Raw genomic sequence first — 72,089 nt, 5'->3', positions numbered from 1 at the left:
GCGATGGGCCCAGACCCCTGTGCGCTTAGGTTTAGACCGGCGTGCTGGCCTCTCTGTTGAGCCTAGGTGGGGCTGCGACGTGTTGATCTTCCGAGGCCGGGCATGACCCAGGAAAGTGTGTCCGGCCAAATGGGATCGAGCGTGTTGGGCTATGTGGTGCACCCCTGCAGGGAAGTTAATCTATTCGAATAGCCGTGATCTTCGGTAACAGGACGACTTGGAGTTGTACCTTGACCTTATGACAACTAGAACCGGATACTTAATAAAACACACCCTTCCAAGTTCCACAGACAACCCGGTGATCGCTTTTCTACAGGGCGACGAGAGGAGGATCGCCGGGTAGGTTTATGCTATGCGATGCTACTGGAGATGCTACTTGGAGATACTACTTGGAGGACTTCAATCTACTCTCTTCTACGTGCTGCGAGACGGAGGCTGCCAGAAGCGTAGTCTTCGATAGGACTAGCTATCCCCCTTTTATTCTGGCATTCTGCAGTTCAGTCCACTGATATGGCCTCCTTACACATATACCCATGCATATGTAGTGTAGCTCCTTGCTTGCGAGTACTTTGGATGAGTACTCACGGTTGCTTTCTCCCCCCTTTTTCCCCTTTCCTTTCTTTCTGGTTGTCGCAACCAGATGCTGGAGTCCAGGAGCCAGACGCCACCGTCGACGACGACCCTTACTACACCGGAGGTGCCTACTACTACGTGCAGCCCGCTGACGACGTCCAGGAGTAGTTAGGAGGATCCCAGGCAGGAGGCCTGCGCCTCTTTCGATCTGTATCCCAGTTTGTGCTAGCCTACTTAAGGCAAACTTGTTTAACTTATGTCTGTACTCAGATATTGTTGCTTCCGCTGACTCGTCCATGATCGAGCACTTGTATTCGAGCCCTCGAGGCCCCTGGCTTGTATTATGATGCTTGTATGACTTATTTTATTTGTAGAGTTGTGTTGTGATATCTTCCCGTGAGTCCCTGATCTTGATCGTACACATTTGCGTGCATGATTAGTGTACGATTGAATCGGGGGCGTCACACTAGTCTTAACATTTGAGTCTCATTACTAACTAGTATGACTCTGTTGTGAAAACCAAATGTGCAGTCTGTGTGCGAGAAGTCTGGTCAGACCGCTCCGTCGATGCCAGTGATTGCTCCTGGGAGCACGATGAGTTTAATTTGAATGGACATTACTTGCTAGTCTTAACATTTGAGTGTCATAATGCTAACGAGACATTGGAAATGATCTTTGGTGCAGCTTGACTCCAGAAACGCATCGCATGATCCTTCTCCAGCTACCGGCGCGAGCCAACCCGCTCCTACACCTCCGTGATCACGGTAAGTTTCTCTAGTGTTTTTCTTAAAAAATGCATAAAGACCTAGACTTAGCTTTATTTCCTCCAATATGCTTACCATAATGACCTAGAGTTAGCTTCTTTTCCTCCAAAACGACTTAATAAGCTTACTGACCTCATAAACCATCCATTTTACCTAAGTTAGCTCTAAAACGATATGTACTTAGCTTACTAATGTCAAAAATTGCATAATTAACTTAGTTAGCTCATAAATGATCCATTTTACCTAAGTTAGCTCTAAAATGACTCATTTTACCTTAGTTAGCTTATAAGTGATCCAATTTATCCAAGTTAGCTCTAAAATGACCCATTTTACGTAGATTAGCTCCTAAATGATCCATTTTACCTACGTTAGCTTTAAAATGACCCATTTCACCTAGGTTAGCTCCAAAATGACCCATTTCACCTAGGTTAGCCCCAAAATGACCCATATTACCTAGGTTAGCTTATAAATGATCCAGTTTATCCAAGTTAGCTCTAAAATGACCCAATTTACCTAGAGTAGCTCCTAAACGATCCATTTCACCTAAGTTAGCTAAAAACGATCCATTTCACCTAAATTAGCTCTTAAATGATCCATTTCACCTAAGTTAGCTCAAAAACAATCCATTTCACCTTAGTTAGCTCAAAAACATGGCATTTCACCTTAGTTAGCTCATAAACGACCCATTTCAACTAAGTTAGCTCATAAATGATCCATTTCACCTAAGTTAGCTAAAAAACGATCCATTTCACCTTAGTTAGCTCAAAAACGATCCATTTCACCTTAGTTAGCTCATAAACGACCCATTTCAACTAAGTTAGCTCATAAATGATCCATTTCACCTAAGTTAGCTCATAAATGATCCATTTCACCTAAGTTAGCTCAAAAACGATCCATTTCACCTTAGTTAGCTCAAAAACGATCCATTTCACCTTAGTTAGCTCAAAAACGATCCATTTCACCTTAGTTAGCTCAAAAACGATGCCCTTCACCTTAGTTAGCTCATAAACGACCCATTTCAACTAAGTTAGCTCATAAATGATCCATTTCACCTAAGTTAGCTCATTAATGACATATACTTCTTGTTCTAGTCTTCTTCTTGTTCTATTCACCTATTTCTAACTTTCTTATTTACCATTTTGCAGATTTCACTCACTTCATGGAAGCTAGCTTGCTATGATGGAGTGCTTGCTTTTTCTTTGCTAAAACTTTGCATTGTATCTAGCTTGCTATGATAGAACTTGCTATGTTGATGAAACTTTGCTATGTAATATGTATATGGAACAATGTGTATGGATGGAACTTGATGGAACTTGCTATGTTGATGAAACTTTGCTATGTAATATGTATATGGAATTATGTGCTGGATATGTGATATGTTTGCTGTTAAATATATCTATATATGTCATATATATTTGCTGTGAAAATTGTTGGATTAAAAAAACAGAAAAAGAGACAATATGCAGGCTCTTTGCTGTCTGCCACCGATGGCAAAGGGCTCTTTGCCATCACCAGCCGACGGCAAAGAGGCCATGTGGCAGGCAACTGTGCTTCCTAGGAGGCTGACCAATTTGGTCAGTTTGCCTACAGTGGCTAACGGCAAAGGCTTTGCCGTCGGCGGCGGATGACAAAGAGTAAAAACTTTGCCGGCTGACATAATTCGGCGGACGGCAAAGGCCTTCCGAAGTTTGCCATCGGCGGCGGACGGCAAAGGCCTGCCGTTAACCACCTAACGGAGTAACAGTGCATTTATTGCCGTCTGCACTCTTTGCCATTCGCTGCTGATGGCAAAGGCCCCTTTGCCATCAGCCGCCCGAAGCAGACGGCAAAGTAGCTCTTTGCCGAACCTTACTTTGTCGTCCCCTTTTGCCATCCGCGGCAGACGGCAAAGACCTTTGCCGTCAGCCATCCATGCCTTTGCCGTCTGCCGTGGCAGATGGCAAAGTAGCGGATTCCTGTAGTGAATAGGCACATCCTCAGAAATACCAACAGGTATAGCAGTTGATTTATCAGCCATTTGCAAAGATATTTCAGTAGGTGTCAACTTATTCAAATCAAGTCTACGATATAAAGAGAGAGGCATAACACTAACACCGGCTCCAAGATCACATAAAGCAGTTTTAACATAGTTTCCTTTAATGGAGCATGGTATAGTTGGTACATCGGGATCTCCAAGTTCTTTGGTATTCCACCCTTAAAAGTATAATTAGCAAGCATGGTGGAAATTTCAGCTCCCGGTATCTTTCTTTTATTTGTAACAATATCTTTCATATACTTAGCATAAGGATTCATTTTGAGCATATCAGTTAATCGCATACGCAAAAAGATAGGTCTAATCATTTCAGCAAAGCGCTCAAAATCCTCATCATCCTTTTTCTTGGATGGTTTGGGAGGAAAATACATAGGTTTCTGAACCCATGGTTCTCTTTCTTTACCGTGTTTCCTAGCAACAAAGTCTTTCTTATCATAACGTTGATTCTTCGATTGTGGGTTATCAAGATCAACAGCAGGTTCAATTTCTATATCATTATCATTACTAGGATGAGCTCATCATGAACATTATCATTAACATTATTACTAGTTTCAGGTTCATTACCAGATTGTGTTTCAGCATCAGAGATAGAAATATCATTTGGATTCTCACGTGTTTCAGTGATAGGTTCACTAGAAGCATGCAAAGTCCTATCATTTTTCTTTTTCTTCCTTTTAGAAGGAGTAGGTGCATCTATATTATTTCTCTGAGAATCTTGCTCAATTCTCTTAGGGTGGCCTTCAGGATACAAAGGTTCCTAAGTCATTTTACCACCTCTAGTCATAACTCTAACAGCATTATCATTATTCTTACTATTCAATTCATTGAGCAAATCATTTTGAGCTTTAAGTACTTGTTCTACTTGAGTGGTAACCATAGAAGCATGTTTACTAATAGGTTTAAGTTCACCTTTGACATTAGCCATATAATCACCCAAGTGTTCAAGCCTATTTGAATTGTATTTCAATTGTCTACCAAAATAAGCATTAAAGTCTTCTTGCTTAGCCATAAATTTATCAAACTCATCTAAGCATGGGCTAGCAAACTTAGTAAATGGGATTTCAGCTTTATCATATCTATAGAGAGAATTTACCTTTACTACCCGTGTCGGGTTATCAAGACCATGAGTTTCTTCAATAGGTAAAGGATTAAGATCATATGTTTCTTCAACAGGCGGTAAATTAAGACCGTGTATTTCTTCAATAGGAGGTAATTTCTTAACATCTTCAGCTTTAATACCCTTTTCTTTCATAGATTTCTTTGCCTCTTGCATATCTTCAGGATTGAGAAATACAATACCCCTCTTCTTCGGAGTTGGTTTAGGAATAGGCTCAAGAATTGGCTCCGGAGGTGTCCAATTATTTTCATTTGTCAACATATTATTCAATAGAATTTCAGCTTCGTCCGGTGTTCTTTCCCTGAAAACAGAACCAACACAACTATCCAGTTAATCTCTGGAGGCATCGGTTAGTCCATTATAAAAGATATCAAGTATTTCATTTTTCTTAAGAGGATGATCAGGCAAAGCATCAAGTAATTGGAGAAGCTTCCCCCAAGCTTGTGGGAGACTCTCTTCTTCAATTTGCGCAAAATTATACATATATATATATATATATCCCTTAAAGCAGCTTGTTTCTTATGAGCAGGGAAATATTTAGCAGAGAAGTAAAAAATCATATCCTGGGGACTACGCACACAACCGGGATCAAGAGAATTAAACCATATCTTAGCATCACCCTTTAATGAGAACGGAAATATTTTAAGGATATAAAAGTAGCGAGTTCTCTCATCATTAGTGAACAGGGTAGCTATATCATTTAATTTAGTAAGATGTGCCACAACAGTTTCAGATTCATAGCCATGAAAAGGATCAGATTCAACCAAAGTAATTATATCAGGATCAACAGGGAATTCATAATCCTTATCGGTAACACAGATAGGTGAAGTAGCAAAAGCAGGGTTAGGTTTCATTCTAGCATTTAGAGATTGCTAATTCCATTCAGCTAATAACCTCTTGAGTTCGTATCTATCTTTGCAAGCTAAAATAGCTAAAGAAGCTTCTTTATCAAAAACATAACCCTCAGGAATAACAGGCAAGTCTTCATCATCAATTTCATCAGTATTATCAGATTCAACATTTTCAATCTCTCTAGCCCTAGAAAGTTGTTCGTCAAGAAATTCACCAAGTGGCATAGTAGTATCAAGCATAGAAGTAGTTTCATCATAAGTATCATGTATAGCAGAAGTAGCATCATCAATAACATGCGACATATCAGAACGAATAGCAGAAGTAGGTTTAGGTGTCACAAGTTTACTCAAAACAGAAGGTGAATCAAGTGCAGAGCTAGATGGTAGTTCCTTACCTCCCCTCATAGTTGAGGGGTAAATCTTGGTTCTTGGATCTTTCAAGTTCTTCATAATGATAAGCAGATATAAATCCCAAGTGACTGAAAGAATAGACCTATGCTCCCTGGCAACGGTGCCAGAAAATAGTCTTGATACCCCACAAGTATAGGGGATCGCAACAGTTTTCGAGGGTAGAGTATTCAACCCAAATTTATTGATTCGACACAGGGGAGCCAAAGAATATTCTCAAGTATTAGCAGCTGAGTTTTCAATTCAACCTCACTTGGAAACTTAGTATCTGTGGCAAAGTATTTAGTAGCAAAGTAATATGATAGTAGTGGTAACGGTAGCAAAAGGTAACAGTAGTAAAAGTAATGTTTTTGGTATTTTGTAGTGATGATAGCAATAGCAAAGGAAAAGTAAATAAGCGAAGAACAATATATGGAAAGCTCGTAGGCAATGGATCAGTGATGGAGAATTATGCCGGATGTGGTTCATCATGTAACAGTCATAACCTAGGGTGACACAGAAGTAGCTCCAGTTTATCAATGTAATGTAGGCATGTATTCCGAATATAGTCATACATGCTTATGGAAAAGAACTTGCATGACATCTTTTGTCCTACCCTCCCGTGGCAGCGGGGTCCTTATGGAAACTAAGGGATATTAAGGCCTCCTTTTAATAGAGTACCGGAACAAAGCATTAACACATAGTGAATACATGAACTCCTCAAACTACGGTCATCACCGGTAAGTATCCCGATTATTGTCACTTCGGGGTTAACGGATCATAACACATAATAGGTGACTATAGACTTGCAAGATAGGATCAAGAACTCTCATATATTGATGAAAACATAATAGGTTCAGATCTGAAATCATGGCACTCGGGCCCTAGTGACAAGCATTAAGCATAGCAAATTCATAGCAACATCAATCTCAGAACATAGTGGATACTAGGGATCAAACCCTAACAAAACTAACTCGATTACATGATAGATCTCATCCAACCCATCACCGTCCAGCAAGCCTACGATGGAATTACTCACGCACGGCGGTGAGCATCATGAAATTCGTGATGGAGGATGGTTGATGATGACGATGGCGACGGATTCCCCTCTCTGGAGCCCCGAACGGACTCCAGACCAGCCCTCCCGAGAGGTTTTAGGGCTTGGCGGCGGCTCCGTATCGTAAAACATGATGAATTCTTCTCTCTGGGTTTTTTCTCCCTGAAACACAATATATAGAGTTGGAGTTGGAGTCGGAGGAGCTCCAGGGGGCCCACGAGGTAGGGGGGCAGGCGCGCCCCCCACCCTCGTGGACAGGTGGTGGGCCCCCTGGCCTTCATATTTTGCAGGTATTTTTTATATTTTCCAAAAAATTGCTCCGTGAAGTTTCAGGTCATTCCGAGAACTTTTGTTTCTGCACATAAATAACATCATGGTAATTCTGCTGAAAACAGCGTCAGTCCGGGTTAGTTCCATTCAAATCATGCAAGTTAGAGTCCAAAATAAGGGCAAAAGCGTTTGGAAAAGTAGATACGACGGAGACGTATCAGATACATGGTTTAAAAATTCTAGTAAATCCAAAACGTGTCTGATTCATGAAACTTGCATGCTATCATGGAACAACATCAACATGTCGTGGTGAAAAAAATGTCCCATTTAGGGCAGGTTTGGGTATAAGTTTCTCACAAACCAGAGCTTCTCACAACAGGCACCATGGTTTCGGTAGGATACGTGTTACCTTTGTGGACGAAACGATATTCGTTGCCTCTTCTTGATTTCAAATTTTTTCTGGTGTCAACATAGAACAACAAGAGAGTCGTGCTAAATTTTGGAATTTTTTGGTGTTCGTTTTGATATTTTTATTAACTGAGTTTTCTATGCATTTATGTGCCTAATTCAAATTTGAAGTACATGCACATGCTCCAGTGCAGAAAAATGGATTGAAAAATCAAATGTGTGTCCTTGGTTGCATGGTTAGGTCCATGCAAGAAATGAGAATGAATATCAAACACCTCGGCATTGTCGCTTGGCCGCAAACATTGAGATACATGGTTTTAAAATTCTAGTAAATCCAAAACTCATCTATAATTCATGAAACTTGACATGCTACCATGGAACGACATCAACATGTTGTGGTGAAAATATTGTCCCATTTCGGGCAGGCTTGGGTATAAGCTTCTCACAACAAGCCTCATGGTTCTGGTAGGGAATGTGTCACCTTTGTGGATGAAACGATATTCGTTGCCTCTTCTTGCTTTCAATGTTTTTTCTAGTGTCAACATAGAACAACAAGAGTGTTGTGTTAAGTTTTTCCAGGGTTCATTTGGACATTTTTATACATTAACGGAGTTTTCTATGCATTTCTGTGCATAATTTAAATTTGAACTGCAGGCACATGCTCCGGTGCATATAAATGGGTTAAAAAATCAAATGTGTGTCCTTGGTTGGATGCTTAGGTCTCATGCAAGAAATTGGAATGAACTTCAAACACCGAGGCATTGTCGCTTGGCGACAAACATGAGATAAATGGTTTTAAAATTCTAGTAAATCTGAAACTCGTCTGAAGTTCATGAAACTTGGCATGCTATCATGGAACGGCATCAACATGATGTGGTAAAAATATTGTCCCATTTAGGGCAGGTTTGGGTATAAGCTTCTCACAAACCAGAGTTTGTCACAACAAGCCGCATGGTTCTGGTAGGGAATGTGTCACCTTTGTGGACGAAATGATATTCATTGCCTCTTCTTGCTTTCAATTTTTTTCTAGTGTCAACACAAGGATGAAAGGTTTTGCAGGCCTTATTTCTCACCACGCCTATGCATGTCGGCGTTGGGGATGAAGTAGACTACGATGGTGGCAAGTTGCAAGATGAGGCAAAACCCTAGATGTTTTTGGTGTGTCTTTGGCCGCAGTTGGTAGCAATATATGTAATAGGACAAGAGTGGTATCATGTCGCGTTCACAATCTCAAACTGACTTGGTTTCTAAGTCGTATACTTACCATACAGGAAATAATTAACTTGGCTGCCATGACATAAAATAAAATGGCAAAACGAAGTTGTATCCCTGCAAGGTAATTGACCAGATTTTGGTGGACCATTAACACGCATGTCACACACGCGATGCCCCGGCCTCGGCCCGTGTATGAGCCCGACCAGGTGAGGTGAGCGAGTGCGCATGTGTGTTATTCTATTTCTCTCCTCTACAAGTATTAGTTGCATGCTTAGCCTATTTCAATTCTGCAAGTATTACTTCAATACCACCTACCTTGCCAATTCTTCAAAGAAATAGCCTCGTTCAAAGAATTTGATAAAAAAATTCCATTCACCCCCTCTGGTCAATTAACCGCTTCACCTCCATAGTTTACTTCACCATTTGTCTTACTTTTTACTTTATGTTCTAGTTCACCTAGCAACTAATACAATAGACTATTTTTAGTTTACAGTTTGAGTTGAAACATAGTTGCGTACGTCACAACATAGTTGCTGGGCTGATAGTTTCCTTCCTTTGGATTGTTGGGTTTGACATGTAAACTGAGTTACAATAGTTCTTAGAAATCGTTCTTATAAACTAGCCACGTGCACTTGCAAGACATCAATGGAGCGCGCCAGCCAAGGGACACCATGTCATCCACACAGTTGGAGTGTCACAACTGTATGTGCCTTGTAAAACGTAGGTTTTGGGGGAACTTGCTCAACCCTCTATGGGGTGGCCTATCACATATATATAATGGTGACATACAAGTCCTATACCAATACGGTATGGATTACATAGTGGGGATACAATACGAAATCTAACACCCTCCCTCAATCTCAACTCACTCCTGAAGCATCTAGGAGGTTGAGATTGCGCCTACAGACCTCAAACATGGGAGAAGGTAGAGGCTTGGTGAAGATGTCTGCAAGTTGATCTTTTAAAGAGATAAACATGACTTGTAGTCGCTTCTGTGCAACACGATCCCTCACAAAATGATAGTCAATCTCAATGTGTTTAGTCCGTGCATGGAACACCGGGTTTGATGACAGAAACATAGTACCGATGTTGTCACACCAAAGGACCGAAGGATGTGGCTGAGAAACTCCTAGATCTCGAAGTAGGGACTAAATCCATATAAGTTCGGCAGTCGCATTGGCAACCGACTTGTACTCAGCTTCTGTGCTATTACGGGAAACAGTGGCTTGCTTGTGTGCACTCCAGGCGATCAGATTAGGACCCAAGAACACGGCATGTCCCCCCCCCCCCCCCCCGTAGATTGCCTGTCATCTGGACACCCAACCAAATCAGCATCAAAGAATGCAGAAAGAACTCCGGAGGAACTGGGGCGCAGGTGAAGACCAAAGGAGACAGTGAGACGCATATAGCGCAGTATGCGCTTCACAGCAGACCAGTGCACATCAGTAGGTGCATGAAGATACTGGCACACCATGTTAACCGCAAAGGAGATATCAGGACGCGTGATCGTCAGATACTTCAAGCCACCAACAATACTCCTGTACTCAGTAGCATCCTCAGGAGATAGAAGAGCACCATCAGCAACTGAAAGTTTGTCAGTGGAGGACATGGGTGTAGGCGATGTCTTGCACTTGACCATACCAGCACGGCGCAAGAGATCAAGAGAGTACTTCTTCTGGGTGAGAGCCAAACTGCCACAGACTGATGAGCGACTTCAATACCCAGGAAGAAATGAAGTTGTCCCAAATCCTTAACTGAAAAATCACGACCAAGTGATGTCACAAGAGCATCAGCAGCCGTCGGAGAGGAGCTCACCAGGACAATATCATCCACGTACACAAGGAGGTACATGGTCACACTCGGTCGCTGAAACAAGAACAGTGAAGTATCAGTCGTCGAAGGAATGAATCCATGTGTGCGTAGAGCTGAAGCCAGGCGAGCATGCCAGGCACGAGGCACCTGCTTTAGTCCATATATAGCCTTCGTCAAACGACAGAGGTGATAAGGCTGAGTGTGATCGACAAATTTAGGTGGTTGCCTCATGTAAACCTCTTCTTCAAGCAATCCGTGAAGAAAAGCATTCTACACGTCAAGCTGACGAAGAGACCATCCGTGAGAAAGTGCCAAAGACAGAAGAAGTCGAATAGTGGTAGGCTTGACAACTGGGTTGAATGTATCCTCGTAGTCCAGTCCCTGGTGCTGTTTAAATCCCTTAGCCACGAGATGCGCTTTGTAGCGCTCAATGGAACCATTTGCATGTTTCTTCACCTTGAAAACCCACTTCGAATCAATGATGTTAAGGTGAGACGGATGGGGAACAAGTGTCCAGGTCTTATTCTGCATAAGAGCTTGATATTCTTGTTCTGTAGCAGCCCTCCAGTGTGGAATACTCATAGCAGCTTGATAAATGTGTGGTTCCACAGTTGGATCATCTATAGAATGAGCCAGGCAAGCAGCAAGATATGTGACCGTGCCATTGGTGCGCTCCTTGGGACGAACGATGCCACTGCGGTTGCATGTGTGTGGACGTCGCGGAGCAGTGAACACCGTGGCCTACGGGATGTCCGGAGTAGGCGAGGCCGGTCCAGGGGACTCCGGCGAAGAAGGACCAGGTGACGGCAGACCGGGCGACGGCGGGCCGGGCGACGTAGGCCTCGGTGTCGTTTGAGCCGCTGCAGACCCAGGCGAAGTAGGCGGCAGGGACGCTCGCACAGATGGCGGGGACGACGACGGAGGGGAGGCCAAGCGAGGAGGTGGCGACGTAGGCTGCTCAAAGAAGGTCGTCGCGGGCTCCGGCCCAGTCGTAGTTGGAGACGAGGCTCCCGGGGCGGGGTCAAGGGCGGAAGGCGGTGAATGCACATGCATCGGCCAATCGTCGTGCGCCACGGGCGACGTAGTGGGTCCGTCAGGGAGGAGTTCCAGGCGAGCTCCACGTCCAGTTCATGCACCATGATTAGGTAACAACACAGGCAAATATGCAACATCTTCAAATTGGCCAGGCATAAGAGAAGATGAATGCATAGATGGTGCTGTGATGGATGACTGAGGCATGGCAGAAAAAGGGAAGATGTTGTCATCAAAAACAACATCCTGAGATATGTAGACTCGATTGGTTGGGACATGGAGACACTTGTAGCCTTTATGGAGAGAACTATACCCCAAGAACACACACTTTTGGGAGCGAAACTCAAGTTTGTGATCATTATAAGGACGAAGGTGAGGCCAGCAGGCACACCCGAACACCTTGAAAAAGGTATAGTCAGGAGTTTCATCCAAGAGAAGCTCAATAGGAGTTTTCATATTAAGAACACGCGTAGGTAATCTGTTAATGAGAAAACACGCGGTGGCAAAAGCATCACTCCGAAAACGAAAAGGTACAGAAGCATGAGCAAGAAGTGTGAGGCCGGTCTCAACTATATGACGATGTTTGCGCTCAACAGCACCATTCTGCTGCTGTGTATGTGGGCATGATAAACGATGAGAGATCCCAAGCTTATTAAAGAAAGTGTTGAGGTTGCGATATTCGCCCCCCGCCCCCAATCTGACTGAACATGGATAATTTTATGCTTGAGTGGATGTTCAACATGCAATTGAAACTGAATGAATATCAAACACGTCAGAGTTGCGCTTAAGAAGATAAAGCCATGTGAAGCGACTATAGGCATCAACAAAACTGGCATAGTAGTTGTGACCACTAACAGATGTTTGTGTTGGACCCCATAGATCAGAAAACACAATTTCAAGAGGATTCTTTACTTCTCTATAGATGAAACAAAAGGTAGCTGATGACTTTTGCCTTGTTGACAGGCATCACACACAGACATCTCTTTATTGCCAGACTCTAACAGCAGCTCATGACGGTGGAGTATGTGGCGAATGATGGGTGTGGCGGTGTGACCAAAGCGAGAGTGCCACTGGGAAGGCGACACACGAACACCGTTGAAGACGCACGGGGCGGATGGATCCTCCAAACGGTATAAACCTTGGCTCAACCAGCCACTAAGCAGAATGTCTCGGATTGCTCGGTCCTTAACAAAAAGATTAAAAGGGTGACATTCACATAGGACAGGATTATCAAGGGTGAGCTTAGGGATAGATAAAAGATTACGAGTCACCGGGGGTACCCGTAAAACATTACGAAGATGGAGCTGCCTAGAGAGATGACTAGTTAAAAGAGATGTTTGGCCAATGTGAGAGATGGGCATACCTACACCATTGGCGGTCTGAACCTGATTGTGCTCGTAGTAGGGCTGGTAGGTGGAGAGTTTGTTGAGCTCGTTCGTCATGTGATCCGTGGCGCCGGTGCCCATGTACCAGGCTGGATCAACATGGTAGGATGGTGTGTATCCCTGCTCGACGCGCGGGTCCTTGCCCTTGGCGGCGATGTGGGCAGCTGGGGCGCCGGCGGGGGGGGGGCAAAGTCTGCCATGGCAAACTGGCGCTCGTTGCCCTTGCCGTCGTTGCCGATGCCAAGAAAGCTCCTTTGAAAATGGCGGTGGCACTTGGAAGCGACATGGCGTTCACGACCACATAGCTGGCACACCACCCTAGTGTTAGGGCCCCCACCCAGGGTTGATGCAGGGGGCGGGGCGGCCTTGCCAGGTGACCGGGCAGGGGGGCGCTGGCCGCGAGAAGCCTAGAAGGCCGCCGGCTGGGCGGTGATGGTGGCGGAGGAGCGACGAGCCTCGATGTGTTGCTCGGTGAAGAGGAGGCGTGAGTAGAGACCGGCTGCGTAGCAGCGGTAGGACCTTGGCGCGCCAGAACAAGTAGTTGTCCAGCGTGAATCTAATGGCGATCAAGTTGTCGAAGTGGAACGGCCCGGTGGGCGTGATGGCGCCAGCAGCAGGAACGGTGGGCGGCAGAGCCGCGACAGGAGCCACGGCCGCGACCGATGCCGCGGATGGCGCCGCGGGCAGGGACGGGATCGCGGCCGCATGCAGGGTCACGGGCGACGCCACGGGTGGCACCACGGGCGGAACCTCCCCCCAGGCCGCCGGGAGGATGGAAGTGTCGAGAAAGAGGCCGCGGGTGGCGCCGCGGGCAGGATCGCCGTCATGGCGACGAAGGTTACAGGCGATGGTGGCGGAATCAGAGCTGAGAACATGGAGCCTACAGCGGTGGTGCCGAAGAACTGGGGCACCAATAGAGCCAGGGGGCGAGGTGGGAGGTTGAGGAGGGCGGCAAGCGACGTGAGGATGGACCTGAAGCTGGTGGCGCCCGAAACGGAAGCGGTCATGGCCCCGGCGCCGGCGGCCCTAGGGTTTAGGGTTTTTGGCGCGGCAGCGGCGGCGGGTGGGGTGTAGGACCTAGGTTAGACTCGATACCATGTAAAACGTAGGTTTTGGGGGAACTGGCTCAACCCTCTATGGGATACCCTATCACATATATATATAATGGTGACATACAAGTTCTATATCAATACGGTATGGATTACACAGTGGGGCTACAATACAAAGTGTATCATGCCTTGGCTGCAGTCATCCCAAAAAACAACAACCAAACACAATTATTCTCATTGGAAAGAAGACCTCGCCTCTCTATTGGTGAGGGACCACCACCACCTCGACTGGTGGTGGCAGTGACGGGGTAGAATTAAACCACATATGGCATGGGCGAGGATGGGGTCCCCGCAACCTCTTTGGGGAGGGGGCATATGGGAGGCTAGGGTGGGGGTGAGACGACCGGAGGGTTAGTGCTGATTGACGTCTACGTTGTGTCATTGTGTGTGTGTGAGAAAGAGAGATCACTCACGTGCAGGTATTTTGTTTCTTTTTCAATATTAAGAAACTATATTATACACATATTCTCATGGATGATGTTGATGGCAAAGAATTGCAGTGATTCACTTTTTGCTCCATGGAGAACTAAACACTAATATGTGGTAGATGACTGACCATAGAACGTGCAAAAGCGCCCTGAAAGAAAAGGTGTTTAATTTTCTTATGATGGTACATGATAAGTAAAGTAAATGAACCACAAAATTAGCTCTAAGTTGCAATAGTCCCGTCTTAATTACCTACAAACTTTCCTTTCCATTGATCGATTAATGCGAATTGTTTATCTGGTGCTAAAACAGGTGGTTGGCTCACATATATATACAGAGAACAGGCTAAAACAGGTGGTTGGTTCAGACCCTAACTAACCAATGCCCTTTGCTAAGTGTGACACGTACGTATGGCGGTGAGGTGCTTTTGCGCAGCTGGGCTGCAAAAGGAGCAAGCGCAATCTGTGGCCAATGCCACGTCTGTCTGACTCGACAAGAGAGCAACAGAAGGAAAAGAGTAGTAGTATTACGTTACGGACGAGGAACAAAATCATGCGATCCTGGAACGGAGATGGTTGAGGTAGCTTTGTGTTCCGCTCCTCCATACGTTGTGGCTTTCTACTCGGAAATTCGCACCGGCACGCGGTTGCGGGGGCACATATCGAAAAAGAATTATATGAGACCAGGTTTTATGGACTAGCATGTGACACCCATCCTGATGAATGATACGTGGCATTTATAAATCGCAAAGCATTTACCATATCCTCACTTGAAATCAGGGGAAGGAGAGATTAAATGCTTTATGATTTATGAATGCCACGTGTCATCCATCAGGGTGAGTCTCACCTGCTAACCCGTGAGACCTGGTCTCATATAATTTTTTTCGGCACATACCTGCCAAGGAATAGGGGCATAGTAATTTTAAGGTTCAGTTGTTGAAGCTTACGATTTTTCATCTGAAACTTGCAATTTTGTGTTTGTTTTTATCAAGTTTCATAGATATTAAGACATTTTTTTTGGTTGATCGTAGGCATCAAAATCTTGATTTATCGGTCGCTTGTATTAAGTTTTAAGAGTTGAAATTTAAAACATGTTTAGAACAAATATTATTTGAAAGTCCCGGCCAGGATAAACACAAATATAAAAACATAATTTAATTTGAACTCTTGTTCAAAAGGTTGAAAGTCTGAAAATCAAAAACCGAAAGAAAAAACACGTGCGACGGACTCGGTGCCCCCGCACTTGCGTGGCCCAAATCCGTTTCTGTTTTTCACTGGCAGATGCACTTCTACTTATTCACGGACAAGTTCTGCAGCCATTTTTGTGGCCTCGTGCAAGTGGCCGGCGATGAGCATATAGCTTATAATAAATCTAAAAAAAGTGCGACGGATATCAGCTCGGCGTACTACCTGACGATGGACATGTCACGGTCCTTGCGAATTCACAGTCGGGTCTGCGCTGCCGTGCTGCATGCCAACCGGAGAGAAAGAGACGGACGGACGGACAGATACCGCGCACCGTCACATACGGAGTACCACCACTTCCCGACGGGGCGGCGGCCAGTTGCCTCCCCACTGTTCCCCTCTCCTCTCCTCCGGGTTCGGTTTTACCATCATCACCGTGGCCGCGCCATGCACCGTCCCCGACACCTTGACCCTCGCCCTCCCACCGGTCTCCATCCCGCCAGTCCACAGCCGGCCTCCCCTCCGCCCCCTATATATACCCTCTCGCCACCTCCCCGACCCTGCAAGTCATCCCTACGCCTCCTCTCTCTTTCCGACTGAACTCCAAGAACATCTTCTCATTTTCTCTGCTTCCAATGGCGAAGGGCGGGCTGAGCAGCAAGCTCAAGTGCATGATCAGGCGGTGGCACTCGTCGAGCCGGATCTCGCGCACGCCCTCGGCGGCGTCGCACGGCGGCGGCGGCGGCGAGGAGGAGGACCCGTGGGGCCGCGGTGTCGGCGGCGGCGCGGCGTCGTTCCACGGCGCCGACAGCGTGCCCCCGGGCCTCCACCCGGTCTACGTCGGCAAGTCGCGCCGCCGCTACCTCATCGCCGCCGACCTCGTCTGCCACCCGCTGTTCCAGAACCTCGTGGACCGCTCGGGCGGCGGCGTGGGCGGCGACGGCGCCGGCGGCACCATCATCGGCTGCGAGGTGGTGCTGTTCGAGCACCTCCTGTGGATGCTGGAGAACGCGGACCCGCAGCCCGAGTCGCTGGACGAGCTCGTCGAGTACTACGCGTGTTGACCGGCGGACCGGCCGGCCGGCCAACCGCCCACATCATCCGCAGCTGGCGCCAAGCTCGCCAGAGTTGGTGGCCTGGCCTCTATAGGGGGCAATTTGGTAATTCTTTCTTTACGCTAGGGGTAGAGTTGTAATATAAACGCTTATCGAGCGGCGAAGTGAGTAATTAAGCTGTGTGTGTGTGTGTGGACATTTATTTAACCTTGAGGCGTTCGTGGTAATTCGGGGACTAGCTTTGCGATTACCGCGCGCCCAAGAACGATGCTGTTTTGGGGCTATTAATCAATTTCCCTAATGATTGGTGTGGTAGCTTCTTTTATTCTTCTTATTAATCATTTCCCCTTTTCCTCTCCTCTTTCAATAAGATATGTATAAGATGTAGGGATCAATGCATCCACGTACATTCCCATCTGTGTATATATAAAGTGCATGCAAGCCCATTTCCTTCTGGGATCCATACATTCTTTTTAAATCTATTTCCTGAGATTTCTGGAAATGTCAGCTAGTAGATATTATTATTCTTGGCCGGTAGTTGAAGGCATTTTCACCAGCCGACAGAACTGCTACAGATAAGATGTCATTTTTCTTTTGCGGGAAACAGATCAGATGTCAAAACAGACTTGATGTGTAGGCATAGTTGCATCGCTTCCTGGGCCATAGGTACCAAAATCATCAAGAATGCTTAAGGCTGGCGTTGGCGGGACAATAATCTCGTGCGGTTTACAAAATCCCACGAAGACAAGACAGCCGTGGGTCGTTCAAAAACAAGCCAAAAAAGGCAACCTTGGGTCAAACTTTCTCCAAACTTGGCCATCAATTAGGCATCATGCGCATGCACAAAGCAACACGTACAGCCTAGTAAGTACTCCAACGCACCAAGACTCATCAAAGACTTGTCGCCATGCATGCATATTCTAATCCGATCACAGGGTTTTAAGTAAGTGGAAGTTCGGTGCAGAGTCAGATGATGGGCACGTACGTACGCGCGTCCAATTCCTGGCTGTCATGGTATACTTCTTTTTCTCTTCCCTTTGCATTGTTCGTATTTGCATGCATGCACCCATGCTTAATAACGGGCCTGAGCTTAATCCGTTTGAGTAATATAGTCTGGAGAGGATGATGACAACTTTGGACAACTTTTGGGCATGTATTTGGACGTACTAACCAGGGCCATTTAAGTTGGTTGGTGAGGGAAAGCATTTGGTCCCCTGAACATCGTTGGGGTTGGACCACGCATCCATACCCAACCGAGCTACAGTAAACTAACTAAATTCTTCTTTGCAAAATTCTGTAGCAGCAGCTGGTTGATTAGCACGTAGTACTACAACTTTCTTAAACCTCAGCAACCGATCGATCGATAGATGGCATATATTACCCCAGTGATGGATGCATATGTTTGAGCGATAACTAATTAATATGGACGGAGGGAGTAGCATGTTTGAGCGACAACTGATATGAAATAGAAGGTGCAGTATATAGTACACCATTTGGCAACTAAATTGTTGAGATTTGCAGTACATATTCAACATTACTGAATAACTCATGATTCTTGCCTTACTAGGAATAGATTGTATCACATGCTGGGCGCCGCTCGTCATATTTTGTATCTGCTTGATGCTACATTATGAATTAATAAAAATGCCCTTAATTGAAAGGACTGCAGGAAATAGATATAGCAAAGTCAAGAAGATCGAATTAATCGTTACATAGAACTAACTACATGAAAGCAACTCTCTCTCAAAAAAAAAACTACATGAAAGCAGAAACCCTGTGGGAGTCGCTCTTATGGCATTTTCCACGCACCCCCAACCGGCCCTCTGATCCATTGACCGGTCGTGTATTAGTAACACAAATCATTAGTAGCAGATCATGTGGTTTATTTAATACAAAGTGCTGGTACCAACTGATGATTGATGGATGGTGGCGGGAGTGGGACTCGACTCCGGAGCTGATTAAGCTAGGGCTAAAGCTACACTTTGCATAAAATAATACGCGTCGGGGAAAAGCTGAACGCCCTCACTGTTGGACTAAAAGCGCGCGCGGTAGGCCAGTCATCCGCTGTTACGTACTCCCAAAATTTAAAGAGGCCCCGCCCCTGATAACTAATTAAACTACGCACGGGCGCACTCATGGTACTGTAGCATGTTAATCTACTGACAATTTTCCGTTTTAAAGCTAGCTGCGATTGAATCGGCACTGTGCAGCTCATGACAACTGACAACTAGAGCTGCATGCCTCTTTAAAGGATCGGATAATCGGATTGCTAGCAGTGCCAGTGCTACCACTATACTTCACCGAACATTGGAGCTGCCCTAACTGATCGTGCCGATCGACCGTGCAAGTAGATTGCCCTAGCTGCGTACTAGAGAAAGTAATCATGGAATCTGAGAATGAACGTCCAATCTGGTTGAAGTCGTGCATGTGCGAATATTGAAGCGGTCGATCCCAGAAAAGGCTGGTTTCAACGGTTGGTTTTTCTACGTGCATGTACCCATGCTAGCTACCTAGGGTAGGGTAAGGTTCGGTACGTACAGTCGTGCTAGCCATGGATGCGCTAGCTATAGAGCTATAGCCGGCCGGCCGGCCGGCCGGCGCGATCGATCGATCACGTTAGTTGGCTGCTGCTAGCAGCTCCAGGTAGGTCGCCGGTCCATTTCCTTAACCGACGCGCGCGTCCCTAACACTGTCCTTAACTGACACGATCCACGGACGGGGCTATGAGAGCATTGTGGCAGTCGTACTAGCTGGAGGTCATGGCACACTAATTAATCCTGGATGTGTAAGCCTCTCATTAGGTTTGTTAATTGCGCATGCGTGCTGGCAGTTCGCTAGCAAGCTCGACCGTACAGTATGGTGGGAGACTAATTAATCGTGTGTTAAATCAACTAATCAAGTGTCAACTAGGCCTCGTAGTCTTCATCAGTTCATGATCACCACGCCGGCGCCTAGCCCATTGATAGATAACAAATACGGAGGGCCGGGGCCGGCCGCAACTGAAATACTGTGCCATAGTACGTACGTACGTACTGTTGCACGTACGTACGTTCGTACGCGGCTGGTTACAGTCGGGCGTCCTGCGCCGCTAAAGCAGAGAAGAAACGAACGATCGCACAGTGCTGGCTTAGTATTCTCCTGACGACCAATAAGCAAGCTGACAATCGTACGTGTGGCGCGCTAGCTAGACGCTAACCCTGCGTGCGCGCGCGGCGTGACAAGCTGGTTTGCCGGTGCGGATCTCCGGGATGGCGACGCCGCAGTGGCGCCAACCTAACTATGCGTCTCTCTCGACCAGCTAAGAACGTGAATAATGCCGGGGAGAGGTAGGGGGCGATGAGCGCTCTGACGCGGCGGTGCACCGCCTTCTCGACTTGATCGTACTACCATCTTCTCTGCGTGCAGGTGGAAATACTGGGCCATCAATGCATGGCACGTGAAGAATATGAAGGTGAAGACGACTGGAAACGATATGACGTACGTGCACGATCGAAGTGGCTTAATTGGAGTGTTGCTGATTACGTACTAGTTAGCGAACTCGACCAGGTAGGACAAACTAATTGGGAGTGTGCCTGTCATGAATAAATGGAGTTGTCTGCTGTATCTGTATGTGGCGCTGAGAGCCGCGGCCGAGAGAGGCAAACTAAACGCAGCCGGGCGGGCGTTGATGGGTCAACTCGAGCAACTAACCGACTGATAAAAGCGTATCCGATAGAGATGCCGCCGGCCTGGCCCGCGACGGACGGAGTGCGCTAGCTCGCGTGCGTGGTTGCATGGATGAGCATGCTTGGAGCTGGCAGCCTGCACCGAGGGCGACGCCCTGGCAAACCGGAGTACTACCGGATATAGCCAGCGCTGGAACTCACACGGAAGCAAAGGCGATGTTTGGTTTCAAGAGTTAGAGTTAGTTTGTGTTAGTTTGGACTCAACTAATTTAAAATGGAAATACTAACACACACGTGTGGGCATTTGCATCTGGTTCACATGGATCAACGTCTGTTTATGTTTGCACGAATCTTGGCATATTTTGTCAGATTTTTTATGCCACGTAGGATTGAGCTGGTGTGTGGGCGTTCATCTGGTCGCCCACACGTCTGTTTTGACCATGCGGAGGGGCTGGTGTGTGGGCGTTTAGCAGTTCGCCCACACGCCAGTTTTCACGCACGCGTAGGGGCTGGTGTGTGGGCATTTAGCAGTTCGCCCACACGCCCGTCTCCTCTCTCACACTCAAAGCTGTCAGTTGCCATGTGTTTTGCAGGGTACATGGCAACTGCCCTAGCGTGCTTGTAAGCAGATGGCAACTCTCTCTTTTACCCGAGTTACCATGTGTTTTTGCAGGGTACATGTCAACTGCCCTAGCGTGCTTGTAAGCAAATGGCAACTCTCTCTTTACCCGAACATTTTTTTTGCCATGCCTTTTTTAGTGTTGCATGGCAACTGCCTAGTGTTAGTAGGTGGCAACTTTTAAAGTTTTCAAATCATGGCAACTGTAGTAGACCAGACCTTATATGGCAACAACTGCAGTTGTCCAAAAAATGGCATCTGGCACTTGACCTGAATTGGCAACTATAGTTATCAGACATGCCAACTGTATTTCAGCAACATGGCAGCTGTTATTAAACAGACATGGAAGAGGGTCCGAATCATGGCAACTGCGGGGACGCGTGATGACGGTCACGCGAAGCATGCAGAACCATGAGTATGGGCGTGTGGGCATTATCCAGTTTGCCCACACTTAGGCATGTGTGAGGGACCACGAGTCAAAAGACCGGACGTGTGGTCGTTACTTGTTTTGCCCACATGTAGATGTGTGGGCTGATTCTTTACATACCACACATAGACGTGTGGCCAGACCCCTTAACATTCACACATGTGGGCGTTATCGGGACCCATCCAAAAATATCTAAACAGGAGGGTTAGTTTGGGTTAGATGCATCTAACCCATCTAAAAAATCTTACCCATCCAAAGAGATGCTTATTTGGGTTAGTTCTCCTAGGGACCACTAAAAAATACATTTTTTTCTCGCTCTTCCCGCAGCAGATCCCTCCCCACTTCCTCGAAGTTTCTCGTCCTCTCCCTCCCTCTCGCACCGCCCGTGAAGGCACCTCGCCGTATCTACGCTTCCATCCGCCGCCGGTAAGCAGCCCTGCCCTATCCTCCCGTTCCAACCCCCTCGTCTCCCCGCGGCCCGTCCGCTCGCTGGTAAGCAGTCGCGGCTCCTTGCGCGGCCCGTTCCCGTCGGCCTCGGATAGGGCTCGTTCTGCCAAATCCGGCAGGTAATATGGTCCAAAGTAGCCAAATGATTGAGAAAGAGCATTTATTGTCAATCTAACCCTGCCATCCAAACACCTCTTTGGTTAGAGTTAGTTCAGGGTTGGTTCAGAGTTAGAATCTAAGAGCATCTCCAACAGCCGTGCCAAACTAGCGTCGCGCCGCAAAATTGCCCATTTTAGCGCGCGCAACCGGTATAGTGGCTCCAGCGGGCGCGCAAAAACCGCGCTCGCGGCATATCTTGTTCAGCGCGCGGGCCGAAACTGCATCGCGCGCCGCTTATTTGCTGCGCCCGCTCCCGCGCGCTGTACTCTCGTGCGCTCGCTCGCAACTCACCCCCCCCCCTCTCCAGTCGCGGCGCCGCCGCCGCCCTTGCCATCCTCCTCCTCTGCCCCCCTCTAGTCACCGCCGCCCCTCGCGCGCGTCCAACCCCCGACGAACAGCGCCCAGGCGCTCGCTGCCGCTCGGCGCCCGCAAGGTGTTCGACAAAACGCCTGCAAGGTATGTATTGCTCAAACTTCATGAATTCGGTGCATGTTAATTATAGTTTTTATAGCATAGTATTGAACATTGTAGATGAGTTCGTCATATGATTCTTCGGAAGAAGAATTTGATATGAAAAAGGAGGAGGATCTTGCAATGATCCTAGCTATGCACATCAATAAAAAACCGAAGCGCGATGGTTCGGTTATGGGTCGGCAGAAAATTTGGAGGGATAGGATTGATGCCCATAACAGATTGATGAGGCACTATTTCGTGGAGAATCCCACATACCCGGAGTCGTACTTTCGTCGCCGGTTTAGGATGAGCACCGAGTTGTTCAGGCGCATTCCAGAGGAACTAGCGAGCCATGACCGATTTTTTCAGCAAAGGAGGAATGCCGCCAGAGAGTTTGGGCATAGCACCTTTCAGAAGGTGACAGCCGCTTTGCGTATGTTGGCATATGGTATCCCGGTTGATTTACTTGATGATCACTTGACTATGGGTGAGAGCCAAGCCATCATGTGTGTCAAGCGCTTCGCAGTCGGAATTGTGCAAGTGTTTGGCAAGGAGTATTTGAGATCTCCCAATGCTAAAGACGCTGCAAGGCTATTGGAGATGAACAAAGCTCGCGGCTTTTCTGGTATGCTTGGCTCAATAGATTGCATGCATTGGAGTTGGAAGAATTGTCCAAAAACATGGCATGGGCAATTCCACGACCAAAAAAAAGGTTCCACTATAATCCTTGAAGCGGTGGCCGATCAAGAGACTTGGATTTGGCATGCATTCTTTGGAATGCCTGGATCTTTGAATGACATCAATGTTGTCAACCGGTCACCAATGATGAATAAGATTGCAAATGGTGATTTGCCACCGGTGCAGTTTGTAGCAAATGGCCGTACATACAACTATGACTATTACCTAGCGGATGGCACCTATCCAAAGTGGCAAACCTTTGTGCAGCCATTGAAAAAGTCGGAAGGTAAGAAAAATCTTGGTTTCCACAATGCTCAGGCGGCGGCTAGAAAAAATGTGGAGAGAGCTTTTGGGATTTTGCAAGCCCAATTTGCTATTGTGAGAGGACCGACTAGATTTGGGGATCAAAAAATGCTTTGGTACATCATGCACGCTTGTGGGATCAATGAATGCTTTGGGACATCCCGTGCAAGTGCGACGGATGGCTGAAAGGGTGGCCCGTTTTGTTGCCTCGTATCATGTCATTCGACGTCCCGCAGCGCATGATGATTTTCAGAAGGATCTCATTGAGTGGTGGGCATGGAATAAACGACAAAGATCATCATGATTTGTGCGTTTGATATTGTATTGTTGGACTATTTATTGTATTGTTGAACTATTTGCTATATTGAATGATAAACTGCTCGTTTGAGTTGTAATAACGAAATTGAACTATTTATTTTGATTTATTTTGTTTGTGTTTGATTTTTTTGCTTCTGTTTTGAAATGTATATGTTGTTTGTGCGACAGTCGCGCGCGCTGCATTTTAGCGCGGCTGCTAGAGACAGCGCTGCCCGCCGCGCCAAACCAGAGGATGGACACGCGGTAAAATAGCTTTTAGCACGCGACGCGTTCAGCGGCTGTTGAAAATGCTCTAATTTTAACCTCTAACTGAGTTAGAATATCCAAAACAGGAACAAAAACGGCCTGGGGGCAGGAGGATCGCAGCCCCGGATCTCCACACACGCGAGTGTCGTCTACGGTTGAACGGTCGCCGTAGTGTAGCGGTGCGGAGGGCGTATGGCGACGGGCCATGTGCGCGCGGCGAGGAACACGGGCGCCGGGCGCCTCGTGGGCGCGGACGGCCACAGTGCCGCGTGGGTGGTGCGTACGACGTAGTACCCGTATGCAGCCGTCGTGACCACGGCCGGATCGCATTTACGCCAGCTTCCCGCCCCGCGGTAGGTCGCGCCCGCCTTTCGGGCCCCGTGTGCCGCGGCGTGCTCGTGTCGGGGCTGCGCGCGAGAGACGCCCTACGTCACCGACGACCGACCGAGAGCGGGCGAGTCGGTCGACCGGGGTGGACACGGAGAAGAGTGGGCCTGCAGTTCCATGAATCCGGGCCACGAAGCAAGGGTAGATGATAGGATGTGGAAGATGTTCAAAGCATCACAACACAGCATCATCCACATAGTAAGAGAGTCAGAGACCCTCCTCCTCCTCCCTCCCAACCCTAGCCGCCCCCTCCTCCTCCTCCCTAGCCGCCCCTCCTTCGCTTTCCTTCCTCGCCGCCGTCTGAGGCAGCTGTCGGGCAAGCCCGGGGCGCCAAGGATGGTGTCGGCGAGGCCTCGGTTGCCCTGCATCTGTGTGGGGAACCCCGGATCTGGAGCGACGGCTTCATTGGCAAGGCACGACCGGCTAGCAGCCATACGGGCGGTGGATCTGGCGTCCCGGCCGCGCGGGCGGCGGGATCCAGTGATCGTTGGCGGCCGGCGACGGTCTCTGCGGTGACCGGTGCGCGCGATCTGGCGCCTCCCCTTCTCCCCTGTTCGGCGTGCGAGCCAGCCTCGTCGGGCCGAGCTTCCTTGGGTCGCCGGTGGTCTAGTTCGGGCGAAATCCCTGGTCAGCCATGGCCGGCCGCGTCGACGACGACGCCTGAGGACGCCGTTCCCCTCCTTGGAGGCGTCGGTATGGACTGATCCCCTCACTTCCCTTCCCCTAGATCTCCCGGGCGAAAGCCCTAACTTTGTGGGGCGGCGACGACGACACATGTGAGTGCGTCGGACCAGATTGTGACCTTGACTCGGTATGTGGCTCGGTCAGGGCCTCCGGCTTTAGATGTTAGGCTTAGGTGAGAGGTTCGGATATTTGACCAGTTTGTACGCCTTTATCATATAAATTGGAGTAGCGGCAGATATTCTCAAGATGATGGATTCAGGCATATTGTTGTACTACTTTGTAAGGTTTTCAAAATAATCAGTAAGATGGCCGCATGCATCTCATAGATGCAGAGGCTGGGATCATCCTCTTTTTAAAAAAAAATTGAATCCGGGCCACGTACTGTTCATTCGACTTACTGCTGCGACGTGGTAGCGAGCGATTATTGCTGTGCGTGACCACAACGTCTATCTATCTATCTATCTATCTATGTGGTCACCTGCGCAACTAATTCGAGCGTCCTGCCACGGTACACAGGTAGGAGCGCCACAGTGACCTGACGACTCCTACCTAGCCGCTCCCTGCTCTCGACTGTGCCGGCGGTACGGCGCCCGGGATAGACACACGGTACCGCGTCGGCGTCGCACATGCGGATCCACGTTCGACGATGGATGAGCGGGCGAGCGAGCGAACATGGCGCGCGCAGCGATGGGGCAGGGGAGGATGGCGCCGGTAGATCTCGCGTCCGGCCGGCATACGGAAGAGCAGGTGCACGGCGCTGTCGCGCGGCTATGGGCGTATGGGCGCATGGGCTTTCACTCCGGATCTACATGCGCCATGGGCCATCAGCTCCCCACGAGGGTGAGGATGCAGCGCCACCACCATCACTGCTTGCATTGTAGGTTTCATCTTTCTACTCTACTCTGGAGTCCGTGCCAAGGAATGCATCGGGCAAACTTTACGTGCATATATACGTACGCAATTAAGGCCTCCTTGGTTTGGTTTGGAGGAATTTCATAAGAATTCTAAAGGATAGGATTCTTATAGCATTTTTTTCCTTTAGAACCCTTTGGTTCATAGGAATGGGTTCCTATTCCTACATAGGATTGGTTCATATCCTTCACATTTCATAGAAAAATAAAAATAAGCCTAGACTTAATGGAAACATTCCTTTGGTGTCAACCAAATGACATCTCGTTTTCTATTTCTACTCATAGAATTTGAGATACATGTCATCTCATTTCCTACAAAATTCCTATTCCTACGATAATTCTATTCTATGAACCAAAAGAGGCCTAACCGAAAATGCTGAATGGAGCTCGGCCTCCATGGAGGCCGAATGAATTTGAAACGGTCGTAATTCAAATTTTTATGTTCAGTTTTTTTAAAATAATACACATATACTTGATGCATAGGTGTGTAAACTTTCAGGATGAAATACATTAAAATGAATGCTACACAAAACAATACAAATTTGTAGCTTTTTAGTGCAGATACTATTCATCCTCAAAGTTCATGATTTTGTTTTTTGTTTGCGCAGCTCGCATTTCAAGGTACTTCATCCTGAAATTTTACACATACACATGCTTGTATACTTGTATTCCCCTTTCTTTTATTTATTCCGCGTATTAGTTTTGACCTAAGTCAAATTTTATAAAAATTGATGAAATTTATAGAAAACAATTTAAACATTCACAGTAAAAATATATGTGGTATCAAAAAAATATTGAATGATGATTCTAATGTATTGATTTGGTATTGTGGATGTTACATTTTCTGTGTATAAACTTGGTCTAAGTTTAGAAAATTTGACCCGAGATAAAGCTAATATGCAAAGTAAATAAAAAATGGAGGGGCACTATTTTTTTAGATTTTTTGAAACTAGTAAGTTTGATTTTTGAAAAATTCAGCCTCCATATAGGCAAAGCTCCAAAACCCTACTCCAATTAAATAAATAAATGAATGTATATCATTCAAGAGCACGCGGGGGGGGGGGGGGGGGGGGGGGGGGGGGCTATACCTTGCTACCGGCGAGAGGTATAGAACGCTCGCCTACAATGCAACTCATACGTGTCAAGGAACATCACATCATACTCATACGGGGTTGGGCCCATGTTAATACAATGTAAAAAAAATCACGTAATATAAAAGGGCTTTCTTTCCATTAAAAAATGTTTCAATCTGTATTTGCAAAATTTAACATTTATTCAGCAACAATGTTCAAACATGTATTTTAAAAATATTTGTCATGCATTTGGAAAATGTTAAACGTGTATGAAAAAAATTGACATGCGTTTAGAAAAATAAAAAGAAAAAATATAAAAAAAACCAATACAAAAACATGGAGAAACAAAAGAAGAAGAAAAACCAGACAGAAGGTTCTAAAACTGGTCTGAACCGTTCTATAGAATCTTCCCAACGCCAAAAGTGCGAGCTACAATGTTGGACCCGCCTGTTTAGTGGAGCGCCAAAGGTGCGGGGGGGCCTCTATCTTGTAATAAGCGAGATATAGCCCTCGTGTATACCTGGCCATACCTTGGGCCGGGTCGGGCTTCGGGCCGGGCCTAGCCAAGCCCGACGCAAAAAACTCAGGCCCGAGCCCGGCCCGGCCTGGCCGTCGGGCCTGTTTTCTAGGCCCGAGCCCGGCCTGGCCGTCGGGCCTGTTTTCAAGGCCCGAGCCCGGCCTGGCTGTCGGGCATGTTTTCTAGGCCCGAGCCCGGCCCGAATCCATAAAAGCCCGTCGGGCTTCGGGCCGACCCGGCCCGTCCTTCAGGAAAACGCGAAAACGATAGGCCTGGGCCCGGTCTTCGGGCTCAAAATCTAGGTCCGAGCCCGGCCCGGGAGCGGCGTCAGGCCGGGCCGGGTCAGGCTTTTTCGGGCCGGGCTGTTCGGACCGGGCTGCCCATGGCCAGGACTACCCCCGCGTAGGAGTACACATAGTTTAGTTACAGAAAACCCTATTCGACGCACCCTGCATCAAACTGTCGACCAATCGCACAGGCATGGTGACCTAGCGAGCCACTTGGGCCGGCCCGTCTGTAAAGTGCATAAACCTCCCAGATTCAAAATTCGAACAGTTTAAAATTTCATAAAAAGTTCGCATTTCTTAGTATTGTTCACAAATTCAAAAAATGTTCACGGATTTCAGAAAATGTTCCTACTTTCTAAAATTGATCTCAAATTAAAAAAATGTCTGCGTTTCCAAAATTTGTTCACAAATTCAGAAAATGTTAGATAAATTTCCTAAAATGTTCTTGAATTGTAAAAAATGCTCATTTCTTTAGAAAAATGTTCGCATTTTTACATAAAATCTTCCGATTTTCGAAATTTATTCATAATTAAAAATATCCACTTTTTCGTAATTTCTTCTCAAATTGAAAAAATGTTTGCGGGAATTTTATTAAAACATTCGTGTTTTGAAAAAACTATCGATAATTTCAGAAACTGTGCATTTTTTGAATTTTGATCCTGTTTTTAGAAAATGTTTGCATTTTGAAAAGGTTGTTCGTAATTTTGAAAAATGTTCTCGCTTTCAATTTCGTTGCTTTTTTTACAAAAAAAAGTTTCAGATTCTCAAAAAATGTTCGAGTCTTTAAAAGATTGTTAGCAAATGTTGAAAATGTTCGGATTTCTAAATATATTTACTTTTGCCAAAAATAAACCACGTTCAAAATTTCAAGGAACTTCATTTTCTTTTGCCGCCTATAGTTTATATTAACCAAGCTACCATTTTTGGATAAGCAGGTAGATGAACACAGTGGCTAGTGCTGTGGTCCACTCACTTGAGGTCGTGTGTTCAGAACCCCACATGCACGTTTTTGGGAATATTTTGCGACAGTTGTTTAAATTTTGTCGTAGTCGTTCTCTTCTTTAATGGTCACGTTACTAATCTTTCACTAGAGTTGTTGTCGCGTTGGCTAGATGCGAGGTCCTGTTAACCGCTTATCACGAGTACAAATCATACCTAGGGGCCGTTTTTGTTGTTGATGTTTCATGGCGCGCTATCCTAAATGTGCCAGCCCAGGTCAGCAACTTTCTTTGCAAACCATCAACTGTTTGCCGCAGTAAGCAGCCTATAGGAGGTCCCTTTAGTTACGACCCAGTCTGGGGATCATGAAACATGATGATGTGTTAGAGTCAGGCCCAGTCCCAGTGGTACATAACAAAACAGCCCATGTGGAAATCCAGGACCACGGAGCCCACGTCCTCCCATGGGCAGGCTGAACCCAAAGCGAGACCTCCTCGTCAGCGCTCTATGCGCCCGATCCCGTTGCTGGCGCCTACACGCACGAGAAATTGGGCCGGCCCATTAAAAAAGCGCAGCAGCCTTCGCAACTCGCTCGGAAAAGAAAAGACCGCTCTCCATCGCGCACAGGTACGTTCGCTCTTTTCTAAATAAAAGGTACGTTCGCTCTCGATCGAACTCCCGCAAAAAAGTTTTTCTTTGTGAAATCCCTATAAAAAGAATATCAATTTTGAAGAAAAATCACAAAAATGAAAATAGTTCATTGATTTTGAAAGAAAAGATCATCGATCTGAAAAAGAGTTCATTGATTTTGAAAAAAAGTTCATCGATTTTGAAAAAGTTCAACGAGTTTCAAAAAAGTTCATCAAGTTTGAAAAAAAGTTCATAGACTTTGGAAAAAAAGTTCATCAAATTGAAAAAAAAGTTCATCGATTTTTTTAAAAAGTTCATCAATTTTAAAAAAAGTTCATCAATTTTGAGAAAAGTTCATCGAATTTGAAAAACCGATATTGCGAAAATTTGGTCGCTTTGAAAAAGTTCACGCCGTTTAAGAAAGAGAAAAAAGATAGAAAAAAGGAAAAGAAACAGGGAAAACAGCTTCCTTTTTCGCATGTTATAAAGAGAAGAAAAAGAACGAGTGGTATTGCGCATGTGGTCATCTAGTTCAACTGGTTTGTGCGGTAGCTACGTGAACGAACGAGTGGGCTTCGAGTCACGGTGGACGCTCATTTTTGGGGGTTTTTATAAGAAAAGTAAAGCAGGATGGGCCGGCCCGCTATAAGACTGTGTACGAAGGGGGGGGGGGGGGGCATCCGTGCTCCCGCATACGTGGCTTGATTTAATTGGAACAAAATAAGACCCGACCCCATCCCCTTAAAATCAGGGGGGAGATGATTAGATTAGAAAGGAAAAAAAATAGACAACCGTAGGATGAGGCGGGAGCACGGATGGGAGCATGAGGAGGGAGCAGGCAAGCCGGATCCGGGGGGTGCGCCCTGTACCGATTGGCCTATATTCGGCGCTTAAGGCGCCGAATAGGATTTGGCACCCAAAGCTGGTCAGTTTCTTTGCTTATTCTTTTCTAGCGGGCTGGCCTGCACATTCAGCGTGGCTAAAGCATTACTTGTTAAATTTTTTGGAATAGCATTACGCCATTTTGAATGTGTATTGTTTTTGTAATAAACATTTTTATGCAGTGCAGTATTAATATTAGAAGCATAATATGTGCATACTTGTTTATGTGAATATATCTTAAATTTAGCTCAAGCTCTTAAGGATATCAATACTGAAGTTGCTTGGCTTAACGATCGAGGCTATTTACTTTGTTGTTAATTATAAAGTTGGACAATCTAGTTTTCAGAAACTCATTATATGGGAAAATCTTCATGTGACATAGATGTTTACAACTTCAGTGGTACTTCTGGTTTTCACCTTGATACAATTTATCCAATATTTTGGAAAACATAGTTGACCTTGTGGTGCCACATCAGCTCTTACACGTGGGTCAAGCCTATCATAATTAGGGTTAATTTGGCCAAACCAGTAACTAGCGCGAGGTGGTAGTTTTCTGCTAAAAACTTAGACTCTAAGTTGTAGTTTCTTGTAACCCTTAAAAATGTGGTTGTTTTTGGAACCCTAACAGCAAGGTCCGTCAATTGTCTCTCCAAGGCAGTGATTCTAAACATGCAAAGGATGCGGAGAATATGAACCTGTCTCATGTTTGGTCACTGGCCATGTTTGGGAATTTAAACAACCAGTCACCTTCCCATTCGTTCATGTTTGGAATTGTGCATGTCTTGGATCTTGAAGGTTGTACAGGTTTCAAACACCACCATACAAAAGAGATATGCAAAATGCTTCTTCTAAAGTTTCTCAGCCTCCGGAGAACTGACACCAAAGAGCTTCCAAAAAAGATTGATAGGCTTGTGAACCTAGAGACTTTGGACATAAGAGAGACAAATGTTGTTGAGTTGCCTAAAACCATATGACAGCTTGAACGGCTAGTTAACATAATTGGTGGGAATAAAAAAACACGGATGGCATTGAAACTTCCGAAAGAGATGAGTGAGAAAAAGGAAATGAAGGCCTTGCGCATACTATCAGGTATTGAGATTGTTGGGGAATTCGTGGACTTTCACCATTTGACCGAGTTGAGGAAACTTGCCATCTACAAGCTCAAAACAATGGGAGGTGGTGCAAGTTTGAAGAATTAAGATCCTCCATCGAGTACCTTCGTGGATATTCTCTACACACACTCATAATTGTTGATGAATCATCTGAGTTCCTAAAATCATTGGATGCTCTATCTACGCCTCCAAAATTTCTGACTGCCCTTGAGTTATCTGGAAATATGGTTAAGCTCCTTGATTGGATAAATCAACTCAATACTCTCAGCAAGCTAACCCTTGCAGTGACAGCTCTTCAGAAAGATAACTTGGAGAACCTCAGCAAACTAGAGGCGTTGTTTTCTCTCACCTTTTTTAGGTCAGAAAAGCTAGATCTAGAAACTTTGATAACTCTTGTTGAAAATAAGTTGCACTCTGATGGGGAGATTAGAATTCCAAATGGAGGCTTTAAGAGTCAGAAGCTTCTTCGCTTCTCAGCTCCTCTCTGGCCATTACTGAGCTTTTCAGTAATTGCAATGCCAGAACTAGAAAGGTTGAGCTAAATTTTAAAATGTTGGAGGGACTTTTTGGTGTAGAAAATATTTCCAAACTCAAAGTGGTTCACTTGACATTAGATGGCAAAGATGGTGAAGATATTACCAAGCGGATACATACCGAGATGAAGATCGCTGTGGAGAAGAACCCCAAGAAACCGAAGATAGTCCTTGATATAACTGATTGAACAAAGGCAAGTCGTCGTGCTTACTAAGTCCTTGCATGTTTGGATCCATCATATTTGGATGAACCTCCATATGAGTATATCATGAGATTATTGCATGTTTTGTTTCTTGTCTTTATGTGTGAATGAAGTATGATGAAGAACATCATGATCTCCTAAAGTTCATGTGAGAATATGTGTGTATTTAATGTGTTTACTAGCTAAGTAAAGTGGCCTTGACAAGCTTTGTCGCCAAGCTATATGTTGTGCTAAGTTTATTTTACCTTTAGTGCAAAAATACTTATGATGGTGATGTAATTAATCGTCTATATTTTATGTGTTTACTTGATAAGTGACTGACGCGTCTGAAATGCATCATGTTTTATAGCCCACTTGGTGCATATCCCCATACTAAACTTACTCATATCATGTTTCACTGAGCCACTTCTATGTATGCTTTGCAACTTATTTCCATACAGGTTAACATGGGCACCACATAATCCTTCGTTTTTCTAGGTTTTACAACTTTTTATGTTCTACTATGTATATGTGAGTAGGCACTCCCACACACTTAGCACGATGATTGGATCCATGTTGTAATTAGTCTGGATAAGTCGTAAGCACTAGATACAAGGCCTTGGAGAGTTTGACAAATGGAGGTTCCGCAATATACCAAAATTGAATGTATAATACCTAAATATTGCGGGCCTCTGGTGCCTTTATGCACATATTTTCTTGTAGACTTTGTTAGGCTTCCAAGCGCGGAGGTTTGTAGGAAAGCAGCAACTTCCCTCAAGTGGAACACGTAAGATTTATAAATCCGTGTGAGGCATAGGTTGAATGTATTATGCTCTCAAGCAACCGTGTAATCGCGATACAAGTAGTTCTTGTGTACCCAACACACCTAACAAAATTGTAAATTGCTTCGGCGCACTGGTTTGACAAAGAGATTGATGATTTGCATGATAAGTTGATATTTGGATGGTGGAAATATTGTTTTATTTTCGTAATAAATAAAAACAACAAAGTAACAGGTTGCAAAAGTGACTGAAATGGATTTTCAATGGTTGGAAACCAGGCCTAGGGTTTATTGATTCCTAATTGGCAACCCTCAACATTATTAAATCCACTAAAATACATGATATAACCTCAAAAGGTGTGGTAAAGCATCACACTGAAGTCCCTTTTTTATTAGATGAAAGTAGGATGAGATATCATAGGTAAGGTAAAACATCACACATTATCTATTATCTTTCTAAGACATAGAGCACGCCCCAATATCACCTCAGGTAGCCCCAAAAATTAAACTAGACAATCATGTTATATTCCTTATCTTTCTATTATTAATCCATAGAGTCACCCAAATGACACAACAATGTCTCTGAAAGTTATACTAGACATGCATCATATGACCTTATGATTCCCAAAAGTTCAATACACAACATGAATAAGATTCAATCCAACATAAAGAAACTCATAATATGAGATACATCGAATAGTTCAACTCCATAACAATACCTTTTCGCGAATACGGAAAGTTTGCGCGTCTTTCATTGGTAGAGGAGTCGAACAAGAATATAAGGTCTCTGTCTCCAACACACAATGTGAGGCCGAGAGAGGGGGGCTAGGGTTACAGACTACCACATGCGGATTATTGTGTAATAATGTTGGCCAAGCCAAAAGCGCCAACGCCCAAAGCTGAGCTCCGTCCTTGATGAGCTGAAGGAGATTGCTCAAGGAGGGTTGTAGTCCATCAAAGACGCAGTCGTTCCGATGCTTCCATATAAGCCAGGCCGTAGGAGGAGGAGGAGGAGGGATGAGAGCCCTTTTCGGCAGGAGGATGGGAATATGGCTAGGGTATCATGCACCACTCTAGGAAGTGGGGTTTGGGGTGGGGTGGAGGATTCGATGAACGACACCATGTGAGCAACTCGTGCCAGAGTTATCGGGAGAAGGAGCAGCTCACCAAAGAGGTGATGAATGCTCTTCGGTTCTTGGTTGCAAACGAGGCATCTATACTCACGAGCTAAACCATGGCGTGTGAGTCTTTCCGCAGTCCAGCATCAGCTTTGGGAGACTAGCCACATGAAGATCTTGACGCGAAGAGGAGCCCAAGTTTTCCAACTGAGCCGCCAATGTGGATCTGGCAGTGGGTCAGCGAACATGGCGGACTAGCAGGTGGCAGTGGAGTAGACTCCAGAACTAGTCCGGTGCTAGAAAAGCTTGTCTGGAGTGCTAAGGAGAGAGGTATGTTGAAGAAAACGCCGGTAAATGTACTGGACCATGACAACAGGGCCTAGAGGACTCTGGATCTCTTGGACCCAAGCCCGGAGAAGCAGTCCATCATGGATAGTGCGCAACTTGCGGCGACGACGAGGGACCATCGTGTAGATGAGAAGAGCCAACTCAGGAATGTAATGGCCGAACACCCAATGGTCTTTCGAGAAAAGACAAGATGGGCCATCGCCAAGCTGCCATGAAGTACACGCCTGGACAAGGCCTGGACCTCCGGGTTGCGAGGAAGGGGGAGGTGGCTCAAGGGGCAGTTTGGGTCGGTGCATTGGATCCAAATCCATCATGCCCGCAGGGCCATACCAGCTCGGTGGAGATCCCAAACGCCGAGGCCTCCAAGACCCAAGGTTGACAAATGCGAGGCCAATTAATCTTGCATTGATCGTTGCGTACATACTTGTCTCCCGCCCAGAGGAAGCCACGGATCGCCCGGTGGACGCACGCGAGGATTGATTTGTTGAGCGTGATGGCAATGACGAAGTAGTTAGGAATAGCACATAGGACATGCCTCACTACGGCCAACCGATTGCCAAGAGAGAGCATAGCGGCACACCACGTGGGGATCTTGCCTTTGATCTTCTCGGGCAGGGGATGTAGGGGCACCGTGGGCACCTTGCCAAGAGTCACTGTGAGAGCAAGATATTGCACCGGAAAGGTGGAAATCGGGCAAGCAAGGTTGCTCTGGATCGTGTCTTGGTGCTCCTCGGAGCACCCAATCGGTGTGGCAAAGCATTTGGCAAGGTTGGTGCTAGGGCCGGACGCAATGCCAAAGACATGCAGGAGCACTTTGATGGTCGCGATGTCATGTGCGTCAGGGATGGCAAAAGGTGACTATGTCATCAGCATAAAGGGAGATGCTTGATGTCGCGTGCCAGGGAGTGAGCCGGCGGAGCAATCCCTTGCCAGCCGCCCGCTGGATCAAAGCATTTAGGACGTCGATGTCGTGAGTGAACAACATCTGGAGAGCATATCGCTTTGGCGTAAGCCTCTGGCGTGGGAAATGGGGTGCCCGGGCACGCCATTAACATGTAAATGTGTTGATGCCGTGGAGAGGAGGATGGAGATCCACTCGCGCCAATCAGGCCAAAACCAAGGTGGCTGAGAATATGAAGAAAGAATAGCCATGAGATTGAGTCAAATGCCCAGGCAATGTCAATCTTGAGCATCATGCGTGAGACTTTCAGGATGTGAATGAGACGTGCGGTGTGTTTCAGGAGCTGAAAGTTGTCATGGATGATACGTCCGGCGATGAACACGCTTTGGTTCACCGACACCATGTCACCAAGCCGAGGGGCAAGCCAAAGGGAGAGGTTTATTTTTATTTTTTAAGGAAAGGGAGAGGGTTTTGGAGAGAAAAAAAACTTCGCGACAAGATGGATGGGGCTGATCGAACGGTAGTCAAACAAAGATTCAGAATCGGCACTCTTGGGCAGCAAGGTGATGAACGCTCGACCTGATGAACCACTGCAGGGCAGGACATTTTTCTGTTCCAAAACAAAGCTAGGGGCATTTTATCAGGGATCAAACGGGCAGTGACCAAATGCGCATCATTTCTGTATGAAAATTCAGAAGGAGGGGGACGGGATGGCGAGACGCTGGCTGACAAGCAACAGTGGAATTGGGACGCTTGAGGCTTGACACATTAAATAAGTGACAGCAGGAGACATGCGTATCTGTTTTCCATGTTTTCCCGTCAGTCATAGCCAGAGACATGTTAATGAACCGGGCGATAAATCAAAAGAGGAAGCCAGAACACATGGAGAAGGTTGCCTCCATAGCTCACGCGCTGGGTGCCTGACGAACAGATCGAGCGAGCCCAGCAAAGCCAGAACAATTACCATTACAAACTGTACTAACATACTTAGATCACAACCAGTTACACCCAAACTACTTTGACGGATCAATTTAATTCTTGATCCTATATTTAGGTCTTTCCTTAGAAAAAGAGACAGAAATTACATCATTACACACACTATCTACGAAACATGATGAACTGACGACGCTGGCTCTAGCACACTGCGCAGGTTCCCTTCTGAAAATTAAATGCAAACGAACATAATTCAGAACACTGTTACAGATGAATCCATCACACGGTTAAACGATCCATCCTGTGCTAGTACAGTATGCGAACGACTCGGGGGCTAGTCGACGACGGGCAACATACCGTCGACGTCGACGTCGTCGGCGGCGAGGCCCTTGTCGTGGCGCTCGACGCACTGGAGGATGTACTTGAAGGCCTCGGTGTCGCAGGGGATGGCCAGCGCGCCCTCGTGCCGGAACCCGAACTCCTCCTCGGCCTTCTCCAGGAGGAGCCGGAACACGGGGTGCCCCAGGTAGCCGGTCGGGATCACGAACCGCCGCTGCTCCGGCCCCACGTACACAGGGCAGTAACCCCTCGGCACGTCCGGCGCCGCCTCCGGGCTGTGGCAGCCCTCGTCGTCCGAGTCCACCGTCACCGTCCTCGTCAGCCGCCGCAGCACGAACGGCGGGATCGACGGCGGCGCACCTCCCGCTCCCGCTCCCGCCCCCGCCGCCGGCGCGTGCGTCTCCTCCCCCTCCCCCTCCTCGCCGTCGTCGGCGTCGCCCCTGGCGCCGAGGGCCCACTTGTGCAGCAGCTCCCGCAGCCGCACGATCGTCGTGGTGGCCGCCTTGGCGCCGTCGTCGCCCATCACGTACGTACCTAGTACTTACTACACACACACGGCACCGTACGCCGCTAGTGCGGGACTTCTTGGATCTCGAGAGGCTGGGAATGGATGCTGGCCGGGAGCTGGAAGAATAAACGAGGGGGTGGCATGCACCGATTATATAATCAACTCGCAGCCCTACCGCCGGACGCGCAGGAGGTAACATGGCGCCATGGCGATTATTATTAAAAAGCTCTTGCTTAGCGAGATATCTAGCGGGAATACGGTGTGTTTGCTTTGATCCAGCCATTAGGCCAGCTTGCTCGGACTTCTTTTCTTTGGTGGCAAAGGCAGGGGAAGCTTGTGGTGGGCTTGCAAGCTAAGCAGGAATATTAAATCACCTTAGATGGTGTGCCAAGTAAACCAAGTAGTGAGGAAATGGGATTTTTGGTTCTGGTTTTGTACGCGAGATACTCTTTTCTTCTGCATTGTGCGTAGCAAATGCGCGCTGGCCAGGTGCTGGATATTTTTAAATAAATATCAGGGCTGAATTTCTGAAAGAGAAAAAATAAGAGTCAACTGCCGATTATTTATTTAACGGAATATGTATATGGCAACCGTGTGACAGATTGCGAAACTGTCACACGCATCCAGCGCCGTCAGTTTCCTCCCGATCTATTTCCTTTCCCGCACGACTCCCGATCGACTAGGATTTGATATTTGGTCTACAGGTAATCAACAAAGGAAGCTAACCACCTCACCTATGACACTCATTGTCGAACAAGCTAAGGGAAATACTGTTTTTTGACATGTTTTTGCCTTTAATATGTTAGCACTGAAAACTTTTTGTTTCAAGCATCGTGGTAACTTTGATCATTGGGAATAAATTTGTTGAACCCGTCCCTCGGTAATTTCTGTAAATAGCACCATAACATTCACGCCATAGACCTGATAATTTAGATACAAACATCGCGGTAACTTTAACCATTGGGGAAGACAAATGTGAAAAGATATCTGATAATTTATGTGTAAATAGATGGTAATATACAGAGCGCATATCTGATAACTGAGGTAGAAACACCATGGTAACTTTGACCGTAGGGATTTTTTTTAAGATACTCCGGTATCTTCTATGTAAATAGCACGGTAGTATACCTCCCTCCCTTGGCATTTTTATGCGTATATAGTATGAAAACATATGCACTGTGATAACTAAACACTATGTTAAGTTTTTGAACGGGGGGGGGGGGGGGGGGATTTGTTGCTGAAACATCCCCGTGATAAATTTTGTGTAAATAGCATGATACTTTAAGCACTACGGACTTGATAGGTTACCTAGAATCACCATGATAGCTTTTTTGTTCCAGGAAAAAGTTGTTCAAAACATCCCCAATAATTTTTTTGTAAATAACATGATAATATAAGCACCGCATAACCGATAACTTGCAATATAAACATGATGGTAACTCTTTTACCAAAGGAAAATAAGTTGTTAAAAACATACACTCGTGTAGCGCGTGGGCCTCTTGGATGAACACAATACATGGCGTGCCACGGGAAAGTCACATAATGTTTAGTGTCACGAGGGGCACACGTGCTATAAGCATGATAAGTTACGCAAAAACATCATGGTAATTTTGGACCTATGGAAAAAGCTACCGAAATACACCCAGGTTTTTAGGTGCAAGTACCATGAAATATACAAACTGTAGACACGGTAACTCATGTACAATCCCCCATGATAACTTTGACCGGGGGGAGGTTGATGTACATATACCTTGATAACTTATGTGTAAGTACCACGGTATTTTACACGTCGAAGACCTTATAACTTGTGTACAAAACACAGTGGTAACTTTGAAGGGATATAGTTGTTGAAGCATAGTACCTGGTACATTCTATGTAAATAGCATGGTAAGTTATGCAACACAGGCCTGATAATTTGCATACGAATACCATGGTAACTTTTTCCTGAGGAGAAATCATGTGGTAGACGTGAAGAAGTGACAGTTTTCTCGAGGGTGGGCGCCCGAGATGTGCGGGAGGAGCAGGTTTCTCGGGCAAGCCTGCGGGGTCGTTTGGGAGGAGGCGAGGTCAAAGGACGAGAGATCGTGTGATACTTTAAAATGAAAAAATAGAGGTGTAGCAGTTTTGTTTATATGACACACGTGTGCTAAATATCACAGTCGTTTATTTAAAGGTCTTGCTTAGCGAAGCGAGGCGTACCGCGCAAGAATACAATACGGTGTGTTTGATCCATCGATTAGGCCAGCGAGTAGGGCAAATTAACTTGCGTTGGTTTGCCGAAACCTAGCTTAGCCGAAGTAGTACCAAAGTTGGATTATTCCTCTTCCTCGACTACTCCGCTACCCCTCCGTGGCTCGCGCAAACTCTCCCCTTCAAACTTTGTCGGCGAGTCCATGGATTCTCCTTCCCTCTGTCTGCCGCCCCACGCTTGGGTTAGTAGTTTAGGTTACGGTTGTTCAGTCGTAGAAGGTGCGGCGCTCAGTCAGATGACAACATTTCTTCTTTGAGTTTATCTTTCGGGTTTCGATCCTTTCGAGTTCATCTTTCTACACATACTCGACGAAGCTCCGGCGTAGATTCAAGTCGTCTCCTTGGGGCGGCGAGATAGAGTTCTCATCGTGTGACGAGATTTCATGTCAGATACTTCAGATCTATTTAGGGATTCAACAGTGACGACCGCGGCTCCACGGCGATGGTCCTTAGGGGCACATGCACAAAGACTTGCTAGATGTAATCGACAAGGTCAAGCCGGCTCCAATAGGGGAGTAGTGGCGACGGCGGCTCGTTCTCGTGATGGTAGTGGTCGGTTCGGTGGTTTCAGAATCTCAATGTAATTTTCATTATGTTTTGATGTGTTTTGTACTTTCGGTAAATCTTAATAATAGATCTAGATCATTTCGCCAAAAAAATACCAAGTTGGATTAATTTATTTATTTTGAAAAGGAGGTTTACCCTACCTTCGACCTCTAAATTTGCTTTTAACAGGGATCGAACTAGAATTCGAGTTCCAATTAATGTACTTTATGCTTTATTTTACATTGGGGGTAACAAATGACAGTTGCGTGTAGTAATACCAGTCCAGACGATCTATGATTTTTAGAGAAAAGGCATAAAAATCGACTTCAAATTACTGAAGCCATCAACCGCTAGGGGATACAATGGTGTTGCATACAGGATACAGACTTGACACAAGAAAGAAATGAAGGCAGCTAGAACAAAGATGCTAACTAGAGAAGGCCACACACGGTTGCTGTTGGTGTCAAAACTGGCGGATCTCGGGTAAGGGGTCCCGAACTGTGCGTCTAGACCGAATGGTAACAGGAGGCAAGGGACACGAAGTTTTACCCAGGTTCGGGCTCTCTCGATTGAGGTAAAACCATACGTCCTGCTTGATTAATATTGATGATATGGGTAATACAAGAGTAGATCTACCACGAGATCAGAGAGGCTAAACCCTAGAAGCTAGCCTATGGTATGATTGTTGATTGGTATGTTGTCCTACGGACTAAAACCCTCCGGTTTATATAGACACCGGATAGGGTTAGGGTTACATAGAGTCGGTTATAATGGTAGGAGATCTGAACATCCGTATTGCGAAGCTTGCCTTCCACGCCAAGGAAAGTCCCTTCCGGACACGAAACGGAGTCTTCAATCTTGTATCTTCATAGTCCTGGAGTCCGGCCGAAGGTATAGTCCGGCCATCCGGACACCCCCTAATCCAGGACACCCTCAGTAGCCCCCGAACCAGGCTTCAATGACGATGAGTCCGGCGCGCAGATTGTCTTCGGCATTGCAAGGCGGGTTCTCCTCCAAATTCCATGTACCTGTTGAATAAAGTCCGATTTCTTGTAGATGTTGCGCTCCTTGGCTTCTGCGCCCAATAATGGCTGCTCCCCACGTGTCAAACGAATATGAAAGGTCTGAGTGTTTTTACATTCACACCCCTAGCCGCGTAAACAAGCTGGCCTATTTAAGGAGACGAGGATTTAGATCCAAACCACACCTTCCCCCTTCGCGAGTGTTCATCAGAGCGCATTCGACAAAGATCCATTCCACCATGGCCAGCCGTCGCGACTCCTCCTCCCGCCCTTCCAGCCCTAAGCCTGGATATTGGGAAAGATGCTCCATCCCGCATAGCGAGTTAGTGACGCTCCAGACCAAGGGATTTCTCCCCCCGGCCTATATGATCCCGGTTCGAGCCGGTCTTGCCGTCTATAACGGCGGAGAGCAAGCGGAGAGCACCCCTAATCCCTCCAAAGAAGAGGGGGTGTGCCTCGTCCCTTATTTAATAAGGGGGCTCAGATTTCCAATCCATCCATTTCTCCGGGGGCTGCTGGAGTTCTACGGCCTCCAGCTACATCATCTCACGCCTGCCTCAGTATTGCATATCGTGGGCTTTGTAGCCCTCTGCGAGCTGTTCTTGGGTGTTGAAGCTCATTTCGGACTGTGGAGGGAGCTATTTTGCCTCGTGCCCCGTTCCAAAAAGGGGTCTATGTATCAAGTGGGTGGAGCCGAAGTATGGCGCATCGCCGGGACCGGCTATCTGTCCGGAACCCCAAAGAAGGCGTCCGAAGACTGGCCCTCGGAATGGTTTTACATAGAAGACGTCCCGCTGCCGGACCCTGTCCGGATCAGCCTCCCTGAATTCAACAATGCTTCCTTAAAGAAGCGCCTAAGTTGGCGCCCATGGAGCCCTCAGAGGGAAAGTGACAGGGACATTGTTTACCTGATGGGCCGGATAAGATTGTTAGCTCATTCCGGACTAACCATGATCGGGGTCATGGCCGCATGCATCATGTGAGGGGTGCAGCCGCTACAGTATAGAGGCCACCCCATGTGGGATTTCAACGGGGAGGACGATACCACCCGCTACGGCCGTAAGGGGCCGGATTCGGCTGCGGCTCTAATAAAGACCTTGTCCGCTTTGTACAAGGGAGAAGAGGAGGATTTTCTTCGCGTCGACCCAAAGGGTGGATTTTCCATGTACAATCCTCCAAGTTGGGTGAGTGATCACATCTTGCCCATCCGTTTTATATCCCCATTGTTAAGTATTTAATCTTAGTGATTTCGACGCAGGAACTGCGCCATGCTGTTAAAGAAATAAACAGCCCTCCTCCACAACCCAAGAACCCAGGACGGTCCCTCGACCCGGACTCGCAAGAGGATCCGGAGCTTTCAGTGGATCTGATTGATGGAGTGTTCCATCAATTGAGCAAGGACAACGCCCTGGTGGCCATTATGGCCGATTATCCAGCGCTAATCCCGGCCTCCCAGAAACAGGAGGCCGAACCTGCGGTGACAAGCCAACGAGGGGCCGCAGGGCCCCGCGGGCCGAAAAGAGGTGCAGTCCGGACCGGGGCGTCAGCGCAAAGGTATGGCGCACCCCCTTATCCCAGGTGTCGTACCTTCAGGGCATATTAACACTTGTGCCCTCTTCAGGACAAAGAGACCTCACCGAACTATATTCGGAGAGACCGCCAATCGCGCCTCCACCAGCCAGGCTCCAAAGCCTAGCCCGGAAGCGGGGCCGAACACAAGGCGCGCACCGGACGCTCCTCCGACGGAGGATGTGGACAGGTTGTCTGCCACCAACTCTGAGGTGGAGAGTGCCATGAACCACAGGCGTCGCCGGATAATTCTTCGCGACGCTTGTTTCTCCCAAGAGGCGTTAGATGCCTTTAAGTCGGGAGATGCGTACCTTCATGCCGCTCAAAATGGTCTAACCAGAGCCACGGAGCAATATGTAAAGGACATACGGGTAAGAAAATTTTGGTAATTATATATATACCAGTAGCCCCCGAGACTTGAAACAATTAAAATAACTGATTTAAGCATCATTTGTTATGCAGGTTCTTACAGAAAAGAATTCCCTACTGTCCAAGGAGCTGGAAGAGTGCAAAGCCCAACTTGAGGCCGCACTAGCCGCGGCAGGGGAGCCTAAGGAGGCCCCCTCTGGTAATATACACTTCGAAAGATAAGTATTTTGCGAAGCACGGCTTTGGTGCGGATCTGACAAATGAAATTGCAGATGGCGTCGGATTGGATCCGGAAAGGCAACACCTCCTACGCCAGCTAAAGGCTGGTGAGAGGGTGCTGTTAATGGTGATGGGGGAGAAGAACGATCTCCGAGATGCCAACACCAAGCTGGGCGTCGAGCTGAAAGATGTTCGTGCCCAGCTGTCAGACTCCGTGAAGGAGAATCAGCGGCTTCGGCGCGGCATATTTAGTAAGTGCTTGAACGAACCTTTTGAAAGAAAGTTCGGCGGGGAAGTCGATTAACAGAGCAATGTCTGTAGGTGTGCTGACAGGCCGTCCTGCAGAGGAGATGCCCGGTTCTACGGGTGACCTTCTTCCCGAGCTCTCGCAACTGCTCGATCGAGTTCGGCAGGCGATGCGAGGCATCGCCCAGGCCCTGTGGCCATCCGTCTCCATGCCCGAAGGTCTTGGAGAGCTTGCGGAGAAGCTAAAAGTAGCACGGCGGCGCTTCCGATTGTGGAAGATATCAGCCTACCGTCAAGGCGCTAGGGAGGCCTGGGCCATGGTGAAGACGCGGTACGCAAAGGCTGACCCCAACCACATGGCCGAGGTCGGTCCTATAGGGCCCGATGGGAAGGAGATCCTTGTAAGCTTAGTATACGGCCAAGTAGAGTTGGCCGCAAAGTATTCCCAGAAGGACTGTAAATTAGACAGCCTATTAGATGGTATTGAAGAGGAATACGATCAGTCAAAATGACTATGTAATTTAATTGACATTTATAATGCCTTCTAGCCGGATTGTAGATCATTTGTCATGGCCAACCTTTTCGCTTCAGCCTCGGGACCTGACGGTCCGGAGTGTCTCCGAATTCCCATGCGGTTATATAGGAACCGGGGAATGCATGGAGACCAGGCGTAGGGGTCATTAGTGCGTGAACAGACAAGTGCCCGATTAGTTATGTTATATTACATGGTTAGTAAGAAACATCTTCCAGGAAGAATAGTTCCGTTAGGGGTTCCTTTCCCTGGGAGGCATGCCCTAAGGTGCATGTCCATGCTGCGAAAAGAAACGCAGGAAAATCATCTGGGGGCATATAGATAAAAATAAAAAAAGATCATCTTTAGTTCACCGACCAAATATTCCCTTAAAAACGCTAGCTTTCAGCTTCACCCAGTCTGAGGTACACGTCCGGCTGACCCGGCAGTAACAATCGCAGAGGTGCTTCCTTTACCACCTAGCCGAACAATCGAAAACGTAGGGATAAGCACAGGAGCCAGGCAACCCAGCTTGGCCAAAACTTAAGTCATATCGATGCATATAATGGTGAATAAAAGGTACATGCGGAAGTGTGACGCATGTGTTGGGCATGAAGCTCGTATGAATAAGCTTCTGTTTAAAGAAGCCCCCGGGTTTAATGAGCGCGGATGGCGCGTCACTTTATGAGCCTTTAAGGGCTATAAGAGAGAGAGAAGAAGAAGAAAAATGCAAGACAGAAAATATATAAAAAATGGACAGAGGAAGGAGACGCACATAGAGTCTGGCTCTAGGCATAGAATCTTCGGATATGGGATGCGTTCCATGGGTTCGGCTCGAGTCGGTTATCCGATGCATCTCGCAGGCGGTACGCTCCACCAGTCAGGACTTGGTCAATTATGAAGGGACCTTCCCACTTGGGCTTGAGTTTGTCCTTTTTCTTGTCCGGTAGTCGTAGAACTAATTCGCCAATGTTATAATTTTTGGCCCGTACTTCTCTGCTTTGGTATCTTCGAGCCTGCTATTGATAGAATTCAGAACGAGCTTTTGCCACGTCACGCTCCTTCTCCAATGCGTCTAAGCTGTCCTGCCGATCAAGCTCGGCTTCTCGTTCTTCGTACATGCGCACTCGAGGTGAGTCATGAATTATGTCACAGGGCAAAACTGCCTCTGCGCCGTACACCATAAAGAATGGTGTGTATCCGGTGGTGCGATTCGGCGTGGTCCGCAGCCCCCAGAGTATGGAGTCGAACTCCTCTACCCAATGCGTGTTAGATTCCTTGAGGGACCGCACTAATCTGGGTTTAATGCCGCTCAGGATAAGACCATTTGCACGTTCGACCTGGCCGTTAGTTTGTGGGTGATAGACGGAAGCATAGTCGAGCTTGATGCCCATGTTTTTGCACCAGAGTTTTACCTCGTCGGCCGTGAAGTTCGTGCCGTTATCAGTGATGATGCTGTGGGGAACGCCGTAACGGTGTACGACCCCGGATATAAAGTCTATCACCGGTCCGGATTCGGCCGTCTTAACAGGCTTGGCTTCTATCCATTTGGTGAATTTATCCACCATGACCAGTAAGTATTTTTGCTTGTGGGTTCCGCCTTTAAGGGGTCCAACCATGTCAAGCCCCCAGACCGCGAAGGGCCAAGTAATGGGGATAGTTCGGAGGGCGGTGGGTGGCATATGGCTTTGGTTTGCAAAGAGCTGGCAACCGGTGCATCGTTGGACTAAGTCCTGAGCGTCTGCCCGGGCCGTCGGCCAATAAAAGCCTGTACGGAAGGCCTTGCTTACAAGGGACCGAGCTGCAGCGTGATGACCGCCCAGTCCGGCATGAATTTCAGCCAGGAGGTTCCGCCCCTCCTCTTCGGAGATGCACCTTTGAAGGACTCCGGTAGTGCTTTTCTTATAAAGCTCTCCCTCGTGGACTCTGTAGGCTTTGGATCGCCGCACTATGCAGCGTGCCTCATTTTGGTCCTCGGGGAGTTCCTGCCTAGTGAGGTAGGCGAGGAATGGTTCTGTCCACGGGGCGATGACGGCCATTATTACGTGGGCTGAAGGTGTTATTTCATTGGCAGAGCCTCCGATTGTGTCAGAATGTTCGGTGTCGGGCAGTGCGGTTGGGTCCGGGGTGTTATTGTTCGGCTCCCCTTCCCATACTACGGATGGCTTGAACAGCCTTTCCAAGAAGATGTTGGGGGGGACTACATCGCGTTTTGCGCCGATGCGTGCCAGGACATCTGCCGCCTGATTATTTTCCCGGGCTATATGGTGAAATTCAAGCCCCTCGAACCGAGCTGACATTTTTAGGACGGCGTTGCGGTAAGCTGCCATTTTTGGATCCTTGGCATCGAAGTCTCCATTTATTTGGGATATTGCGAGGTTCGAGTCCCCGCGCACCTCTAGGCGTTGAATGCCCATGGATACTGCCATCCGGAGACCATGTAAAAGGGCCTCATATTCGGCTGCGTTGTTGGAGTCCGTGTACATAATCTGGAGTACGTATTGAACTGTGTCTCCTGTGGGGGACGTCAAAACGACGCCAGCCCCCAGTCCGGCCAACATCTTGGAGCCGTCGAAATGCATGATCCAATTTGAATATGTGCCGTACTCTTTAGGGAGTTCGGCCTCCGTCCATTCTGCGACGAAGTCGGCCAAGACTTGCGACTTGATGGCTCGCCGTGGCTTATAAGTTATGTCGAACGGGAGGAGCTCAATGGCCCATTTTGCAATCCGGCCCGTTGCGTCACGGTTGTTTATAATATCGTTAAGTGGTACTTCCGAGGCTACTGTTATTGAACACTCTTGAAAGTAGTGTCGTAGCTTCCGGGATGCCATGAATACCGCGTACGCGATCTTTTGATAATGCGGGTACCGTGATTTGCAAGGAGTGAGGACAGTGGACACATAATAGACCGGCTTTTGAAGGGGGAATCTGTGTCCGTCCGCTTCTCGTTCGACGACGAGCACTGCGCTTACAACCTGATGTGTTGCTGCAATGTATAATAGCATTGGTTCGCCAATATTTGGCGCGGCCAGGACTGGGTTTGTTGCAAGTATGGCTTTTATCTCCTCGAGTCCGGCCGTGGCTGCATCCGTCCATTCGAAGTGTTCGGTGCGCCGAAGGAGGCGGTAAAGGGGTAGGGCCTTTTCTCCCAAGCGGGAGATAAAGCGGCTTAGAGCCGCCACGCATCCGGTTAACTTTTGTATTTGTTTGAGGTCCTTTGGGATATCCAGTTGCGACAGAGCTCGGATCTTGGCTGGATTTGCTTCGATTCCTCTACCGGATACAATGAAGCCCAAGAGCTTTCCGGCTGGAACGCCGAAAACGCATTTTTCCGGGTTGAGCTTGATGTCGTATGTTCGGAGGTTATCAAATGTGAGCCTCAAGTCGTCTACTAGAGATTCGACATGTTTTATTTTGACGCCCACATCATCTACGTATGCCTCCACTGTTTTGCCGATCTGGCTTGCCAGACATGTCTGAATCATGCGCTGATATGTTGCGCCGGCGTTTTTGAGCACGAAGGGCATTGTGTTGAAGCAGAATGGGCCGTATGGTGTGATAAATGCCGTTGCGGATTGGTCAGATTCTGCCATCTTGATTTGATGGTAGCCGGAATATGCGTCGAGGAAACACAACGAATCGTGTCCTGTGGTAGCGTCGATAATTTGGTCGATGCGGGGGAGGGGGAAGGGATCCTTTGGGCAAGCCTTGTTAAGGTCTTTAAAATCAACGCACAGGCACCAGGATTTGTCCTTCTTTGGTACCATCACCAGGTTTGCTAGCCAGTCCGGATGTTTTATATCTCTGATGAATCCGGCCTCCAATAGCTTTGCTAGCTCCTCTCCCATAGCTTATCTCTTAGGTTCGGAAAAACGCCGAAGAGCCTGTTTGATAGGTTTGAATCCTGTTTGGATATTTAAGCTGTGCTCGGCCAGCCTCCGTGGGATTCCTGGCATGTATGAAGGGTACTAGGCGAAAATGTCCCAGTTTTCTCGTAGGAACTCTCGCAGTGCGGCGTCTACATCAGGGTTTAACTGTGCCCCGATGGAAGCTGTTTTATTTGGGTCCGTTGGATGGACTTGGAATTTGACTATTTCGTCCGCCGGTTTAAAGGAGATGGACTTGGATCTTTTGTCGAGTACCACATCGTTCCTATTCACCGTAGAGCGCAGCGCAGTCAGTTCCTCAGCCGCTAGGGCTTCGGATAGTGCCTCGAGGGCCAGTGCGGCTGTCTTGTTTTGGCGCGGAGTGCTATGTCCGGATCACTAGAGAGAGTGATGATCCCGTTAGGCCCGGGCATTTTGAGCTTCATGTACCCGTAATGGGGTATTGCTTGGAAGATTGTAAACGCTTCCCGCCCTAGCAGAGCATGATAACCGCTGCTGAACGGAGCCACATGGAACGTGATCTCTTCGGACCTGTAATTATCCGACGTGTCGAACACCACATCTAGTGTGATTTTTCCTGTACAGCGCGCTTCCCGACTGGGGATTATTCCTCTAAAGGTTGTGCTGCTTCGCTCAATGCGGTTCTAGTTTATTTCCATTTTTTGAAGGGTTTCCTCGTAAATGAGGTTCAATCCGCTGCCGCCGTCCATGAGTACCTTGGTAAGACGAAAGTCATCCACTATTGGGCTGAGGACCAATGCGGCTGGTGCTCGGGCTGTTCGGAATTTAGGTTCGTCACTTGCGTTGAAGGTAATAGCCGTGTCACTCCATGGGTTTATTGTTGCTACTTGGTAGACTTTGGCAAGGCTGTGGAGTGTCCTTTTTCGCATATTATTTGATGCGAAAGTCTCGAAGACTTTTAATACCGTATGGGTGTCGCTGGGGTGGCTTTCTGTGGCCTCTGGATTTAGGAGGTTTTCGCCAATTTTGGCCACCTGCCGGAGTATCCAACATGCTCTAAGGCTGTGAGTTGGTGTGGCGTCCTCTGTACTGTGAATTTTACAGGGTCCGTTAAGCCATCCTTCCAATATGGTTCCCTGCCCTATAGAGGGTTTTTGCTTTTTGGTATTTGACCTGGGTGTCTGGTTATGCTGCACCCGTTTATTTCGGACTGGGTTTGTATTTAGGGTCGGATTGTCCCAAAATTTTATTTTGGTTTTCCAGGCGCTTTCCATCGCACAATACTTTTGTACAATGGACGCCAAGTCAGCGAAGCGTGTGATATCACGGCGACTTATGGCGTTGAGTATTCCCTTGTCCGTGCAATTATTGCAGAAGATTAAGATTGCGTCTTCCTCGCGGCAGTCCCATAGCCTGTTCTTAACCAGGAGGAATCTAGCCCAGTAATGATGTACTGTTTCGTCGGGCTCTTGCCTGATTTTGGATAGATCGCTTATGTTGGGATGGGTGGGTGGAGTTAAATCCAAAGCCTCACCCCGTCTGAGGCTCAGAGGCCGAGGAATTTCTGAACTCGAAAATTTGGATCCCTGGGTGTTGTCCAATGAATCCAGCCCGTCGCCTGACTCTAAATTCAGGTCTTGAGTGATATCCTCCCCTCCGCGGGTATCCGGCTTGGAGGGGTCGGGAATCCGGACGTAGCGAGTCCTTAAGATAGACGAAGGGTCGCCACATTGTCCCTCTACCACGGCAACATGATGGGTGACTTGAGGAGAGTTAATCTCTCTCAGATCGGTTTTAGGCCCAATCTGGTCGTAATCCGTAGCGACTCCCAGGGCGGCGAAGTGATCCAAGAGCTCGTTTATGGAGGAAAGCTCCATTGGGTCTAACTGCTTGGCAAGTTCCGAACTGACATGAAGATTGTTTTCGATGGCTTGAGAGGTCATCGTCGGCGCAGAAGCCGAACAGACGGTCATAAGAAAACCGCCTAGCCGGAGGGTTTGGCCGACAGCCAAAGCTCCCTTAGCAACGGTGCCGTCTTTAAAGACGGGGCGAGGCATCCTTTCTGATGGCGACGACACAGAGGAACTCTCAATGAAAGCACCAATGTCAGTGTCAAAACCGGTGGATCTCGGGTAGGGGGTCCCGAACTGTGCGTCTAGGCCGGATGGTAACAGGAGGCAAGGGACACGAAGTTTTACCCAGGTTCGGGCCCTCTCGATGGAGGTAAAATCCTACGTCCTGCTTGATTAATATTGATGATATGGGTAATACAAGAGTAGATCTACCACGAGATGAGAGAGGCTAAACCCTAGAAGCTAGCCTATGGTATGATTATTGATGTGTATGTTGTCCTACGGACTAAAACCCTCCGGTTTATATAGACACCAGATAGGGTTAGGGTTACATAGAGTCGGTTATAATGGTAGGAGATCTGAACATCTGTATCGCCAAGCTTGCCTTCCACGCCAGGGAAAGTCCCTTCCGAACACGGGACGGAGTCTTCAATCTTGTATCTTCATAGTCCTGGAGTCCGGCCGAAGGTATAGTCCGGCCATCCGAACACCCCCTAATCCAGGACTCCCTCAGTTGCCACCAAAGAAAACAACACGATCAAGTCGAAGATGAACTCCATGTTGAAGAGGATCAGCACACGCAGAAGTCGTAGAGATGCACCAGGCGGAGGGTAACAAGATCACCGCCGCATGAATGAGCACCGTTGCAAAAGCCAGGCCAGCCAAGTCAAGGACAGAGGAGAGACCGCCATCTCTCCTCACACTTTGCCGCAGGGGAGACCTTACCTCCACTTGCACCAACACTGGAGCACCATCACCGGCCAGCAAGCCCACATCGTCGCTGGACAGCGAACCACAACAACGGGAGTGGGAAGGCGTCCTCAAACCCACCACCCTTGGCATCCTGCATGAAACACTACTCGAAGCACATCCACATCCCTCCCCCATCCCAAGGTGGCGTCTTCAATAATATCATGACGCTGGAGCGCCGTTGTCGCCCGGCCGCACGTGGCCAAGGTTTTCACCTGGGATAAGGAGATGCGGGACGTGGGGGAAAGGGGGGGTCGAACACCCCCACAGGAGGGAAACCTGGGTCGGGGCCATCGTCGGCATCGTGGTCAATGGGAGGTCGACCAGGGGTTTCCCTCCTCCCAGGTCATCCCCAACCACACCCACATGCCGGACCAAACATGGGACTCGGAGACGGCTGGATCCGCAGCCGGCAAGGACAGATGAAGCCGAGACAACGTGCCAGGATCCAAATCTGGCACCAAAAATGCTACACACATGGCTGTTACGGGCTTTTCAACTACTACTCTTCAGCCCCCCTGATTTTCACCCAGGGTAGGGCCCCATCCTACTCCTTAATCCTATCAAAAACTGGCAAGTCACTATCACCCCGCAAACGCCCAGTAAACGTCTGTTGATGTAGCAAAGCCGATCTGGCACAACCACTAGAGCAGACCACGCCGCGCAGAGCCACTACTGGCCACGCGACTGGGAGGGCCAACCAACACACGCAACACCACTCGCCGGACGAGCTCAACACCGCCTTCGCACCCAGGGCCGCCACCCTGGAGTACCAGAGCTCCCCAGCAAGACGTAGGACAGCAGAGACCCCGCCGCCACCTTCATCGGCAGCCTCGCGGGGACGCCGGCATCCTCCTCGTGTGGCGGCGGGGAGCGTAAGGAGGCAGGTAAAGGGTGAGGGGGGACTATCTATGATTTACAGGAGAAGACGCCTACACTGCATGATTGCTCGCTGGATGCCAGGTTAGATCATGATTACAGATTACGCCGGTGCATCTCTGATCTGTCCCGGGGAGAAAGTAGAGTAAAATACACCGAGCATGTACATACGCCCATTTTCTCTGTGATCGAGCTCCCCTTTCCTGTAAGCCGACACGCCGAAACAGGGCGCCGGAAAACACTGAGTACTGCACCCCTGCACCGCACAGACATCTCGATCAGGACAATTCTTAAGCGCTAAACAATAACTAATGACCCGGTGGCAGAGCGGTACCTTTGCGTACGTGTCCAAACTTTTCATGCATGCACTGCATCTGAACGAGGGAAAATGTAGTCTACTCCAGATTGTTTAACGAACCACACAACCGTTAACACATCCCCGTTCTCAACCTTTAAATATGCAGCTACCCTCGTGGTCACGTAACAAAATGAAACTTACTCCATGCCACTTTGCTTGATCCGATTTAATTACTATATACGACTCGCATACGTGGCCTGGACTTGTGTACGTACTGTACGTTAGCACAGATCAATCATGCTAGAGGATGGATTCTGAGACAAGGCCAGCCAGCCAGGGCATCGATCGCTTGGAAAGCCGGTCTCGGCAACGTGCAGGCACATGACCACTGAGTACCGACGGGCCAACCCACCCCACACGGGAAGCGTACGCAAAAGCGCGCGGCGCGCTTCCGGCTTCTCCAAGGTACCGCACCGCACAAGACGAGACCTCGACATGTTGCATGCATGCAGTGACGCGCAAAGCTCACCTTGCAAACTAAATTAGGGTACGGGAAAAGCCGTGGTGCCATGTGACCTGCACTGCACAGGTCGGTGGCAGCTCCCTCTTAACTGCCGGCGGTCAAAAAATTTCTCTATTCATGCTTCGTTCGTGTCGTGGTGAATGGTTCGCCGGCGCGGTTCGTTCGGCCGGCCGGAGGCGTTTAGCGTGTTCCCGTGTTTCGTCCGGGATGGGCGCCGGGCCTGTGGCATTAAACCACTGCTGTTTTTGTAGGGCGTGTGTGTGTGTGTGTGTGTCCCATAGGCCATAGCCTTATGATTGCACGGCACAGGGATTGGATTCCGGCAGCTGGATGCATGTAATTACTACTCCCTTCATTCCAGCTAACTTTAATACAAAGTTGGGTTATCTATTTTGAAACGGAGGGAGGATATATGATGGTCTTTTGGTTAGTCTGGTATCGTATCTTCTAGGCTAGGCTAGCTTGTTTGAAAGCTAGCCGTGTGGTACTACGTCAAAAAGAAAACAGATCACCTAAGCTAGTTCGGGTGCTTCCAATTCCATCATGACTTTGAGGCTGGAATAATGTTGCCTCCAGTTTAGTCATGCGCCCATACTGGAGTGGCCGGTCCTACATGTGTACAGCTGTACCTACGAATTTCTTGAAGGATTGATGCCCTCTTTATAATAAATAATAATAGTTTTTTTGCAAAGCTCTTTCTTTTTACCAGAAAGAATAATCTTAAGAGTTTTTCCCCCGCAAAGACAACTCTTAAGAATTGAAGGGGTAAAATTTAATATAGGTTGGCCCATGAAGAACTTTCTTTGAGGATCTGAAAACTTTCTAGACGCTAAACCGGCCCAAATAAAGCCTGTTGGTTCTATTCATTAGGCAGTTCTCAAAGTTCCCGACGTTCCGTGTAGTCTGGAGCATCGGGAGAAAATCCGTGTGGGCCATGCAAGCATAACTGTCACCGCCTGCGCGTGAATACAAACGTTTTCACTAATGTAAGAAATAAAAAACGCGTGGATACAAACTCCGGTGCAGCTTACGGATCAGCAAAACGCGCGTTGCTGATTCGAAACTAAGAAACGGAGGAGACAACCGCACATCGCTCAACCATAAATTCATGGCCAGCTCCCAGTCATTCTATTTGCAGCACATCAGTCACAGCTCGCAAGAACCTGAATCAAACATGTCCCGGCCATTCCCTCCACTGTTCGTCACACTGGTCCTGCTGCTGCTAACGTCGACCTCGTCGCCGGCCACCGCCGCGGCAGAGATCGCGGAGGCGCCGTCCGCCGTTGGCTGCAGCGGGAGCGCGGAGGCGGCGTCGCGGGTGGTGGCGGAGAGCTGCACGGACGACATCGTCAGGTCCTTCTTCGGCGTGCGCGGCAGCGACCTCTGCTGCCGCGCGCTGGAGACGGCCGGCGCCGGGTGCTACCGCGCGGCGTTCTCCGGCTCCCCGTTCGCCGATATCTACCCGACCATCCTCGGTAACGTCTGCGGCCTCGCCGTGGCTCCCAGCCCCGGGGAGCGGTCGTACTACTAGCCTAATCTCCGGTTGTAACCGAAGTTGAGAAAACGAGATGTAATTATAAGATCATCTGAAATAAAATCGGCTACGTGGTACAAAGTCCAATTCGGTTCCTTTAAAAAGTTCAATCGGAGCACGTATGCAAGACGTATAAAATGGACATCTCCTCCATCGCACGAGTCGCGGTCGCTGACTCACTGCGGGCGTACTTTTCTCTACGTGAAAATGACAGGGTTATCGTCACGGAGAAAAAGAACGGGAAGACGCAGCGCCAGCGCAAAAGCGTGGCAAAGACACATCCACTTCAGATCGGCCACGGCCTGCTCTTAAAGGGAAGGGCGCAGTTTACATCGACAAAAACAAAGGAAAAGAAAAGAAAATCCTCCTAGCTGAGGTTGAAGGTGAAATATATGATCTAGAGTAAATCCTTAGTTACTGCTATGAAACTGACCAGTGGATAATGGATCCAGGAATATGAAGAAACGGGGTGAAAAGCAGTGTCCCTGAATCCTAAGCTGTCGGTACATGGTCGAATTCAGTATTTCTCTTTTCCCGAGTTTTTTGGACAATGCTGACTTTGCCGGAACTTTACCTGATCCGAACGCGATTGATGTTACTTCCTTCAGTGGAGCAAGTGGTAACTCAGTGGAGCCGAGGTTTTCTTTTTAATCTCACCAAAAAAAAAAAAAAACTCAGCGGGGAACATCGAGTCTCCACTTAGAACACACGTAGGTTCAGAGATCTGCTCGTGACTGTCTATTTTTCAATACTATAACCGTACCCTTTTCCTCTCTTTTCTGATTCCGGCAGTGGAAATTAATAAGTCGATCTAAATCTCTCGGCTCCGATTTGCCCTTTCTTTGCAGTCATGGCCATGAGCATTAATCAATCAATTAACGCCATGAGCACTGATCGGAGTAGGTTCCATTACCAAAACATTTTCAAACGTTTTTTTTACTTCTTTTGTTATGGTTTAGCACGCTGGACAGAAAGTACGAGACCATCGTGAATCATCCATTTACTAGTGCAAAGGTTTCCGAACAAGGATTGACATGGCCATAGAGCTAGAGCACCACGCATGGCGATAAGCAACAGCGATCGGGAGTATGAGGGCGCGTTTTGTCCGCATAAGACCTAACCAGGGCCGAGTGAGAAGTTTTCCTTTGCAGTAGAGCAAAGGAGATTTGGACAAGGCTGGGGATGAATGATATCATTGATAAAGCTTGCAAGGTTGACCTTGCTGGAGAGACGGTGCTGGAATACCTATTACTTCTGCCAGACCAAGATTTGAGGACAATAGGTCATCACAATGTGCGTGAAATGATTGCTGTTTCAGTATGGTATCTATGATGGAAAAGACGGAAGTTAGTGCACAAGGAGACAACTCAGAATGCACTTCAGATTTCGATGGAGATTCTAGCCCTTACGTCAAACTTCGTAAATGCATCATCCCCTAAGGCTACTATGAAAAAGGGGGGTTGGTCATGTCCTCCTAGGGGTTTTGTGAAGCTTAACGTTGACGCTTCTTTTGACCATGACCTACTCAGGGGCACGATGGGGACGGTTTTGAGAGATGAAAAAAGTAGGTTTATCGCGGGAGGAAACAGGAAGATTGACTATTGCGAAGATGTGTTGATGGCGGAAGCCTCGGCTCTTAAATTTGGTATAACATTGGCGCAAAGGGCGGGATGTAATCGCCTTATTATTAACTCGGACAACCTGGAGATGATTGATACCATGAAGAACGGAGGACAGTCGGCGGGAGCGGCGGCGGCAATTTTCGACGACTGTTTTCATTATGCTTGTGGCTTCGTTGCTACTAGATTCGAACACTGTAACAGAGAAGCAAATAAAGTAGCTCATAAGCTTGCGAGTTTAGCTAGATTTTCGTTGATTTCTGATTGGTTTGAGGAACCTGTAAATGAAATTGTAATGACCCTCACAAACGATGTACTTGCTATCTCTAATGAATAAAGTTTTTGTTTATCTCAAAAAAAAAGGCCCGAGTGAGGAGAGTTTGAGCTTTTTGGTTGGCCTGAATACACTGCTCAGCCTGCATCGCACGAACTTTGAAGCATCCTCAAACTAGGCCCGCGAGCTACGCTCGAATCAACAGTTTCTCGCGAGCCAGGCCTGAGCCAGGCACGTGGGCGACGGGGGCTGCACGCGAGGAGCCACCCTCGAGAAGTCGCGTTGCTTCCCGAAGCGCCGCAGTTATTATACTTACCTTCCCTCACCGCTCGCTCTCCCCTCTCCCCACTCTCACCGACGGCGGCGTGCAGCAGATCAAAGAACAACAAGTAGACCACCAGCCACCTTCACCGGCATCCGCAATAGCACTTCGGCAATGGTGGTAAGTTATCCCCCCAACCCTCCTTGCCTACTACATCGCATTCGATTCGAGTTTCGATTCGATCCGTGTTAGGGAAACGGGGAATCAGGGTAAACACCATAAAAGCGACCATAACATCGACATGACTACCGGGACATATGTGAAGTTTCAGATCCGGATTGAGTACAATAGTAATGGGGATTAGGGTTCATCTTACATAGTACGCACAGATCTTAGCATCGGGCACCCTGGAGGCGATTGGAGCGGCGGGTGGCCTTGGTCTTGGTCTTCTCTTGCACCACCGTCTCTTCTTCCTCGCTGGATTCCACCTCGATTGGTATTCTTCGGTTTCCTGGCTCCGGCGCCCTCACAATCATTGCCACCGCATCCTCTTCTTCCTCTTCCGTAGGCACAATTTTTGTGGTGAAGTACACATCGGCACGATGGTCATGAGGACGCCGGTACTGTATGTACTTGGCCCACTTTGCTCTCTGTCCAGCGTCGCCGTTTTCAGCCTGATTCATGGCCCAGCGAAGTATGTTGACTGACATACGTCCTTCTTTTTTTAATGAAATATGTCTGAATTGTAATGAATGTGTTTTGGTTTATTTGAAAATCAGCCAATTTGCATGAATTACCTCAGGTATGTTTAAATCCGCTTTGAGTTGTACATAGGTAACCTTGGATGGCCGCCTTTCATATCCGTGTTCATGAACTGATCACTTATCTCCGAACGAATGCATGAGTAAAAAAAGGTAATTTTGCAGATGGGCGTTCCGCGTTCGAGATGCCCTTAAGGAGCAATAGAGGAATAGTAATTCATTTTCATGCAGGATTCTTGTCACTTCGCAGTCCCATGCAGAGACCAAACAAATTTCTGGAAGTCTCGGGCTTCACGGGCTTAATTAACTAACTATCTACTCCCTCCGTTCCATAATATAAGAGCATTTTTAACACTACATTAGTGTAAAAAATATTCTTATATTAGAGTACCTCGCTTTCTAGAATTTTCCACGCCCATGTGCCCAGCGTAGAAAATTCTCACTTTAGCCCCATCTCATCAGACCCCTGGCTCGTCCGCATCCAAAGATTGATCAAAAGCGCCATTAGATTGTCCGTAATCTGACCCGCAAAAAAAAAGATTGTCCATAATCTAATCTGAAACTGCGCTCGCAACAACACGTAGGCCCCACTACGTGGCGTGCCGGGGTTGGCTTTTACGCACTGGATCTTATCGGCTCCGTGGAAGCAGACGCCGTAGTCGGTCCCACTTGCGGTGGGCCCGCCGGATCGAACGTCTTCGGCCCCACACTCTTTTTACCGGCGCGTCTGCGGGCGGCTCGTTGCATCAGGGATCGCAAGCCGATCGTGGCTCGGCTTTGCTACGGCTCGGGTGACCACTCATCGGTGAGGAAGCTCTCGTTTTCTTGGCAATGGAAGGAAGAAACCCCAGAAAATGCTACCGCGTGTTGTTGCATGCGCTTCGCATCGTCTGTAGGCGATAGGGGTCACACACACCAAGGGCTCCGTCTCGGACTGTGGGACGAACCCTGGACGGCTGGGCTCAAGGGGCTGGTCGGCGGAATGGCCTAACCTAAAATTCAATGCACAGTACAAACGCAGAGTATGCACAATATTTGTTATCATCGTTTTTCCATTTCTTTTTTTTCCACGAGGGTAAAGAGTTTTATTCCATAAGAACAGGGTTACAATCGAGAGGCAAGAGGCAAAAGTTTCTCTATGCACGGTGGTCCACGATGTAACCATACTGCAGTCACGCTTTGTCGATATAGTATGATTTGACAGAACATGACTGGGCATAAATGTATGATGCTACTATCACTTTTTCAACATGGAAATATATTTTTTACCTCGTCATATTAATTAAAATGAATACCCACAAAAAAATAGTTAAAAAGAAGTTTCGGTTGATTTTTTTACAAACGGCGAGCCCAAACTGACCACTCTCGCCGTATTAAAGATCTCAAGTGCTTCGGTCGGGTAGACCCAATGAAGACCTAAGATCTCCAGCTCGAGCTTCCCAAGATTATTGTTGGCGTGATGGGGATGTTAAGAAAAAAGGAATATTTTGCTTGTTCCGAATTCCCAAAGCACAAGTATGAACGAAGAATGCAGGCGTTCTACGACTAAACACATGCGCTTAGCTTCAAACTATCTAGCCAAACAATCTAGTTTGCTTCAACCCTTTAACTACAAAATAGTTCAAAGCAACAAGATAGTTTGCTTCAGTCCTTTAATTTTAAAACTATCTACCGGTAAGGGCATCTAGTGTCCCCTTGTGAATTTTGAATGATTAACTACAAAAGGGATCTTGTGTGTCCGATTGAGAATTTTGAATGATTAACTACAAAAGGGATCTTGTTTCGTTTTTAGGTCTGTTTTTTGGGTTCATTTAGGGTTTTGTCTTGCTCGGGAAGATGAGGTGGCGGCGGCTGTCGGAAGATAGAATAAATCCTTCGGCCTAGCATCCGTTCTGGTGACGTGTTTTGTGACCACGAAGGGCGTGTGGAGGTGTGTCTCCGGTGGATCTCGCGTGATTTGGTCGATGCTAACCTTCGTTGGATCTGTTTGGATCCAATCTTTGTTCTTCTTCGTCCGTATGTCTATAGGTTGGATCCTTTTGATCTATATTTCTCTTCATCGGGGACGGTTTTGTTCTAGTACGCAGATCCTGTGGGGCCTTAAAATGATGACTTTCCCACTATCTACTACAACATGTTTAGGCCGACTCTGGTGAGGGAGGAGCGACGGTAGCGATGCGGCTTCAACTAGTTCCAATGCTTGTAGTCGTCGCTATCTGGTCTACGAACATGGATGCATTTTTTGTTATTTCTGTGTTCTCTGTATTATCATAGCATGACGAATAAACCGGAAGTTTTCTAGAAAAGAATACAAAACAGTATAAAAATAATAATATGTTTGTAAGTATACACTTGTGAAAATGAACCTCGGGATTTGGGGTGATGACCCTTAAAAATATTGTGAGAGCATTGAAGTCTTCGGAACGCCCATTGAAAAATTGAAAGTTGTTTTATAGACTTTTCGTTCTAGTTTCTTTATTCCTCATTTGAGTGGCAAGACAAACTGTACTATTAAGGAGAAGCTAAGTGAAAGCAAGAATGAAGTCTTCGCGTCTCGTGTGTGCTTAGTCAAACCTAATTCTTATGTGGGCGAAGACTTGAAAATCTCCTTCGAAGTGAGTTATTTAGTTTCACTGTCGAAGTTAATTCTTCGGGACACACAAGTTGATTGTTTTTTTGAGGTAGCTAGGTTTAAATTCCTCGCTGATGAATTTTATATGATTTCAAAACAAATGATAAAATAACCATGTGATTAGAGGAGAATACATAAGATAATAACATAGATTGTTCACAAAATAGACTAACTCTTATAAAATTTATAATACTTACCCCAAAATCTTGAACTTTGTACCACCCAAACAAATTCCGGCGACCATTGAATCTTTTCTACTTCAAGAAAATTCTACAGCTTGCTTTAACACCTATAATGACAAATATGAATTAAAACCATCATTTCTCATGTAATAATATTACTTTTGCATTATCTTTAGCTATTTAAGGCTAAACAATGAAAGAATATATGTATGTTGTCCAAAATTAATTGGAATTGGCATTAAGTCATAATATTGGTACAATATCTTATAATAAAAATCTTATAAAATACACCTATACAAGGTAAATAATGACTGATCACCAAGTGAACTATCTCCGATAATATCTAAAGTATGCACACACACTTTTGAAGTACTCACTTGAGCTCATTTTCACTATAAATTCTATGCACTGCTTGGATTAATATTTGCAATGATAAATGCAAATTAAAATCACAAATTATATGTAATAATCTATATTTAGCATTTCCCCAACTTTTCTAGAAAAAAATAAATAATAAAAACAAAAGGTGTGAAAAGAAATCACAATATATCCTAATATTAGTACATGAGTTTTTCATTAATAAGCATACAATTTCTCCAAAGTTGAAAACCCCACTTGCTTAAAAATGACCATTTTTGGCCTACATATAGCTATTTTTTTCAACCAATGAGCAAATCTAGCTTTTCTAAAAAAGTCAAGTAATTCTACATACATGTATTGTACAAATTGGTAAAGTTTTTAGCTCAATTGGCCCATTGTTTTTTATCCTTGGTCAATTCATTGATTAAGGAAAATTTTGATATTGTTCTTAATTAATTAAAGATAAATGCATGTCACATACATTTAACATGTTTCAATTACATTGTTCATCAGAAGTAAACACAATTCACCGGGTCTAATACATTGTTAAAAAAATATTACATTTCCACAACTACAAATTCGGCTTCTTGTCCCTCCTTATGTTTTTGGAGACCCAAGAATCATCGAGTGGTATGGATGCCTTCTTGCTTCTCCTTATGTGTTCGGAGATTATGTTTTCGGAGGCCAGAGAATGGTCAACTAGAGAATAATAGAATAATGAAAGTGGCATGGATGCCTTCGTACTGCCTACAACACTTTCAACCATTTTATCAAATTCATGACATTGAGAGAATTGATCAAATCCAACATCTTGCTGCTGCTATTAATCAAGTTGGTCGAATCCATCATATTAGTGTTGATATTTATCATGTTGGTGAAATTGATCATCTTGGTGCTAACATTATTCATATTGGCAAAGTCACCATCTTGGTGCTTAAGTTCACCAACAACAAACCACTCTTGCTCTCTTTCTCCATAGGATAAGGATCATCTCCATTCACCTAAGCATCTTCCTCAGCGGGAGCATCTTCCTCAACCAGAGGTTCATTTGCATTCACCTCAATGGGTACTTCATCACCTTCGAGGTCCCATGTGACATCCATTTTTCAAACCCTCTTGACATGGCCAAGTCCCCCAGAATGCTTTTGCATTTGTTTCTCCTTGCTCCTAATTAACACAGAAACCTTTTCATGCGAGGTTTTGATGCTTTGCTTCATAGGCCTTCCAGGTGTCTTCCTAAGTATTGGATGTTTAGTTCTGAACCCTAGACCTACAACTTCCTCATCTTTAAAAATTCCATACCACATGTGCTTGTAATCCATCTACAAATAACACTTGTTGGTATTTGATGACCAACAAATTTCCTTGAATAAACAATTCTTCTGAAGGCTATGTTCCCCATTATGCTCTGGGAGAGGTTGAGACGTTTTAGCAAGGGATGTTTATTCCCCATCTTAATGCTGTGTAAAAATTTCATACCAAGATCATGTTCCAGTAAAAAAGAATAAATTCCTACACTGGGCGCAAAAGTTTCTGCTTTTGCACAGAATCAATTCTACTATCATACAAATCATCCCAAAGGCTTTACTTGGCACAAACACTAATTAAAAGATAAAAACACAATCATTATATTAGCAATAATCATGTCATCACACCAAAATGGAAATTGAAAATTGCAAATAAGATAAACATTGGGTTGCCTCCCTATTGGGAAATGTTGAAGGAAATATGCCCTAGAGGCAATAATAAAGTTGTTATTTATATTTCCTTATATCATGATAAATGTTAATTATTCATGCTAGAATTGTATTAACCAGAAACTTAGTAGATGTGTGAATACATAAACAAACAGAGTGTCCCTAGTACGCCTCTACTTGACTAGCTCGTTAATCAAAGATGGTTAAGTTTCCCAGCCATGGACATGTGTTGTCATTTGATGAACGAGATCACACAATTAGAGAATGATGTGATGGACAAGACCCATCCGTTAGCTTAGCATAATGATCTTTTAGTTTTATTGCTACTGCTTTCTTCCTGACTTATACATGTTCCTCTGACTATGAGATTATGCAACCCCCGAATACCGGAGGAATACCTTGTGTGCTATTAAACGTCACAATGTAACTGGGTGATTATAAAGATGCTCTAAAGGTGTCTCCAATGATGTTTGTTGAGTTGGCATAGATCAAGATTAGGATTTGTCACTCCGCCTATTGGAGAGGTATCTCTGGGCCCTCTCGGTAATGCACATCACTATAAGCCTTGCAAGCAATGTGACTAATGAGTTAGTTGCGGGGTGATGCATTACGAAACGAGTAAAGAGACTTGCCAGTAACGAGATTGAACTAGGTATTGAGATACTGACAATCGAATCTCGGGCAAGTAACATACCGATGACAAAGGGAACACCGTATGTTGTTATGCGGTTTGACCGATAAAGCTCTTCGTAGAATATGTAGGAACCAATATGAGCATCCAGGTTCCGCTATTGGTTATTGACCGGAGATGAGTCTCAGTCATGTCTACATAGTTCTTGAACATGTAGGGTCCGCATGCTTAATGTTCTGTGATGATTTGTATTATGAGTTATGTGATTTGATGACCGAAGTTTGTTCAGAGTCCCGGATGAGATCGGGAACATGACGAGGAGTGTCGAAATGGTCGAGGCATAAATATCGATATATTGGAAGGCTATATTCAGACATCGGAAAGGTTCCGAGTGATTCAGGTATTTTTCGGAGTACCAGAGAGTTACGAGAATTCATATTGGGCCTTAATGGGCCATACGGGAAAGGAGAGAAAGGCCTCAAGGGTGGCCGCCCCCTTCCCCATGGACTGGTCCAAATTGGACTATGGAAAGGGGGCGTCCCCTTCCTTCCTTCTCCTTCTCCCTTCCCTTTTTCCTATTCCATGTGGGAGGTGGAATCCTACTAGGACTAGGGAGTACTAGTAGGACTCCACACTTCGGGCGCGCCCTATGAGGGCTGGCCTCCTCCTCCCTCCATCCTTTATATACGTGGCCAGGGGGCACCCCATAGACACACAAGTTGATCATTGATCACTTATCCATGTGTGTTGCCCCCCTCCACCGTAATCCACCTCAGTCATATCGTCGTAGCGCTTAGGCGAAGCCCTGTGCCAGTAGCTTCATCATCACCGTCATCACGCCGTCATGCTGACAAAGCTCTCGCTCGACAGTCAGCTAGATCGAGAATTCATGGGACGTCACCGAGCTGAACGTGTGCAGATCGCGGAGGTGTTGTACTTTCGGTACTAGGATCGGTCGGATCGTGAAGACGTACGACAACATCAACCGCGTTGTCATAACGCTTCCTCTTACAGTCTATGAGGGCACGTGGACAACACTCTTCCCCTCTCGTTGCTATGCATCACCATGATAGATCTTGCATGTGCGTAGAATTTTTTTGAAATTACTGCGTTCCCCAACAGTGGCATTAGAGCCAGGTCTATGCGTAGATGTTATATGCACGAGTAGAACACAAAGGAGTTTTGGGCGTGGGTATATACATATTGCTTGCCATCACTAGTTGATTCTTGATTCAGCGGTATTGTTGGATGAAGCGGCTCAGACCGACATTACGCGTACGCTTACGCGAGACTGGTTCTACCGACGTGCTTCGCACACAGGTGGCTGGTGGGTGTCAGTTTCTCCAATTTTAGTTGAATCGGATTCAATGAACAGGGTTCTTTCTGAAGATCAAAAAGCAATCACTATACTACGTTGTGGTTTTTGATGCGTAGGTAAGAACTGTTCTTCCTAGAAGCCCGTAGCAGCCACGTAAAACTTGCAACAACAAAGTAGAGGACGTCTAACTTATTTTTGCAGGGCATGTTATGAAATGATATGGTCAAAACATGATGCTAAATTTTATTGTATGAGATGATCATGTTTTGTTGAAGTTATCGGCAACAGGCAGGAGCCTTATGATTGTCTCTTTATTGCATAAGATGCAAGCACCATATAATTGCTTTACTTTATCGCTATGCGACAGCGATAGTTGCAAAAGAAGTAGTTGGTGAGATGACCATGTGAAGACACGTTGATAGAGATCAAGATGATGGAGATCATGGTGTCATGCCGGTAACGATAGAGATCATGACGGTGTTTTGAAGATGGAGATCAAAGACACAAGATGATGATGACCATATCTTGTCACACATTTTGATTGCATGTGATGTTTATCCTTTATGCATCTTATTTTGCTTAGTTCGGCGGTAGCATTATAAGATGATCTCTCACTAAATTTCAATGTATAAGTGTTCTCCCTGAGTATGCATCATTGCGACAGTTCGTCGTGCCGAGACACCACGTGATGATCGGGTGTGATAAGCTATACGTTCACATACAACGGGTGCAAGCCAGTTTTGCACACGCAGAATATTCGGGTTAAACTTGACGAGCCTAGCATATGCAGGTATGGCCTCGGAACACTGGAGACCGAGAAAGGTCGAGTGTGAATCATATAGTAGATATGATCAACATAGTGATGTTCACCATTGAAAACTACTCCATCTCACGTGATGATCGGACATGGTTTAGTTGATTTGGATCACGTGATCATTTAGATGACTAGAGGGATGTCTATCTAAGTGGGAGTTCTTAAGTAATATGATTAATTGAACTTTAATTTATCATGAACTTAGTCCTGATAGTATTTGCATAACTATGTTGTAGATCAATAGCTCGTGATGTAGCTCCGCGTTTATTTTTATATGTTCCTAGAGAAAAACTATGTTGAAAGATGATAGTAGCAATGATGCGGACTAGGTTCGTGATCTAAGGATTATCCTCATTGCTGCATAGAAGAATTATGTCCTTGATGCACCGTAGGTGACGGACCTATTGCAGGAGCAGATACAGACGTTATGAACGTTTGGTAAAGCTTGGTATGATAACTACTTGATAGTTTAGTGCACCATGCTTTACGGCTTAGAACCGGGACTTCAAAAATGCTTTGAATGCCACGGAGCATATAAGATGTTCCAATAGCTGAAATTGGTATTTCAGACTCATGCCCGAGTCGAGAGGTATGAGACCTCTGTCAAGTACTTTGCCTACAAGATGGAGGAGAATAGCTCAACCAGTGAGCATGTGCTAAGATTGTCTAAGTACTACAATCGCTTGAATCAAGTGGGAGTTAATCTTCCAGCTAAAAAGTGATTAACATAGTTCTCTAGTCACTATCACCAAGTTTCCGGAACTTCGTGATGAACTATAATATGCAAGGGATGACGAAAATGATTCTCGAGCTCTTCATGATGCTGAAATTGATGAAGGTAGAAATCAAGAAAAGCATCAAATGTTGATGGTTGACAAAACTACTAGTTTCAAGTAAAAGGGCAAGGGAAAGAAAGGGAACTTCAAGAAGAATGGCAAGCAAGTTGCCACTCCCATGAAAAAGCCCAAAGATAGACCCAAACCAGAAACTGAGTGCTTCTACTTCAAAGGAAATGGTCACTGGAAGTGGAACTGCCTTAGATACTTGGCGGATAAGAAGGATGGCAAAGTGAACAAGGGTATATTTGATATACATGTTATTGATGCATACTTCACTAGTGTTTATAGCAACCCATCAGTGTTTAATATTGGTTCAGTTGCTAAGAGTAGTAACTTGAAATGGGAGTTGCAAAATAAACACAGACTAGTTAAGGGCGAGGTGATGATGAGAGTTGGAAGTGATTCCAAGGTTGATAAGATCACCATCGCACACTCCCTTTACCTTCGGGATTAGTGTTGAACCTAAAATAAATGTTATTTTGTGTTTGCGTTGAGCATAAATATGATTGGATCATGTTTATTGCAATACGGTTATTCATTTAAGTCAAAGAATAATTGTTGTTCTATCTACATGAATAAAACCTTCTATGGTCATACACTCAATATAAATGGTTTATTGAATCTCAAACGTAGTAATACACATATTCATAATATTTAAGCCAAAATACGCAAAGTTAATAATGATAGTGCAACTTATATGTGGCACTGCCGTTTAGGTCATATTGGTGTAAAGCGCATGAAGAAACTCCATGTTGATGGACTTTTGGAATCACTTGATTATGAATCACTTGATGCTTGCGAACCATGCCTCATGGGCAAGATGATTAAGACTCCATTCTCCGGACCAATTGAGCGAGCAACTGACTTATTGGAAATAATACATACTGATGTATGCGATCCGATAAGTGTTGAGGCTCGCGGCGGGTATCGTTATTTTCTGACCTTCACAGATGATTTGAGCAGATATGGGTATATCTACTTAATGAAACATAAGTTTGAAACATTTGAAAAGTTCAAAGAATTTTAGAGTGAAGTGGAAAATCATCGTAACAAGAAAATAAAGTTTCTACGATCTGATCGCAAAGGCGAATATTTGAGTTACGAGTTTGGTCTTCATTTGAAACAATGTGGAATAGTTTCGCATCTCACGCCACCTGGAACACCATAGCATAATGGTGTGTCCGAACGTTGTAATCGTACTTTATTGGATATGGTGCGATCTATGATGTCTCTTACCGATTTACCACTATCATTTTGGGGTTATGAATTAGAGACAACTGCATTCACGTTAAATAGGGCACCATCTAAATCTGTTGAGATGACACCATATGAACTATGGTTTGGCAAGAAACCAAACTGTTGTTTCTTAAAGTTTGGGGTTGCGATGCTTATGTGAAAAAGTTTCAAACTAATAAGCTCGAACCCAAATCGGAGTAGTGCGTCTTCATAGGACACCCAAAAGAAACTGTTGGGTACACCTTCTATCACAGATCCGAAGGCAAGATATTTTGTTGCTAAGAATGGATCCTTTCTAGAGTAGGAGTTTCTCTCGAAAGAAGTGAGTGGGAGGAAAGTAGAACTTGAAGAGGTAATTGTACCTTCTCCCGAATTGGAAAGTAGTTCATCACAGAAATCAGTTCGAGTGATTCCTACACCAATTAGTGAGGAAGCTAATGATGATGATCATGAAATATCAGATCAAGTTACTACCAAACCTCGTAGGTCAACCAGAGTACGGTCCGCACCAGAGTGGTACGCTAATCCTATTCTGGAAGTCACGTTACTAGACCATGACGAACCTACGAACTATGAGGAAGCGATGATGAGCCCAGATTCCGCAAAATGGCTTGAGGCCATGAAATCTGAGATGGGATCCATGTATGTGAACAAAGTATGGACTTTGATTGACTTGCCCGATGATCGGTGAGTCATTGAGAATAAATGGATCTTCAAGAGGAAGATGGGCGTTGATAGTAGTGTTACTATCTACAAAGCTCAAATTGTCGCAAAATGTTTTTGACAAGTTCAAGGTGTTGACTACGATGAGATTTTCTCACTCGTATCGATGCTTAAAAGTCTGTCCGGATCATGTTAGTTGTTGCCACATTTTATGAAATCTGGCAAATGGATGTCAAAACTGCATTCCTTAATGGATTTCTTAAAGAAGAGTTATATATGATGCAACCAGAAGGTTTTGTCGATCCTAAAGGTGCTAACAAAGTGAGCAAGCTCCAGCTATCCATCTATGGACTGGTGCAAGCATCTCGGAGTTCGAATATATGCTTTGATAAAGAGATCAAAGCATATGGTTTTATACAGACTTGCGGTGAAGCTTGTATTTACAAGAAAGTGAGTGGGAGCACTACAACATTTCTGATGAGTGTATGTGAATGACATATTGTTGATCGGAAATAATATAGAATTTTCTGAAAAGCATAAAGGAGTGTTTGAAAGGAGTTTATCAAAGAAAGACCTCGGTGAGCTACTTACATATTGAGCATCAAGATCTATTTAGATAGATCAAGATGCTTGATATATTTTCAATGAGTACATACCTTCACAAGATTTTGAAGTAGTTCAAAATGGAACAGTCAAAGAAGGAGTTCTTGCCTATGTTGCAAGGTGTGAAGTTGAGTAAAGACTCAAAACCCGACCACGGCAGAAAATAGAAAGATAATGAAAAGTCATTCCCTATGCCTCAGTCATAAGTTCTACAAAGTAAGCTATGCTGTGTACCAGACCTATTGTGTACCTCACCACAAGTTTGGAAAAAGGATACAATAGTGATCCAGGAGTGGATCACTGGACAGCGGTAAAAAATATCCTTAGTGGAATAAAGAAATGTTTCTCGGTTATGGAGGTGACAAAGAGTTCGTCGTAAAGAGTTACGTCGATGCAAGCTTTGACACCGATCTGGATGACTCTAAGTCTCGATCTTGATACATATTGAAAGTGGGAGCAATTAGCAAGATTAGCTTCGTGCAAAGTATTGTAGACATAGAAAATTTGCAAAATACATACGGCTCTGAATGTGGCAGACCCGTTGACTAAATTTCTCTCACAAGCCAAACATGATCACTCTTTGGGTGTTAATCACATAGCGATGTGAACTAGATTATTGACTCTAGTAAACCCTTTGGGTGTTAGTCACATGGAGATGTGAACTAATAACATAAAGATGTGAACTATTGGTGTTAAATCACAGGACGATGTGAACTAGATTATTGACTCTAGTGCAAGTGGGAGACTGAAGGAAATATGCCCTAGAGGCAATAATAAAGTTATTATTTATATTTCCTTCTATCATGATAAATGGTTATTATTCATGCTAGAATTGTATTAACCGGAAACTTAGTACATGTGTGAATACATAGACAAATAGAGTGTCCCTAGTATGCCTCTACTTGACTAGCTCACTAATCAAAGATGGGTAAGTTTCCTAGCCATGGACATGTGTTGTCATTTGATGAACGAGATCACATCATTAGAGAATGATGTGATGGACAAGACCCATCCGTTAGTTTAGCATAATGATCTTTAAGTTTTATTGCTACTGCTTTCATCATGACTTATACATGTTCCTCTGACTATGAGATTATGCAACCCCCGAATACCGGAGGAACACCTTGTGTGCTATCAAACATCACAAAGTAACTGGGTGATTATAAAGATGCTCTACAGGTGTCTCTAGTGGTGTTTGTTGAGTTGGCATAGATCAAGATTAGGATTTGTCACTCTGTCTATCGGAGAGGTGTCTCTGGGCCCTCTCGGTAATGCACATCACTATAAGCCTTGCAAGCAATGTGACTAATGAGTTAGTTGCGGGATGATGCATTACAGAACGAGTAAAGAGACTTGCCGATAACAAGATTGAACTAGGTATTGAGATACCGACGATCGAATCTCGGGCAAGTAACATACCGATGACAAAGGGAACAACCTATGTTGTTATGCGGTTTGACCGATAAAGATCTTCGTAGAATATGTAGGAACCAATATGAACATCTAGGTTCCGCTATTGGTTATTGACCGGAGATGAGTCTCGGTCATGTCTACATAGTTCTCGAACACGTCGGGTCCGCACGCTTAACGTTCTGTGACAATTTGTATTATGAGTTATGTGATTTGATGACCGAAGTTTGTTCGGAGTCCCGGATGAGATCAGGGACATGCCGAGAAGTCTCGGAATTATCGAGATGTAAAGATCGATATATTCGAAGGCTATATTCGGACATCGGAAAGGTTCCGAGTGATTCGGGTATTTTTCGGAGTACCGGAGAGTTACGGGAATTCGTATTGGGCCTTAATGGGCCATACGGGAAAGGAGAGAAAGGCCTCAAGGGTGGCCGCGCCCCTTCCCCATGGACTGGTCTGAATTGGACTAGGGAAAGGGGGCGCCCCCTTCCTTCCTTATCCTTCTCCCTTCCCTTTTTCCTATTCCATGTGGGAGGGGGAATCCTACTAGGACTAGGGAGTCCTAGTAGGACTCCACACTTTGGGCGCACCCTATGAGGGTCGGCCTCCTCCTCCATCCATCCTTTATATACATGGTCAGGGGGCACTCCATAGACACACAAGTTGATCATTGATCCCTTAGCCGTGTGTGGTGCCCCCTCCACCATAATCCACCTCAGTCATATTGTCATAGCGCTTAGGCGAAGCCCTGCGCCGATAGCTTCATCATCACCGTTGTCGGTGTCAAAACCGGCGGATCTCGGGTAGGGTGTCCCGAACTGTGCTTCTAGGCCGGATGGTAACAGGAGGCAGGGGACACGATGTTTTACCCAGGTTCGGGCCCTCTTGATGGAGGTAAAACCCTACGTCCTGCTTGATTAATATTGATGATATGGGTAGTACAAGAGTAGATCTACCACGAGATCGGAGAGGCTATACCCTAGAGGCTAGCCTATGGTATGATTGTATGTTGTGGTTGTTGTCCTACTAACTAAAACCCTTCGGTTTATATAGACACCGGAGAGGGTTAGGTTTACACAAGGTCAGTTACAAAGGAGGAGATATCCATATCCGTATTGCCTAGCTTGCCTTCCACGCCAAGTAGAGTCCCATCCGGACACGAGACGAAGTCTTCAATCTTGTATCTTCATAGTCCAATAGTCCGGCTGTCCGTAGACCCCCTAATCCAGGACTCCCTCAGTAGCCCCCGAACCAGGCTTCAATGACGATGAGTCCGACGCGCAGTATTGTCTTCGGCATTGCAGGGCGGGTTCCTCTCCAAATTCCGTGTACCTGTCGAAATAGTGTCCGACCTCTTGTGAATGTTGCACTCCTTGGCTTCCACGCCCAATAGTGGCCACTTTCCACGTGTCGAGCGAATGTGAAGAGCCAGGGTGTTTTTACATTTACCCCCCCCTAGCTGTGTGAATGAGCTGCCTGTTAAAAAGACGAGGATTCAGATCCAAATCACACCATCCTCCCTTGGCGAGCCTTCATCGGAGCGCACTCGACAGAGATCCATTCCATCATGGCTGGTCGACGCAGCTCCTCCTCTTGCTCCCCTAGCCCCAATCCTAGAGATTGGGAGAGATGTTCCATCCCGCACAACAAATTAGTGATGCTTCAGACCAAGGGATTTCTTCCCCCAGCGTACATGGTCCCGGTTCGAGCCGGGCTTGCCACCTATAATGGCGGAGAGCAAGCGGAGAGCCTTCCCAATCCCTCCAAGGGAGAGCGGGTATGCCTTGTCCCTTATTTGGTAAGAGGGCTCGGATTTCCAATTCATCCATTTCTCCGGGGGCTCCTGGAGTTCTACGGCCTCCAGTTGCATAACCTTATGCCTGCCTCCATGCTGCATATCGCGGGATTAGTAGCCCTTTGCGAGTTGTTTTTGGGCTGTGAGGCTCATTTCGCTCTGTGGAAGAAGTTGTTCTGCCTTGTGCCCCATTCTCAGAAGGGGTCAATATATCAAGTGAGCGGAGCCGAAGTGTGGCGTATTGCCGGGACCGGATACCTGTCCGGAACCCCAAAGAAGACGTCCGAAGACTGGCCTTCAGAATGGTTTTATATAGAAGAAGTCCCCCTCCCGGATCCTATTAGAATCGGCCTTCCTGAGTTTGACAACGCCCCTTTGAAGAAGCGCCGGAGCTGGCGTCCATGGAGCTCCCTGGAGGAAGATGACAGGGACGTTCTTTACCTAATGAGCCGGATAAGTTTTTTAGCTCGATCCGGATTGACCATGATCGAGGTCATGGCCATATGTATTATGCGGGGGGTGCAGCTGCTTCAATATAGAGACCACCCCATGTGGGATTTCAACGGGGAGGATGACGCCACCCACCATGGCCGCAAAGGGCCGACATCGGTTGCTGATCTAATAAAGATCTTATCCACTTTGTACAAGGGAGAAGAGGAGGAATTCCTTCATGTCAACCCGCAGGGCGGATTTTCTATGTACAATCCTCCGAGCAGGGTAAGCGGAGACTTTTTCTCGCCCATCTGTTTCATATTCCCGTAGTTAAGTATTCAGTCTAGCAATTTCATCGTAGGAGCTGCGCCAGGCTGTAAAGTAGATAAACAGCCCCCCTCCACAACCCGAGGACCCTGGACGGTCCCTTGACCCGGCTTCCCAGGAGGATCCGGACATATCTGTGGAGCTGATCAATGGGGTATTTTACCAAATGAGTAACGACAACGCTTTGGTGGCTATTACGGCCGGTTACCCTGGGCTACTTCCATCCTCACAGGTGGCTGAGACTGATGTCCCAGCACTTCAAAAGGGGATCCGTCCTTGCGTGTTTTTGATTGCCGTATAACATCTATGTTTTGTAGGGGAGGTCCTCGAGGCGGAAGGCCGAGCCTGCAGCGACTAGCCAACAAGGGGCCGTGAGGCCAGGCAGGCTGAAAAGACCCACAGTCCGGATTGAGACACCGGCGCAGTGGTACGGCGCGCCATCTTTATTGCAAGACATTATTCTCAGAGGCATATTAACGCCCATGCCTTCTTTTCAGGAAAAAGAGCGCTCGCCGGACTATACTCGTAGAGGCTA

At 46.5% G+C, this 72,089-nt stretch overlaps 3 protein-coding genes across 3 annotated transcripts; 2 read left to right on the top strand and 1 right to left on the bottom strand.

Annotated features, from left to right (window-relative positions):
• The first annotated feature begins 15,976 nt into the window (after nt 1-15,976).
• Nucleotides 15,977-17,159, top strand: LOC123107065 (auxin-responsive protein SAUR76). The gene has a single exon (XM_044529071.1). The coding sequence runs from the start codon at nt 16,258-16,260 to the stop codon at nt 16,684-16,686; it is 429 nt and encodes a 142-aa protein (XP_044385006.1). The 5' UTR covers nt 15,977-16,257; the 3' UTR covers nt 16,687-17,159.
• A 19,056-nt stretch (nt 17,160-36,215) lies between these two features.
• Nucleotides 36,216-37,377, bottom strand: LOC123107063 (auxin-responsive protein SAUR36). The gene is made up of 2 exons (XM_044529070.1): nt 36,568-37,377; nt 36,216-36,435 (listed from the first exon to the last, which is right to left on the bottom strand). Exons 1-2 carry the CDS (start codon nt 37,070-37,072, stop codon nt 36,380-36,382), a joined length of 561 nt encoding a protein of 186 aa, XP_044385005.1. The 5' UTR covers nt 37,073-37,377; the 3' UTR covers nt 36,216-36,379.
• A 15,661-nt stretch (nt 37,378-53,038) lies between these two features.
• Nucleotides 53,039-53,773, top strand: LOC123107062 (uncharacterized). Its single transcript, XM_044529069.1, has one exon. The coding sequence runs from the start codon at nt 53,271-53,273 to the stop codon at nt 53,691-53,693; it is 423 nt and encodes a 140-aa protein (XP_044385004.1). The 5' UTR covers nt 53,039-53,270; the 3' UTR covers nt 53,694-53,773.
• The last annotated feature ends 18,316 nt before the right edge of the window (nt 53,774-72,089 follow it).

Source organism: Triticum aestivum, chromosome 5A, assembly GCF_018294505.1.
Source record: "Triticum aestivum cultivar Chinese Spring chromosome 5A, IWGSC CS RefSeq v2.1, whole genome shotgun sequence".
Classification (NCBI taxonomy): domain Eukaryota; kingdom Viridiplantae; phylum Streptophyta; class Magnoliopsida; order Poales; family Poaceae; genus Triticum; species Triticum aestivum.
Note: the sequence above shows the minus strand (reverse complement) of the source record. Positions and strands in the feature narration are given on the sequence as shown.

Bases quoted from the DNA above. Each gene is read 5' to 3' on its own strand.
- LOC123107065 (XM_044529071.1), top strand. From the start codon at position 16,258: ATGGCGAAGGGCGGGCTGAGCAGCAAGCTCAAGTGCATGATCAGGCGG.
- LOC123107063 (XM_044529070.1), bottom strand. From the start codon at position 37,072: ATGGGCGACGACGGCGCCAAGGCGGCCACCACGACGATCGTGCGGCTG. The intron at 36,436-36,567 runs GTATGTTGCCCG...TTTAATTTTCAG, and splicing joins CGACGACGTCGACGTCGACG to AAGGGAACCTGCGCAGTGTG.
- LOC123107062 (XM_044529069.1), top strand. From the start codon at position 53,271: ATGGCCAGCTCCCAGTCATTCTATTTGCAGCACATCAGTCACAGCTCG.